This window comes from Barbus barbus (assembly GCF_936440315.1).
Source record: "Barbus barbus genome assembly, chromosome: 7".
NCBI classification, from domain to species: Eukaryota; Metazoa; Chordata; class Actinopteri; order Cypriniformes; family Cyprinidae; genus Barbus; species Barbus barbus.
In genome coordinates this window covers 32,698,058-32,754,796 of record NC_136735.1, presented here as the reverse complement: position 1 = coordinate 32,754,796, position 56,739 = coordinate 32,698,058, and the positions used below count along the sequence as shown (strand labels likewise).

At 36.4% G+C, this 56,739-nt stretch overlaps 4 protein-coding genes and 1 long non-coding RNA gene across 6 annotated transcripts; 2 read left to right on the top strand and 3 right to left on the bottom strand.

Annotated features, from left to right (window-relative positions):
• Positions 1-6,155: 6,155 nt before the first annotated feature.
• On the top strand, positions 6,156-12,820 carry LOC306872807 (equilibrative nucleoside transporter 4-like; the record flags this gene model as incomplete). The annotated part of the gene is made up of 10 exons (XM_079421658.1): positions 6,156-6,282; positions 6,905-7,036; positions 7,156-7,269; positions 7,404-7,532; positions 7,620-7,694; positions 8,636-8,904; positions 9,843-9,975; positions 10,743-10,930; positions 11,019-11,259; positions 12,669-12,820. 10 exons carry the CDS (start codon positions 6,156-6,158, stop codon positions 12,818-12,820), a joined length of 1,560 nt encoding a protein of 519 aa, XP_079277784.1.
• Positions 12,821-14,856: 2,036 nt separating this feature from the next.
• LOC306872738 (endonuclease domain-containing 1 protein-like) lies at positions 14,857-15,893 on the bottom strand (the record flags this gene model as incomplete). Its single annotated transcript, XM_079421498.1, has 3 exons — positions 14,857-14,878; positions 14,953-15,173; positions 15,612-15,893. 3 exons carry the CDS (start codon positions 15,891-15,893, stop codon positions 14,857-14,859), a joined length of 525 nt encoding a protein of 174 aa, XP_079277624.1.
• Positions 15,894-18,392: 2,499 nt separating this feature from the next.
• On the top strand, positions 18,393-23,341 carry LOC306872737 (equilibrative nucleoside transporter 4-like; the record flags this gene model as incomplete). The annotated part of the gene is made up of 5 exons (XM_079421497.1): positions 18,393-18,401; positions 20,022-20,154; positions 22,436-22,623; positions 22,712-22,952; positions 23,190-23,341. The coding sequence occupies 5 exons, from the start codon at positions 18,393-18,395 to the stop codon at positions 23,339-23,341; spliced, it is 723 nt and encodes a 240-aa protein (XP_079277623.1).
• Positions 23,342-24,793: 1,452 nt separating this feature from the next.
• On the bottom strand, positions 24,794-27,759 carry LOC306872374. The gene is made up of 3 exons (XR_013784407.1): positions 27,695-27,759; positions 26,403-26,715; positions 24,794-25,774 (listed from the first exon to the last, which is right to left on the bottom strand). It is a non-coding gene; the product is annotated as an uncharacterized lncRNA (long non-coding RNA).
• A 22,219-nt stretch (positions 27,760-49,978) lies between these two features.
• LOC306873340 (F-box/LRR-repeat protein 18-like) lies at positions 49,979-54,848 on the bottom strand. Of its 2 annotated transcripts, none has more exons than XR_013784484.1 (5): positions 54,685-54,842; positions 54,017-54,214; positions 51,588-53,155; positions 50,563-50,737; positions 49,979-50,448 (listed from the first exon to the last, which is right to left on the bottom strand). XR_013784484.1 is itself a non-coding variant. In XM_079422575.1 (5 exons), the coding sequence occupies exons 1-5, from the start codon at positions 54,703-54,705 to the stop codon at positions 50,298-50,300; spliced, it is 2,157 nt and encodes a 718-aa protein (XP_079278701.1). In that variant the 5' UTR covers positions 54,706-54,848; the 3' UTR covers positions 49,979-50,297. The 2 variants fall into 2 exon arrangements, 1 of the variants encoding a protein (XP_079278701.1); XM_079422575.1 differs by having other exon boundaries at positions 50,563-50,781; positions 54,685-54,848.
• Positions 54,849-56,739: the final 1,891 nt, after the last annotated feature.

Below are 56,739 nucleotides of genomic sequence, written 5' to 3'. Positions count from 1 at the left end.
CATAGGAAAAAACACAAGAAAACATAAATATGTACAGCTGAGCTGTACAGTAAATATTAATGGTTTCAAGAGTTTTCACAATTTCTCTGCAATGAACCATTGTTTATTTTAAGAAATCTCAATAATCATATTTTTGAGGGACATGGAAAAGTCTTCCATAAGTCTCCTTTTAATTTTTATTTTCCAAAGAAGCAAGAAAAATAAATACTTGTTTGGGACAATATAAACAATCCTATCCCTTTAACCCTCTGGTACTGTTCTGTTCAACAGAGTTGAGTTTGAGGCAAAACCATTTACGATCCTTGTATTATTTTATTCTATGCTTGATACTTTTTTCTACAATAACTTGCTTTTGGGAATGCGGACAAAACTTGTGCTGTTGAAATGATTTGTAGCAACTTAAAAACATAGCCAGCAACACATGAGAATGCATCAATATATTTATAAATAAATGTTTAAGGTTTCAAAATAAAACTTTAAACTGTTGGCTGTAGTATTTATATCATAAATATGTGGCCAAACATTACAGAGTAAATGCAATTAAACATTAGATAAACAGTGGTTTGCTCGTGATGTAAAGTTTAACAACAATCGTCAGGCCGTCTGCTGGCATTTCTTATCATACATAAAATACGTAAGTTTATTGTTTATACATTTTGATACTTTATTTCAACCAATTATTATTGCCACTTTATTACATGTATTTAATTGGTACTAAAAGATATTGTTCACTTATCTTAATTACCAAAAATATATAAATAAAATCTTCAGCAGATGATTAACAAAATAATCATTACTGATAGCCCTAGTTAAAACAATTGAAAATGAACCTGCATTGTTTTGAAATTTGTGATTAGAATAGTATTTTTGTCATATATTTTGCCATTGTTGATTTCTTGAAAATAATAGGCTATTAAAATGACTTAATCTCCTGAAAATAATATTGCATATAGTCGTCAGCTAATGTAGGCTATTCACACATTGTATAGTCAGCTGTGTTAATTAAAATTCTTACCACCATCAAAAGTAAAAAATGACATATCCCAGAATATTTTGTGTATAGATTATAATTATTAATTGTGTTTATATTTGAAGTTGTTGTAAATAGCTGTGAACATAACATAAAATTGAGATTTTGATGGTGTATAATTTGTCATTAATCTCCAAGAGAATGCAAATGAAGTCTTTTTTTCATTATTATGTTTGTAAAAAGAGATGACATCAATGACATACAAGTTTGTATGCAATACACAATTAGTATCAAGGATATAGTCAATGTCATCAGAACACAGGCAAGTAAAATAAAAAAGTTAATGATTGATAAAGAAAGTAAGAAAACTTGGGGAAAAAAACACATGAGGGTAAGATACTAATTTATTTGTGGTGGCAAAGTACTCCTTCTCCGGCGTTGGTGTCACGCGTCTGTGTTGCGACGCACTCCTTCTCCGGCGTTGGTGTCACGCGTCTGTGTTGCGACGCACTCCTTCTCCGGCGTTGGTGTCACGCGTCTGTGTTGCGACGCACTCCTTCTCCGGCGTTGGTGTCACGCGTCTGTGTTGCGACGCACTCCTTCTCCGGCGTTGGTGTCACGCGTCTGTGTTGCGACGTACTCCTTCTCCGGCGTTGGTGTCACGCGTCTGTGTTGCGACGTACTCCTTCTCACACGTAAAAACTACACGACTGCCGACTTTGGTTGGTAATCCATGGCACGGTGCACCCCCCATAATGAACCTCAAGGGTCCTTGATGCAGCTCAGAAGGACAGACAGCTGATCTGCGCGCATTTGAGGATGCGGCAGCGCACTTTATAGCATTAACACAGGAGTTCCGAGTGAAAATACCCCTCAGAAGTGTAGAACGCAACATTTTGGCCATCAATATTGAATTAAAAACTAATTCGTTTATTCATATCACGCTTTCAAAACATAAAATGCGGTAGAAACAGTTGCTAGAACTCCACACGTGATGTATCTACAGGAAGTCGCCATGATGCCTTACCGGAAGACATTACTAATAGATAATCTAATGATCGAGCTATTTATTTACTCTATTTATTTAGCTTTTATAATAAGACTTTTTTTGATAGAATCGTACAATTTAATTTAAAAATTCTAAATTGTACCAAACGAAAAAAAAGGTGTGTCGGGTACATTGGTAAAAAAAGAAAAAAGATGAGCGGGATTGATTAGTAGGACTTATCGTGTGTTCGTCACCGCTATCATAGAACTAGTGACTAATATTGAAATTATGTTTTGGAATTAACTTCATTTGACAATGACAAGCGAGTTTAATACATGCATACAAGCTTTGCAAGAAAAATCCCACTCTTCCAAAATGAATTTGTTTCTATAAGCGTTATTGTGAGGCAGGTTTGCACATTTTAATAAAAATAACACAATTAAGCTTGCCTATATTTACAAATCTGAAGGTAAAACAAATAGGCTAAATTCACTATATTGCTGCAAAATGCTTTGATAATGTCACAAAACAGGCCATATAGTGGCCAAGACTATTACAGTAAACACATTTGTATTCCCACAATGTTTCTGTATCAATATTAGACCTTGAGTGAGATATTAGTGAAAAGATGGCTTAACTGACATAAAAAAATAAAATTCATGACGATCAAGGCACATTTAGATCTTTGCTCTGTATTTTCATTCTTTATAATCTCAAAAATCCGCTAAATTTAATTCCTCAAGTTTAAAATTCATTCACAAAATATCGTCTTCTCCTCCCAACATATAAAGTATTTAAAAACATTAGCTGTCTGATGTTCTTTTAAACTTTTAAAACATATACTCCTCACACAAATAATATACAAGAATAAGAAAAATAATTGCAAGAATATAATCTCATTTTTGACACTTAATACATTTGCAGTTGAATGAAATATACTGTAGTTTAAATTGATATTAAATGCAATTATTTGAATCTAAGAATGCTTTTCTGACCCACTCAAGTATGTCTTTATAATTTCTGATATATAAATTAATATAAATTATAAATTAAAGGCATATCATTTATAAATTAAAATATGTTAAACACAATTTATTTTGAAATTAAACATATTTGTAATGACGAGCATCTAATTTAATAATTTATTTAAAATATATTAACCTAAAATGAAATAACCCTACAGTTAAAATTATAACTAATTAAAATGTGTTTTATGTTATTCAACATCAAACTAAATGTAGTCCTTTAAAGCACAATAAATGTTTTTTCAAAGAACATAATGATTGAAATGTACTTCCAAGTAAAAAAAAAGTTACATTATTATAAATCATGAAAGTGTGCTCTGTTTAAGTACACTTTTTATATAAGTAATATAATCTGCATGTACAATTTCTTAAAAATATACATTTTGGATTTTAAGTACACAGACATGTATAAATGGAGACACTGTGAAGTGATTATTCATGACATTTAAATTCACTTCTGGTTAACTTCTCTGGCTTTCCCCACTGCTGCTTATGTAAGTACATTTCAAAACAAGACTAATGTAAGAGTGAGATACTGAGCTGTGCCTGTGTGTATGTGTGTATCGTGTCAGTAGTTTTTTCTCTCTTTATCTTCTATGACAGACTGCAATGCAGGATTGCTATCTGTGTGTGTAGCCCCCTAAGACTGCTGAGCGCACCCACCCACATACTGCAGAGAAGATGAGGATGAAGGGTTTTGTTTCCTCAGCATCTCCTGAGAGATCTCACACATGGAGATGACACTTTATGTTTGTGGTTCTTTCATGTTGAGCATGTAGGAATAAAAGACACAATCCCACTTGTTTTCAGAAACAATTATGTTTCTAAAAGTATCTTCCAATGCATCCAAAATTGATTTTATGTCTGTGTTTGTCTTCTTACATTTTTAATCTCCTTTTTAAATTCTGCTTCTTTTCAACATTATTGTTGATTTTATGTTTTTTTAAACTAGGATGATAACTATATGACCTAAATGAGGGTAATAGATAATTTAAGGGTTCAGCTTTGCATTTCTTCCAAAATCTCCCGAGCTCTTTCTGCCCCGGAGCAAGAAATCAGAATGTGAAAACAGAACTTCAAACGACAAAAGAAGAGAAATGTTACTTTTTGAAGGAAATAAAACCATTTAACACCATTCCTTGAAATGCAAATGCACCGTATCAAGCTGGTGGTGGGTGACCTGCATATGGTTAGCTGAATTGATTTTCCAGTCATGATTTAGTGGAGACTGTGGCTTGCCACAGTGGCTGGATCTCAGTAACTTCAGCTGTCAAAAATGTGTGTTCTCTAGCAGTGTGGTTTTAACCTTGCACTCTTAAAAATAAAGATTTCACAAGATCGAAGTGATGCTTTGGTTCCCCAAAGAACAATTCAGTGAACAGTTCTTAAATTAACAATTTTTTCATACTGTGAAGAACATTTTAATAACCTAAATCAGGGGGTTTCAAAAGTGAGGTTCGGGTACCTTGAGGGGGTCCGTGGAAAGATTACAGAAAACAATGATTTAAAAAAATTAAATAAAATTAAAATAAATTTAAAAAATAATACCAAGATCAAACTGTAGTGTGTGCACGTGTGTGTGTATATATATATATATATATATATATATAGTTTAAATAAATTCATAAAAAGTGTATAACAATTAATAAAAAAAAATATATCCAATTAAATAAATACATCCAGCAGTACAGTACTATAGTGAAAAAATAAAACCAAATATTTTCCAATATGATATATTCTAATATTTATACAATTACAATATACCTCAGTTTAAATGAGATCTTTAAACATTATACATTTTATGGAGGTCCCAAAGATTATCATATGTGGGGTCTGCAGCATAGAAAAACCTCTTAAAGAAACCTTTTGCACAATGGAACGTTTTCATGGATATTGAAGGTTCTTGAAAGAACCATAGATAACAATAAAGATCCGTTATTTTTAAGAATGTAACTTTTCAATTAAATGCATTTTAAATTCATCTCGAATCAATGATAAAAAGCAGGTTTGTATTGTGAATTGTGACAATTTACCCCATGCAGTATGGACTGAATTGTGAATAAAAAAAATATTCTGATTTTTTTCTTCTTCTTCTTCCTGGGCAGTGTGCAAGGTGGCCAAGATTGCAAGGTATGTGTCAATATAGAAATTAATATAGAAATTCTATAGAAATATAGAACCCCATGATTAGAAAGTGTGACAACTAGCCCCGCGCTCGGTAATCAATTGTTAAGCGCGTGATGATTCCGTGGCTTGCGCAGGAGGGCGGGGAGCCTCGAGAGGGAATGAAGGAGCAGAAAACGAGCATCCTCAAATAACATCGATTGAAAACGAGACCCTGGATCGTAATTAAAGATTATTCGCGAGGGAGGAAGTGAATGAGATTGGCACATCAGGTAAGAGACCTGTTATCCATTCACGACAGCTCTGATTGATGCTCAGTTATTATCATACTGTACGTGTCTTGCGAATATAGAGACATGCCAAATTACCACAAGACAAATGATCCGTCTTTCCAACAGCAATGTGATATAGTATCTCAATTTTATTTCCCCGCCGTAAAAATTACACTACAGGCTTGATGTTGAGGCTCCATATTTCTGAAAATAGCTTTGTTGGATCTGTCAGGTGACCTCGACGTGTCAATGTTAGTCTCGCGCTTATCACCTAAGACTAAACTGACTCTGTTTCATAACATGCAGTAAAATTTAAACCGCGCGCGTACAAAGTCAACTGGTAGGAGAGAAACAACACATTCATGGCCAGATGCTTCAAAGGAAAACAGGTGTAGGAACAAATAGAGAACCACTGCAATGCTTGCTTGCATAAAACAAAAGAACTGAATTTTCCTGCACAGCATAAGCATTGTGGAGATACTGGGGCAAGTTGTCACACTTTTTACCCCAGTTAATATTTCTCAGGTTAGGTGTATTTATAATGTCAATATTCAAGTGAATTTAGATATCAGTACATTATAATGTGCAACATGAAATATAAATGAATTATTTAGATCTGATAGAGAAAAACGTTTGTAAGTCCTCTCTATATTATTAGCATCTATACACACACATACACATACATTTATTAAGCATACATGACAACCCAATGAATTCATCTGTCTCTTGACTGCATGAATTTTCCCATGTGTGAATTCTGACATTTTTTCCCAGAAATGTACTCCGAGGAGTGGAGCAGGAATCGGCAGGGTAGAGAGAAGCCTGTGATCACGAATTTCAGCTTTAGTCAGCTGCCAGACGAGGAGAAGACGGGTAGGATAGGAAAACCTCACAGTGCTCAGGGTGAGTTACAGATATGTACAACACAGTTAATATCAAGCAATAACCGAATATGCTAATCAGGGCCATAACAAAATTTCACATACGTAATAATGCATTAAATTGCACTTACCAAATGCGGTGAGTGCGTATATGTTGATGTATATGATGCATGCATGAGGTTATCATTGAGATGGATGTGGATATGATGCTTGAATTTCCCAAAATTCAATTAAATTCCCAGGGATTCCCAAAATTTTTGTCAGCCGAAGCCCTTTGACAACAAATATGTACTTAAAGTTCCCTCTGAGATTTTAAGTGAATATTTCAATTATTCAACAGCACATACATTCATGGTTCTCCGATGCAGGTTTGTAATTTTTATAATAAACAATAAAAATATTGTATCTTTTTTGGTAACGTTTCTTTCAATTGTTTGAATTTTAAAATAATTGTAATTTTATTTTTCGCATTATTTGATTTTTTGTCAAGTCACAAACTCCATGCAGTTTCCTTACAAACCCCCTGGGGTTTGCAAATCCTATTTTGGGAAACCCTGCATTAGCGTAAGACACCATCATGCACAACACAAAAGAGTTTATTTTTATTTATAGATAACAGGCCTTCGCTCATGTCTTATTTACAGACTCAGAGGAATCCATTCCTGATGATCGCTACCATGGCATCTACTTTGCCATGCTGTTGGCTGGTGTTGGCTTTCTGCTGCCATACAATAGTTTCATCACCGATGTGGACTACCTTCACCGCAAATTCACAGGTGTGATGCAACCAACCTGTCGCACATCACAGGAAAGACTAAATTAAATTCACAGAGGTGTAGGTGGATTAGTGACAACTATACATTGCCCAGTCAAAATACTTCTCTTCCATTGTCAGGCACCTCTATTGTGTTCGACATGAGTTTGACGTATATTCTGGTGGCTCTCAGTGCTGTCATTGTGAACAACGCACTTGTGGAGAGACTGAGCTTAAACACTCGCATCTGTGTGGGTGAGAACATGCAAAAACTGGCTCAAAATAATAATAAAATTCACAAGCTCTTTCGCACCCTTTTCTATGTATACACACACATATTCTTATTATTCAATTGCAAAATCACTAAATATCCTGTGTTGCATTAATAGGATATCTATTTGCTTTGGGACCTTTGGTGTTTGTGAGTGTATTTGATGTCTGGTTGGAGCTGTTTGACACTCAGCAGTCCTATGCTCTTACTCTGGCTGCAATTGCCATTGTTGCATTTGGATGCACAGGTGAATATATACAAGCAATCATGCTCTTTTCATTGGCCTACATTGTGCTTTTGGGATTTGTAAACATTGTCCTTTTGACCTTTACAGTGCAGCAGTCCAGTTTCTATGGTTACACTGGGATGCTACCCAAGAGGTACACACAGGGCGTGATGACTGGAGAGAGTGAGCTGAACTTCCATCACCACATGTCTGAAATTGTAACCATTATATTAGAATAAATCTAACATTCACTTCACATTATTGTATTCCATTCTCATTACCGTAATGCATTTTTTAAAATTCATAGAAGCTTCTCGGTAATTTAGAAATAGTAATTAATAAAGTAATTAAAGGAATAGTTCGCCCAAAAATTAAAGTTTGCTAAAAATGTACTTATCCACAGGACATCTGATGTAGATGAGTTTATTTCTTCATCGGAACAGATTTAGATCCTCTGCAGTGAATGGGTGCCGTCAGAATGAGAGTCCAAACAGCTGATAAAAAAACATCACAATAATCCACAAGTAATCCACACCACTCCAGTCCATCAATTAATGTATTGTGAATCCAAAAGCTGTGTTTTTGTAAGAAACAAATCTATCAAGGCACTTTAACTTTAAACCATCACTTCTGACCAAAATACTGTACCATAATCCATGCGGAAGAGTCCATGCCCTTTTGTCTTTCCACATCAAAATCCAATAACATATTTGCTTAGAACTGATTTGGACTGTTTTGACTTCTAAACAGTGCTTGATCGGTGCATATTTCTCTCCTGATTCAGATGACACTGATTTTTTTTCACTGGAGAAAGCAATATTATGAATAGAGGGCAAATTTAATTTTGGGGTGAAAATTAAAGGCAGTACAACAAATACAGATTCTTTAAAAAATACTATTTTATTATTAAATTTGATTAATAAATGATCGATATAGATATAATTGAAGTAACTATTTCGCATTACAGTAATGAGAATTGTATTTTTCGCATTATGGTTATGTGTGGTAAAAAGGTAATTCGTGATTTAGTTTTTTTTCCCAAAATATGAATTCACCCAGTTTTTATTCATCAAATGTAATGTTTGTTTGATGTTATATTTTTCTGTCAATTATGGTTGTTTTAGGCACTGCAGGAGTTATTGTCTCTCTGAGTCGCATTTTTACAAAGCTGCTGGTGGAAGACGAGAAGAACAACACCATCATCTTCTTCCTGTTCTCTGTCTCAATAGAGACGCTCTGTTTTCTGTTACACGTGGTGGTGCGACGGACACACTTTGTCCGTTATCACACTGACAGAGCTCGCCACAGCTGGCTCAAAGGACAGATTAATAATGTTATGACCAAAAAGCACAGTGGCTATCAGATACATTACGACAGCAGCGCAGAGGAAGAGGTAATTTCACACATAGAAATAATGGTTTCCACTTGACTTATGGGACTTTTTGGGTTTGGGTTCTTTATCCATATGTTACTAACAGGTTTTGAAAGGTTTCTGTGGGTTTGTGGCTAACAATCTTCCTTCTTACATTGCAGGAAAAGTTATCTGTGAACCATGGCAACAAAATGGGTGTAATTTGTTTTTCAAACCTTAATAAGCTTCCTACATAACCTTTCCTAAATAGCCTTTTTCAATGTATGCACACTTCTGACACAGGGCAACCCTAGAATGCACTGTGACAAACCTAGCCAAAACACTTTATCCAAGGTCATAGTCACACCCTTGTGAAAAAGAAGCATGTTTAATTGTACTGATTGTGCACTTGTAGTGTTCTTGAAATCTTAAAAGTATATTTCTAAAAAAACTGTACTTGGAGAGAAAATATTATTAAGTAAATAAAACCGGTACACTTTTTTTTTTAGCACCCATAAGTTCACTTTTAAAAAGTGTACTTTTTCACTAATGTCAAATTAAAGGTTTTACTCTAAAGTATATTTTAAAACATTGTTTTAATGACTTTTTGTTATGCGTGACTAAATCTGCTTGACTACTAAAGCAAATCTGAAGTAAATGAAAATTTGAAAAATGGAAAATTGCAATACCTTTAAGTATTTTATATACATAATAACTATTCTTTTTAAAAATTGCTAAAGTGTACTTCTTTTTATCAAGGGTTGCCAAGGGTAATGTTTATTCATGTTTATAAATGTATTTGTTATTAATTTCTAAAACATTTTGGTAGAAAATGGTTCCATGTCGATATAAAATGTTTAATTTCCCCCAAATTTGTTGTAAGCAGTAGACAGCTCAACCTGATTTTAAGACAGCCATTGTTTAGGATGATTTTCTTAAAGATAAAATTGACATTGACTCATGGCTTTTCCACAAATTAGGATGGAGTGGCGTCAAGCACAGTTGACGAAGCTGATGCAATTAATCTGGGTAACGGTTCCTATGGAGACGGAATATATGTCAGATTTGATGTGCCCAAACCAGACACCAAAAGGAGCTGGATGAGCGTGAAGGGTAAGCTATAGGTTTAATAAGAAAACTGTAGCTCTTCAGTGAACATACTACAAAATGAAGTTATAGTTCACACAGATATGAAAATATAGTGAGAGTTTACTCACCCTCAGTCCATCCAAGGTGTAGATGAGTTTGTTTCTTCATCAGAAAATTTGGAGTAATTTAGCATTACATGACTTGGATCAATGGATCCTCTGCAGTGAATGGGTGCCGTCAGAATGAGAGTCCAAACAGCTGATAAAAACATGACAATAGTCCACAAGTAATCCACACCACTCCAGTCCATCAGTTAACAAATTGTGAAAAACTGCATGTTTGTAAGAAACAAATCAATCATTAAGGCATTTTTAACTTCAAACCGTTGAGTCCTCGATAATATTGCTTTCTCCAGTGAAAAGAATCAGGAGAGAAAAATGCACGGATGAAGCACCGTTTACAAGCAAAATCAGTCCTAAACAGTTCTAATCAAATATGTCAGTGGATTTTGATGTGAGAGGACAACACGGGATGGACTTCTTCACTGTGGATTATTGTGATGTTTTTATCAGCTGTTTGGACTCATTATGATGGCACCCATTCACTGCAGAGGATCCATTGTTGAACAAGTGATGCAATACATTTCTCCAAATCTGTTCTGATGAAGAAACAAAATCATTTAGATTTTTGGTGGCCTGAAGGTAAGCAAATTTTCATTTTTGGTGAACTGTTGCTTTAAGTTTAATTTATATTGTAGTTTTTTGACATAACATATGATGACTTTCCTTCAGAGCTGCTGGGTCGGAGGTGCGCTGTTGCCCGGGTGATCTGGCCCTATATGCTCTCAATTTTGGTGACATATTTCATCACACTGTGTCTGTTCCCTGGTTTGGAGTCAGAGTTACGCAACGATACACTGGGAGAATGGCTGCCTATTCTCACCATGGCCCTGTTCAACATGGCAGACTTTGTGGGCAAGGTGAAATCAAATTGTTTGATGTCATGTACAAGCCTACATTATGATTTAAAAATGACAAATGTTCAAAGCTCTTTATTTCTCTCTTTAGATCTTGGCAGCGTGTCCGTATGAGTGGGGTAGTGTGCAGCTGCTGGTATGTTCATGTTTTCGAGTTCTCTTCCTGCCCCTGTTTGTGATGTGCGTGTCACCCGTGCAGCACCCCCTGCTGGCGCACCCGGTCTGGCCCTGCGGCCTGTCCTTGATGCTGGGAATCAGTAACGGATACCTTGGCTCTGTACCAATGATACAGGCGGCCGGCAAGGTGCCACTTCAGCAGCGTGAAGTGGCAGGTGAGTATGGCTGATACATGAGTAATTATCTAGAAAAAACATTTGTTACTCGGGAGATTTAGGGCTGTAAGCGTTATCACTTACGCTTTGAGAAAATATGGGAATGCAATTGTTGAATTACTGTAGCAAAGATTTGTTTAGTTTCAAAACATCAAATTTACCACTCTTAAATTAGTTAGATGATCACTGGAATGTTCTAAATAGAAATACACCATTTCATTTGATGCTTTCTTCAGCTTATCAAAAACACCTGTCTTCAGACCAGAAATAAATACCTAATATTTGGTAGCTCTTAGAAATTCAAACTTAAAGTAAGATTCCTATAGATCCTCTTTTCATATTTCACCTGTTATGAGTTCATCAATTGCTCGGGTGAGCTTTGTATTATTATTTTTTCTTATTTTCAGTTATTGTGCTTATATTTTCTGTCATAATCACCACAAAATCTGCACTGTTTCAATTGTAAATCAGCTGTTTGGGGTTTTAAATATTTATTATTTTAAATCCCTCATCACCAAAAAAACTAAATGACTACATTTAATAAATGTGTTATATGCAATATAAGCATGTAATTGACACATTTTTCAGTCACTAGGTTGCACAGAACGTATGCTAATACAATAATATATGAAATGATTTTAAACAGACTAGAGCTATACTGTATAGGTTTTTAGAAATGTTGACTACTAAATTCTACAGAATTCATACATATAGAAAACCTAAGCCTAAAGGGAAATTGCATACAGTTGATATCCGTGCATGTTTACGTCATGTGTGGAGGTCCGGCTATTAGCCTGTGTGTTGTGCGATGTGGTAGCCAGCCTCTAGACATATTATTAAAATATTCGCCTTTTTCATTATAAATTTATACATTTATTTGCATGGGGAGAGTTTTGATGTGACATTCACTCTGATAAGATGATTACCTGTAACTATGGGTAGATCTTGTACGTCTCAAACCATCAGATCCATCCACACTGAAGCCCATCCTTCGCAAGCAACTGACAATTTTGCGTTTCAACAGCTAGAGGGCAGTTACACATAGTGTAATCATAGATAGATAGATAGATAGATAGATAGATAGATAGATAGATAGATAGATAGATAGTTAGATATAGGCCTAGTATTATCAGTCTGGCGAGTAAACTAAAAAATGTACAAGCCAATGGTGATTCAATTGCCAAGGTGTCCATAGAGGGTTGAATAATTTGTTAAAACACTTGATGTGCATTAGGCTATTTGAGTTTATATCAAAATCTCTGACTTTTGGCAAATTGTTTCTAATTGGGAAGCAGTAGACTTTTCTCCATTTGCTTACCATTTAATCTCATTTTCGTCTGAGAGAAGCAACTGATATATTACGATTTTCTTTTTTTTTTAATTCTATTTTTTCAATATTTATTTTACAGGGAACACTATGACTGTATCATATATGGCGGGACTGATGCTCGGCTCTGCTGTGTCTTACTCAACATACAGCCTGACCTCACAGGCACATTCGACTCACACGCTGAAACTCAACAACACACTCACATTACACAGCTATATGCCTGGTCACTGAGTGTGTCTCTCTCACATGTACATCGTTTTGTTAATGTAGTTGTTAATGTAAGAGTAAAGAACATTTCCAGAGACTGTCCCTGCTGAAAACACCCGCTTAGACCAGAGTTTGCATACTGGTCCAGTCTGGTTTATGCAAGGAAAGTCTGCTGTTTAGGCAAGTGAAGAATCCCAGTTGGGGACACCAGCATATTAGAATTTCATTGTGGGGGCCAGCATCCAAAACACAACATATGCTGGTGAGTAGCTACATAGCTGATTTGTTTATCAGGGATGTTGGCTCATATAAAATGTGTTGAGATATTCATTAGAGTATTATCCAAGACTGTCTGAATAACAATTGCCTTGTTAAATAAATCAATGTATGACTGTTCCTGTCATGTTTAAATGTACGGTCACCATGTGTAATTTACTGTAAGGTATGCTTTATAGTTCTACTTTATGACTGGTTGATATAGTCGTGTTGGTGTCTTGTTTCACATTATGACCCTCCACTTTCACATTAAAGGTTAGGTAACAAATCTTATTCTGGCCAAAAGATGTTGTTTGACTAACATGCTAAAATGACAATACTGTTTGCTTTTTGATGTGATGGTCAGGTCAATCTGAAGTGGAAGGATTTACAGTTCACACAGATTGGAATGGGCCAAAGAGTGTTTTTTTAGCGGTGCATTTTAAGAAAGCAAGTGCAATGGTCAAACACATCAGTCTAGGTAGTTTAAATAGGAAAAGAAATGAGCAGTGTAATAGAAAAACGTTCTGTGCGAATGGCCCCTAAGAGTTTAAGATCTGATGCCACGGATCTTACAAACTTTGCCAAATACAGCAACTACTGTAGCATCCTGGGAAGCTGCAGCGCTTGCGTTGGGGACGAGTTGTGGAGCCCTTTCCCCCTCGTCATCCCATCATTTACTGTAATTTTTACACTGTTTTTGTCAGTAAAGGAATGAAAAGGGTAAAAGAATTGAAACAAAAAAACTTGGATTTTGTCATTTTGAGAATGACTCATGCTTGTAGGTTTTGTTGAAGGTCGCAGGTGGTTTAGAGTCAGGACCAGTAAAATACAGTTAAAATTCAAAAACCATTATAATGAAATCCTTACTGATTTTCTTCTAATAAACTAAATCAAGATTCTCGCTTTTTTGTTGTATGTTTCCTCCATTGATGTTGGTTAAAACATAGAGCCCCTGTAATTGTCACAGACAGCTGGTACAATTTATATGATTCTCTGTATTTAAAAAAGGAAGGAATTTCAGCCATTGCACTTCATTGCATTGTGTTTCAGGGTTAACGGGTCTCTAATAAGGATAATGAACTGGCAGAAAAGTACCAGGGTCATTCCACGAAATCAGTGCCTTTTGTGTCCATCAGAAATAATTAAAATAAATTATACAGCCTGTAAATAACCTATCAAGGTTTTCAGTATTAATGATTTTTATTAGAGGTTAATAGTTTTACATTTGAGACATTACAATGATAAAAGTTACAAACAAATCATTTTCATTATAATTTTACAGACAATTGTCATTCTAAAAGAAATGCAATTCAATATAGATTCCCTAAAAATGTATACAAACTTTTTTTAATGAAACAATTTAAAATTAAAACAACTTTAAAAAGTCTGCCTTTAAATCAGCTATGATATCCAGCACAAAGGTTTGCAGTATTTTAAGTGTTAAAAATTATTGTTTTATAATTCTGACAGGAAATATAGTGATTAAATGTGTAAGGAAATTATAATATTATGCATAAAACATCACTCAAAATAGGTTTGCAAAGTTGAATCCCTCAGTGAGGCTTTATTTTTTTGAGTAACCCCGGTACTTTTGTTATTGTTGTTGAAACAATTGAAATCGTTCAGTTGTTCCATAAAGGGTTTTCAACTCTGCCTCTAAATCAGCCACATTCATTTTCCTAATTTTGGAGTCATTTTCATTGGTTCCAATAATTCCTCCTGAGTCTGAGCATCTTTTATTCTGGTCTAAGCAGCAGAATGCAGTCCAGAAATGACTAGGCACGTTCACTCTGTTGTTTATGTTATGAGTACCTGGCACTACCCCTGTCACAATGTAAACAGGTTGTGATCTACATGCTGTTTCCAGATGTGTTCCCAGCGATTGTTCTTCATCCCACCAAAAAACTCTGTTAAAACATTTGGCTTGTGGAGCAGCATTGGTGAGAGTGAAGGTGGCATCAGAACAGCTCTGTGAGTTTGCCAGATAGACTGGTGCCAGATGACCTTTGTCGAAGCCAGACTTCTCATAATCTCTATTGAGAGCTTGACGGTCTCCACGTATATGTATATTTAGAGTCCTCGAAAATTCCATGTCTGGTCCTTTATTATTATCATCAATCTGCAATATTATATTAAACATAAGAGAAAAGATACACTTGAGATAGCTGGATATAAGAAATAAATAAAAAAATAATGCACATCCATTTATCTTTCAGTTTTTCACACAACACTTGGCAATCTTTTAATTAGTAAACATGTATCCCTCTGTGTTTAATACTCTGTTTATCAAATGAACTGCTTATGTGTGTGGTTTTCTAAACTAAGCAGTGTCTTTTTTATTTAGAATTAACTGCACTACAGACACTTCTTATCATTATAAAGCACTACTCTGCTATTGTTATAGCATTATCAGGGGCATTCTCATTTTATGTAGTTGATAATAAAATATTATCTTAGTTTACAATACATGTCACAATGTGTAAATGAAATTTTGTGTTAATAATGTACAGCATATAACATGTAACAATTATTTCAGATAAAGTAATATTTCACTTACTTGAGGTTCAATGTACCAGCTGTCTAGTCTTGTGCAGCTCATTAATCCTTTAAAAACATAGGCTGAGTACACAGGGATCCTGTTGATAGTGTCATAATACGTGGCATAATAATAAACATTATTTCGCGTTTGGCAGATCTGCTTGTATTGTGATCCAGGAAATATTGTTGGTGGTCTTCCATTTGCAAAAAATTGACCACATTTTCTCTTAAAATCCGGCACTACTCTGGCTGAACCACCGGAGAGAAGCAACAGCATCAGCACATGAAGAAGCAGCATCATGATGAAGATGATGATGGATTATCAAGTTATCTGCATGAACAACAACCACATGTGATTGTTTTTATAACTACTATAACATCTTACATTGTGTAATAGGTTATTACACGAAATAGCTATAATAATATATACATTATACAATAATTTAAATAATCCTTTGGGGAGTATTTTCTCCGCCTAAATATATCTGTGATTAATTTGCGATTAATTAAATTAATTAATCGCCACATCATGTAGGCTAATTAATTTGATTAAAATGGATCACTTGACAGCCTTAAATAAAATGTAAAAGGCCAAAGGGAGCTCTATAAATAGCCTAGTCCATACTGGCACCAAAAGCAAAAAAGTATATAAAATGTATGTATAAAAAGTATGTGATTAGGTCTATATTGTATTTGTACGCCTTATAAAGGAGGCCTTGTAAACAATATGTAAAAAAATCCTTCTGATGAATAAATAAACAAACAAACAAACTGTTATTTCCCAGAGAGAGAGAGAGAGAGAGAGAGAGAGAGAAAAAAAAAACAATTAAAAACGTATTTAAATTTTTGTTACAGCCCGAAAATATTTGACTATAATCCAGCATTATAGCTGACACTCTCATATTGTATACTTGTTTGGTTCTAATGAGTTACCCAACTGCTACTACAAAAATTTGATTGGATTGAAGGAATTAAATTGTTGTATTTGTTAGTTACATAACTAGGTAAATTTTACAAATTACACAAATATCAGTTGCTGGATTATATGTAGTTGTGTGTAAAGTGATAGCAAAAATGAAGATCATATTTCACAGGTCTAACAAATGATATAACTCAATAAAATAAAATATATAGATATAAAAATAACTTAAAATAGCATAAGTATAACAATAAGAAGTGGAATTAAAGATGCATAGAACTGTTACTCACCACTAATAGTTGTTCTTCTCAAGAAGCTTGTTTTCACCCGTCGTTCTATAACTTCCCTCCCTTTGCTCATGTTTATATACCCTCTCTATTTAGTGAAATGTCTCAACTTCATTTTTGTAATTCAGCTATAGGAACTGAAAAGGATTTCTTCATGCTTCTCTTTCACAAATGTTTCCTTGCCACTGATTCTTGAGAAGTGACAAAACATTATGAAATATTGAAAAAATAAATCCTTGTACTCAGACAAATGAAGCTACATTTTTTTTGTATCTTGCATGTACTAAGCTACTGAGCTATGCTTTAATTCAACCTCCCAACTTTTCTCTTTTTATCAAAATGTGCTTTTTAGCTTGCCATCACTTATTTTGCAATCAACATTCTCATGTTAGCAGACAGATTTTATTTTCACATGTGACCAACAATTCCTCATCAAATATAAAATATCATAATCAAATATTATCAAAATATTGATCGGACAGGGGACATAGACCTGACAGAGTTGACACATCTGACGGTGGTGATGAAATTCGTAGTCATTTTAACTATCAAACACAGGATTTTATATTTAATGTAATTCAAAATGACTTGAAAACCACAAAAATAGGAAGACTTCATGCTGAATATGAAAATCAGAAAATCTGACAGTGGTGACAAATTTGGCATTTCTTTCACAAAACAAATGGAGTTCATTTAGTAGCAATTTTGTTTTCTCTGTTGATGCTAGATGCTAAAAGAACCTGCTTCAGTAGAATAAAATGATGTAAACATTTCAAATAATTTCCTCAGAAATAGGAAGTTGGTGTTGACATATCATGGTTGTGACACAGGAAATATTAACATTAGGATTTAAAATATTCTAAAACTATAAAACTTTCCAGAGACTGCCTGCAGAGGTGGAATGTGGCAAGGGGGTCTGTTAAGAGTGACAGCTGCCCCTGATATTCCCTGATTTTTTAAACATTTTAATAAATGTCTGACGGTGTTCACAACAAAATGGGGACACAACTTTGAAACCTTATGAAATACGCATGTGTCCTTGAAAAACAACCTTGCTTTGATATGAGATATTATTAAGTGTTGCTTTTGATAAAACGCTCTTTTTCATAATTAAAAAAAAACAAATAAAAAATGTTTTATCCATTTTATTGCTTATGAACAATTGAACTCTTCTCTGTGGACACACTCTAAAAATGCTGGGTTAAAAAATAACCCAACCTTAACCCAGCCGCTGGGTAACTATGGGACAGTTCCTATTCTTTGTCAACATTGCAGCATCATAACACTATGAATTTGATTATTGCCACATGAGAATCAGTCCAAACATTGTGTCATTAAACCTCAAAGAGACAAAACAAAGAGACCTACAACAGACAATACATGTTGTGACAAAAAATTAAAACGTTACAAGTGGCCAGAAAAAACTGTTGCCCTCAAATACCTCACACGTGAAGACTCATGTCCATCAATATAATATACTACATGCTGGAGAAACTCCCAGGAAGGAAGATGTTAGTGTAGCGAACATCAAGCACAAAAAAGGACTTGAAAAAGCTAAACAGCCTCAAGCAACAAGTCCGTTCCAATGGCAAAAATGGTGAAGGTGTGGGATGTCGTTGTCTCGTCACCAAGGCACAAACTGAGCAGGAATGCATCACCATGTTGGTCCCCACCTGTTAATCACACAACACTTAGTCTTGAAACATAACTTACATTTTTACAAGTTGTAACATTTAAGTTGACTTAAATAAATAACATTTAAGTGTATTTTATGGAAATCAGCCAAACCATCAGGGTTTTCCTGTGAACTGGGTCTGGTAGAGGTTGCTCAAACAAAATATTTATTGTGCTACTGATTTAGGTTTCTTTCTGCTTACTGGCACTTCTTGGTTGTCTACCTAAATTTCATCCAACCAACATGACATAATTTAAAGCCCCCAATATATATATATACAGTATTGTGCAAAAGTTTTAGGCCACTAGTGTTTTAGCCAGCTAAAAAAAAATGGTTTTAAGTCAGTTATTTCTGTCTTTTGCTGTAATTTGTCTGTAGGAAATATCAGTTTTCATTTGCAAACATTCATCTTGCCATTAATTGTAATAATCCAGTGAGATTTTTGTTTGCAGAAAGAGTCTGAAAACAGCCAGTGCTCCACTCAGAGATCTGATCTGATCTGATCATCACCCAGTCTGTCTGGAAGAAACAGAACAAACTGAGACATACTAAATCCAGAAGAACTGTGGCAACGTCTCCAAAATGTTTCAAGACATCTCCCTGCAAAGCTAACTGAAAAACTCTGCTCAATTGCACCGAGGGCAAAAGCTGCTTTAAATGCAAAGGATGCTCACACTAAATGTTGATTTAATTTACGTCATAGAAGTTAATTGATAAAGGAAATTTATTTATGACATTATTTTTGACAGCATCCTCATTTAACAGCATTTTTTTCACAAGTGTCTAAAACTTTTAACAGTACTATAGCTTTGCAGGTAGCTTTCATGAAGCATCTTGGAGATGTTGCCACAGTTCTTCTGGAATTAGTCTGTCTCCGTTTCTTCATGTCATTCCAGACAGACTGGATGATGATCAGATCAGATCTCTGTGTGGAGCACTGGCTCCTGTCAGACAAATGACACAGGCAGACCAAGTGACAATGGCATGGCTGAAGTGTAACTTAGTCAGTCTACATTAATGACTTCCTGAGACAAACAATGTAATTTATTAGGAATATGTAGATGTTAGTGACGTTCTAGCAGAGGTGCTGCTGCTGTGTATGTAACAGGTACAGAAAGTATTATGTTCATGTGTATACTCTAAAGTATATTTTAAAACATTGTTTTAATGACTTTTTGTTATGCATGACTAAATCTGCTTGACTACTAAAGCAAATCTGAAGTAAATGAAAATTTGAAAAATGGAAAATTGCAATACCTTTAAGTATTTTATATACATAATAACTATTCTTTTTAAAAATTGCTAAAGTGTACTTCTTTTTATCAAGAGTTGCCAAGGGTAATGTTTATTAATGTTTATAAATGTATTTGTTATTAATTTCTAAAACATTTTGGTAGAAAATGGTTCCATGTCGATATAAAATGTTTAATTTCCCCCAAATTTGTTGTAAGCAGTAGACAGCTCAACCTGATTTTGAGACAGCCATTGTTTAGGATGATTTGCTTAAAGATAAAATTGACATTGACTCATGGCTTTTCCACAAATTAGGATGGAGTGGCGTCAAGCACAGTTGACGAAGCTGATGCAATTAATCTGGGTAACGGTTCCTATGGAGACGGAATATACGTCAGATTTGATGTGCCCAAACCAGACACCAAAAGGAGCTGGATGAGCGTGAAGGGTAAGCTATAGGTTTAATAAGAAAACTGTAGCTCTTCAGTGAACATACTACAAAATGAAGTTATAGTTCACACAGATATGAAAATATACTGAGAGTTTACTCACCCTCAGTCCATCCAAGGTGTAGATGAGTTTGTTTCTTCATCAGAAAATTTGGAGTAATTTAGCATTACATGACTTGGATCAATGGATCCTCTGCAGTGAATGGGTGCCGTCAGAATGAGAGTCCAAACAGCTGATAAAAACATGACAATAGTCCACAAGTAATCCACACCACTCCAGTCCATCAGTTAACAAATTGTGAAAAACTGCATGTTTGTAAGAAACAAATCGATCAACTCTTCCTGTTCTTCCTGAATCACATTTTCTAAGTTGAATTTGTGCCAAAATTAGTTTTCCAGTCAAGTAAGATCTCACAACTACTGGTATTTCCTTAAAGGAGTGAATACAAACAGAAAGTGTTTAACATTTCTCTCTATTGTGTTGTAGTATTGCTACTATTTGCAACAAGTAATATACATTTTCACTCAGAGTAAATACGTTAGCTGCTATCGCTATTTGACAGAGCTATGTCAAATTTACCTTCACTCCCATAGACATTGTATTAGAAACACCCTCGCATTAGCCTTAACAAGTTTTTTGTATTCTGATTCAAAGGTAATATAATACAGAGTACAGTGTTATAAATGTACATGCATGTATATGTCAGGGTTGTGGGGAGAAGGGATGAGGCAGGGACTCAGTACTGCAGAGAATGGGCTTTATTAATAATAAAAATAAACCAAACCAAAACTACCCTGTAGGGGAAAAACAGGACAGCTGGCAGGCTTGGCAAGGCAAGGCAGGATCAGCACATGACAGGGGAAGTTACGACGACAAACTGGCACAGGACTGCAAACACAAGGAGATGATAAAGGGAGCAAATGAGGAGGATAATAAGGTAACAGGTGGGGCAAAATAACCAATAATCAGGAAACAAGGTGGGTGGGGTCAAGACAATTGACGAGAGCACATGGCACATAGAACTAAACAAGACCAGCCATGTGCTCAAACAAAACAAAAACACAAGCACAATGCCAGCAAAACAAATCACTAGTCATGTGCAAAACAGGACACAAACACGCAGCTAATGAGAAGACCCATAAGTCGCGCGTTCACAAAAAACAAACATGAAAGCACACAAACAAAACACACACACACACACACACAGAGGACAGAGGAGCGCACGCCCGAGCAAACTCGAAATCGCACGCAGCCCAGCAAGAGCAAACCTGGAGCATGAGTGTCCGAACCCCGACACGAAAACAGAACCGAGTCTGAACAAGACAGGAGTGCCGGGATCCGAACACCACGCCCCAACATGAAACAGAGCATGAAATTAGGATGGAGTGGCGTAAAGCACAGTTGACGAAGCTGATGCAATTAATCTGGGTAACGGTTCCTATGGAGACGGAATATACGTCAGATTTGATGTGCCCAAACCAGACACCAAAAGGAGCTGGATGAGCGTGAAGGGTAAGCTATAGGTTTAATAAGAAAACTGTAGCTCTTCAGTGAACATACTACAAAATGAAGTTATAGTTCACACAGATATGAAAATATACTGAGAGTTTACTCACCCTCAGTCCATCCAAGGTGTAGATGAGTTTGTTTCTTCATCAGAAAATTTGGAGTAATTTAGCATTACATGACTTGGATCAATGGATCCTCTGCAGTGAATGGGTGCCGTCAGAATGAGAGTCCAAACAGCTGATAAAAACATGACAATAGTCCACAAGTAATCCACACCACTCCAGTCCATCAGTTAACAAATTGTGAAAAACTGCATGTTTGTAAGAAACAAATCAATCATTAAGGCATTTTTAACTTCAAACCGTTGAGTCCTCGATAATATTGCTTTCTCCAGTGAAAAGAATCAGGAGAGAAAAATGCACGGATGAAGCACCGTTTACAAGCAAAATCAGTCCTAAACAGTTCTAATCAAATATGTCAGTGGATTTTGATGTGAGAGGACAACACGGGATGGACTTCTTCACTGTGGATTATTGTGATGTTTTTATCGGCTGTTTGGACTCATTATGATGGCACCCATTCACTGCAGAGGATCCATTGGTGAACAAGTGATGCAATACATTTCTCCAAATCTGTTTTGATGAAGAAACAAAATGATTTAGATTTTTGGTGGCCTGAAGGTAAGCACATTTTCATTTTTGGTGAACTGTTGCTTTAAGTTAAATTTACATTGTAGTTTTGTGACATAACATATGATGACTTTCCTTCAGAGCTGCTGGGTCGGAGGTGTGCTGTTGCCCGGGTGATCTGGCCCTATATGCTCTCAATTTTGGTGACATATTTCATCACACTGTGTCTGTTCCCTGGTTTGGAGTCAGAGTTACGCAACGATACACTGGGAGAATGGTTGCCTATTCTCACCATGGCCCTGTTCAACATGGCAGACTTTGTGGGCAAGGTGAAATCAAATTGTTTGATGTCATGTACAAGCCTACATTATGATTTAAAAATGACAAATGTTCAAAGCTCTTTATTTCTCTCTTTAGATCTTGGCAGCGTGTCCGTATGAGTGGGGTAGTGTGCAGCTGCTGGTATGTTCATGTTTTCGCGTTCTCTTCCTGCCCCTGTTTGTGATGTGCGTGTCACCCGTGCAGCACCCCCTGCTGGCGCACCCGGTCTGGCCCTGCGGCCTGTCCTTGATGCTGGGAATCAGTAACGGATACCTTGGCTCTGTACCAATGATACAGGCGGCCGGCAAGGTGCCACTTCAGCAGCGTGAAGTGGCAGGTGAGTATGGCTGACACATGAGTAATTATCTAGAAAAAACATTGAATAATTTGTTAAAACACTTGATGTGCATTAGGATATTTGAGTTTATATCAAAATCTCTGACTTTTGGCAAATTGTTTCTAATTGAGAAGCAGTAGACTTTTCTCCATTTGCTTACCATTTAATCTCATTTTCGTCTATGAGAAGCAACTGATATATTACAATTTTCTTTTTTTTTTTATTTTTTTTTTACAGGGAACACTATGACTGTATCATATATGGCGGGACTGATGCTCGGCTCTGCTGTGTCTTACTCAACATACAGCCTGACCTCACAGGCACATTCGACTCACACGCTGAAACTCAACAACACACTCACATTACACAGCTATATGCCCGGTCACTGAGTGTGTCTCTCTCACATGTACATCGTTTTGTTAATGTAGTTGTTAATGTAAGAATAAAGAACATTTCCAGAGACTGTCCCTGCTGAAAACACCCGCTTAGACCAGAGTTTGCATACTGGTCCAGTCTGGTTTATGCAAGGAAAGTCTGCTGTTTAGGCAAGTAAAGAATCCCAGTTGGGGACACCAGCATATTAGAATTTCATTGTGGGGGCCAGCATCCAAAACACAACATATGCTGGTGAGTAGCTACATAGCTGATTTGTTTATCAGGGATGTTGGCTCATATAAAATGTGTTGAGATATTCATTAGAGTATTATCCAAGACTGTCTGAATAACAATTGCCTTGTTAAATAAATCAATGTATGACTGTTCCTGTCATGTTTAAATGTACGGCCACCATGTGTGTAATTTACTGTAAGGTATGCTTTATAGTTCTACTTTATGACTGGTTGATATAGTCGTGTTGGTGTCTTGTTTCACATTATGACCCTCCACTTTCACATTAAAGGTTAGGTAACAAATCTTATTCTGGCCAAAAGATGTTGTTTGACTGACATGCTAAAATTACAATACTGTTTGCTTTTTGATGTGATGGTCAGGTCAATCTGAAGTGGAAGGATTTACAGTTCACACAGATTGGAATGAGGAAAAGAGTGTTTTGTAAAAGTTGAACTTCTTTTATTTTTAGCGGTGCATTTTAAGAAAGCAAGTGCATTGGTCAAACACATCAATCTACGGAGTTTAAATAGGAAAGAAATGAGCAGTGTAATAGAAAAACGTTCTGTGCGAATGCCCCTCAGAGTTTAAGATCTGATGCCACGGATGGATCTTACAAACTTTGCCAAATACAGCAACTACTAGCATCCTGAGAAGCTGCAGCGCTTGCGTTGGGGACGAGTTGTGGAGCCCTTTCCCCCTCGTCATCCCATCATTTACTGTCATTTTTACACTGTTTTTGTCAGTAAAGGAATGAAAAGGGTAAAAGAATTGAAAAAAAAAAATTGGATTTTGTCATTTTGAGAATGCCTGTGCTTGTAGGTTTTGTTAAAGGTTGCAGGTTGTTTAGAGTCAGGACCAGTAAAATACAGTTAAAATTCAAAAACCATTATAATGAAATCCTTACTGATTTTCTTATAAACTAAATCAAGATTCTCGCTTTTTTGTTGTATGTTTCCTCCACTGATGTTGGTTAAAACATAGAGATCCTGTAATTGTCACAGACAGCTGGTACAATTTATATGATTCTCTGTATTTAAAAAAGGAAGGAATTTCCCTTATTGATTGATTGGCAGCCATTGCACTTCATTGCATTGTGTTTCAGGGTTAACGGGTCTCTAATAAGGATAATGAACTGGCAGAAAAGTACCAGGGTCATTCCACGAAATCAGTGCCTTTTGTGTCCATCAGAAATAATCAAAATAATAAATTATACAGCCTGTAAATAACCTATCAAGGTTTTCAGTATTAATGATTTTTATTAAGAGGTTAATAGTTTTACATTTGAGACATTACAATGATAAAAGTTACAAACAAATCATTTTCATTATAATTTCATAGACAATTGTCATTCTAATTAAGAAATGCAATTCAATATAGATTCCCTAAAAATGTATACAAACTTTTTTAATGAAGCAACTTATATGTTGAAACAATTTAAAATTGAAGCCACTTTAAAAAGTCTGCCTGTAAATCAGCTATGATATCCAGCACAAAGGTTTGCAGTTTTCTAAGTGTTAAAAATGATTGTTTTATAATTCTGACAGGAAATATAGTGATTAAATGTGTAAGGAAATTATAATATTATGCATAAAACATCACTCAAAATAGGTTTCCTCAAAAATGTTTGCAAAGTTGAATCCCTCAGTGAGGCTTTATTTTTTTGAGTAACCCCGGTACTTTTGTTATTGTTGTTGAAACAATTGAAATCGTTCAGTTGTTCCATAAAGGGGTTTCAACTCTGCCTCTAAATCAGCCACATTAATTTTCCTAATTTTGGAGTCATTTTCATTGGTTCCAATAATTCCTCCTGAGTCTGAGCATCTGTTATTCTGGTCTAAGCAGCAGAATGCAGTCCAGAAATGACTAGGCACGTTCACTCTGTTCTTTATGTTATGAGTACCTGGCACTACCCCTGTCACAATGTAAACAGGTTGTGATCTACATGCTGTTTCCAGATGTGTTCCCAGTGATTCTTCTTCCTCCCACCAAAGAATTCTGTTAAAACATTTGTTTTGTGGAGCAGCATTGGTGAGAGTGAAGGTGGCATCAGAACAGCTCTGTGAGTTTGCCAGGTAGACTGGTGCCAGATGACCTCTGTCGAAGTCAGACTTCTCATAATCTCCATTAAGAGCTTGACGGACTCCACGTATTTTTTGAGCCACAGACCCCTCACTTGCCATGTCTGATCCTTTATTATGATTATCATCATCAATCTGCAATATTATATTAAACATAAGAGAAAAGATACACTTGAGATAGCTGGGTATAAGAAAAAAAAGTACATCCATTTTTCTTGCAGTTTTTTCTGTTTGTTTCACACAACACTTGTGAGAACACATGGCAAACCTTTAATTAGTAAACATGTATCCCTTTGTGTTTAATACTCTGTTTATCAAATGACCTGCTTATGTGTGTGGTTTTCTGAATTAAGCAGTGTCTTTTATTTTACCTTTATTTTACCAGGAAATAATCCCATTGAGATTCAGAATCTCTTTTTCAAGGGAGTCCTGGCCAAGACAGCAGAATAATAGTTCCATATTAACATATACATTAAAAACAAAAACCATTTAACAGAAAAACAATTATTTAGTTTTTAATTATTTATTAATTTAGAATTAACTGCACTACAGACACCTCTTATCATTATAAAGCACTACTCTGCTATTGTTATAGCATTATCAGGGGCATTCTCATTTTATGTAGCTGATAATAAAATATCATCTTAGTTTACAATACATGTCACAATGTACTATTTCAAGTTTTTTACCTGAAATTTTGTATTAATAATGTAGAGTGTATAATATGTAACAATTATTTCAGATAAAGTAATATTTCACTTACTTGAGGTTCAATGTACCAGCTGTCTTTTCTTTTGCAGCTCATTAATCCTTTAAAAACATAGGCTGAGTACACAGGGATCCTGTTGTAGGTGTCATAATACGTGGCATAATAAGCAACATTATTTCGCGTTTGGCAGATCTGCCTGTATTGTGATCCAGGAATTCTTGTTGGTGGTTTTCCATTTGCAAAAAATTGACCACATTCACTCTGAAAATCCTGCACAACTCTGGCTGAACCACCGGAGAGAAGCGACAGCATCAGCACATGAAGAAGCAGCATCATGATGAAGAGGAGGAGATGATTATCAAGTTCTCTGCAAGAACAAGAACATGTTGTACTTTTTTTTTATAACTGCTATAATATCTTATATCATGTAATATTTAAATAACATAAAGCTACTTACTTCAAATTTATAGCAGTACAAGTCAACAATCAAGATACTAACCTATATTTGTCATGGTTTGGTTTCTGTTTAGTTTCCTGTTTGTCCTTATTTGGCATTTCCTGTCCTAGTTTAGTTAATTATCATTCATTTCACCTGTCTTGTGTTAATTATCTTGTTTGCTCCTTTGTTCCCTGTTCTTTATAAGCCTTGAGTTCCTTAATCTGGTTTGTCGTGTCTTAAAGTTATGTGATCATTATATAGATGTAGTTTTCTTGTGTTCCGAATCCCTTGACTCATTAAAAGTCTGTTTTCCGTTCACCCACTGTCTCCCGTATCTCTTAGAGAAGCGTTCATAACAAAATTCCACAAAGAGACAATGTGAGAATGTATAATAATATGATATTTAACACTTCTTGTGTACTAAGTAAATATATACTATGAAATCATAAATAATAAAATGTAAAAGTCTAAAGTCAGCTCTACAAATATTACAATACATACTGGCACCAAAGGTGAGGAAACACTGGGTGAGTATTTCTAACCTCCTGCTTTGTTATATATGAACACTTTTAAGATAATGTAAAATCAGCAGAGGGATGCAAATTTGATCCCCTATATCTCCCTCTACCATGCATATTTATATATATTAGATTTATATTATAAAATAAATATTACTCAAATATTTATTTTATAATATAAATCACATATTAACACACCTAAAATGTATAGCAGTACAAGTCCAAGATCACGCTATTAACCTTTTCAAGAAACAATGATATGAGAATGTAAGAAACTATAATGATATCTTCCATGTAGTGAGTAAATATCTACTATTAATTACTCAACAAGGAATAAAGAATAAAATGTAAAAGACCAAAAGCAGCTCTATAAATATTACAGTACATACCAACACCAAAGGCAAGGAAACACTGCTGTTGTAGTGAGATGGGCGATTATTTATAACTTTTCAGTGTCATTCAACATTTGAACACTTTTAAAATACTGAGGCGCACAAACTTGATCCACAAGGTATCTCCCAATAGCTAAAATACATATTTAAACTCATTTCCTTAAGTCCACTTAACAAGTGTGTTTGATTAGGAAAATAAACATTTAAAGTAAACCATATATGACGTTTGTGTCACAGAATGGCCCGTCTTCCCCGTCACTCATCACTGTCACCTGTTTATCTCCAATCATCACCCGCACCAGCAACTCATCAATCTCCAATCACCACACTCATAAAAGCACTTCCCTCAGCTCACTACTTGGTCCGATCTTGAAGTGACGTTACAGCACTACACTGTTTGTTAGGATTACCTTCTGTGTCCGACCCGTTCCATTACAGTTTGTTACAGGATACAGAATATTATAAACAGTTGTGGCCCTCTTCACCCAAATCCACTTCACATTTTTTTTTTCCAGGTGAATGATAATGGTCTCTTTTTTTTGCCAGAATGACTGACTGGCACGCAGGTCAGTCCACACATGGTGACCGTTTCTAGTCATATTGATCCTGTTTACTTGAATGAGGGAAATAATTATCTTAAGGTGTTTTCCAAGCTTAAGTTTTGATGGCACTAAGATAGGACACTAAGTAAACTCTTCCTGTATCACATTTTCTAAGTTGAATTTGTGCCAAAATTAGTTTTACAGTCCAGTAAGATCTCACAACTACTGGTAATTTTCTTAAAGGAGTGAATACAAACAAATGCAGAAAGTGTTTAACATTTCTCTCTATTGTGTTGTAGTTTTCTGTCACCTTGCTGGGAAAATCAACATTCAGCTTTTTAGTATGCGATGCAATGTTTCCTGCAATGGCTACATTTATGTTGCAGTAATAGTACAGTGACTGAATGCAATAAGTTTCTGAACACTTAATGTGTGTCAATACACACAGAAAGAAAAAAAAAAACACCAAAAAACTTTAATAAATAATGAATTGTTAGGTACAGTGTATATATTTTGTTCATGTTGAATTTTGCTGTTAATAAGGTGGGTATGGTTAGGAGCAGGTTTGGTTGTATGGTTAGGTTTAAGGTCAACAGTGTAATTATAGTTGTCGCTACAGAAATTAGTAAGTAGTAAGTAAATTTTATTTATAGAGCACATTTAAATTCAGCTTACACTGACCAAAGTGCTGTACAAAACAATCATAAAATACAAATATGGGGAAACCCATATGACATAACCAAGTCAAGAGTATGCCCAAGTACATGTGTAGCTTTATCAACTTGCTGAATAAAACCAAAAGAGTCCAATACATGAGTAAACTCAGTGACCATAGGCTTTCCAGGACAGCAGACGTGAATATTAAAATCACCCAAAATTAACAGATGATCATATAATGTAATGATATGAGATATGAAATCAGAAAACTCAAAGCGCTTGAACACCAAATTAATTACAGATGTAATCATATAAAGGATTTTCAAATATAAATACATGTACACAACAAGTGCACTGTATCAAATGATTAATTTAATATCTCAGTGAACCCATCAGGCTAAAGGTTAGTCCAGAAAATGTGCATAAACAACATTCTTCAGCAAAAAGATGTGAAAGAGACCAATTCAGCACCCGCGCATGGTGTTCTGTGCGCACAGGGCGCATGCAGAGAGACGCGTCTCAAAGCGCTTGAACACCAGATTTGCCTCTTCTTGCTCTTGTACCGACAAATACATACAAAATTATGTCAAAATAACCGTCTTGGAGAGTATCCTCGAAAAAACTGTCGGTTATGTCTTAAGTCAAAATAAACAGTTGAGACATAAATTGAATGTGCAGCATTAGATCGGATGCATTGTCTCTTAAAGTGACCGCGCCTAATTTACTAGAGCTGTCGGTGCCTTAATGTTAATCCAAGAGAATGGAAAGAAAAGACAAAAATCACTCACTGATCTTGACTGAATTACTATAGTTCATTTATGTAAGTAAGGATAGCAAAATAAAGTAAACTGTGACATTTTACCCAAAAATTCTTCATACAGTGGACTACCAGTAAAACTGATAAAACAAAATGGGACCAAAAATTATCCAGACACTTTGACCTGACCATGTTTGCTTAAATGTTTAATTTTTAAGTGCTAATGCAAAATTTTTACACCACAGACTGAACAAAATGAAGCATTGGCAATTGGTCTTCAGAGTATTGATAGTTGTGTAAATATTGTCATATTAAAAGTTGTCTGAATTTTTGGTTGATTGTAATCCATTATATAGCCTACCTTTCTATCAAAGTTAGCTGACATTATCAAGCTGAACTTGTTCTGACGCAGTTTAATGAGTTCTTACATTTATGCATTTAGCAGACAATTTTATCCAAAGCGATTTACAGTGCATTCAGGCTATACATTTTTTTTTTTTATCAATATGTGTGTTCCCTGGGAATTGAACCCATGACCTTTTGCGCTGCTAACGCAATGCTCTACCACTGAAGTTCTTTGAGTTACCTTTGAGTTCTTGTTATATTTTATTACATTTACTAAACTATAGCAAATAAACTTTGATAATGTGAGAAGTGCTGAAGGTGTCTGAATAAATTTTGGTTTGACTGTGTTTAATTTTTCATACAAACCTGTATTCCACCAGAGAGGACTGCAGCTGCAACGCATCGTCATTTGGATTACTTTTGGTAGTACTTTTGACATTTTTGCAATAAATAAATGATTGTAATTGCATTTATCTGTCTGTCATGTTTTTCTTATACTGTACAGAAATAGCTATGTTTAGGTTTAGATGTAGGTGTGGGATTAGCGACTATAAAAACATTTTTAATGCTATATTTTTACTAAAATGGTTATTATCATGCATATTTTGGTCAATTGCGTTTTATATCCTTTTATATTCGCTATAAAATGGGTAAGTTTAGGTTTGGGGGTAGGTTAAGGGGTCTAAAAATCTAAATCGCTTATTGGTAAAATAATTTTTTTAAAAGCATTGATTCGAATAGCTAAAAATACGTATCGATTTGTACGTTTTAAACGTTGAAATACGTCTAAATTGTATGTTTTCGCATCAATAAAAATTCACAAAAATGTACGTTTTGTGCTTGTATTTCTAAGGAAATTATTTGAAATGTTTGCATCATTTTAATCTCCTGAAGCAGGTTCTTTTAGCATCTAGCATCAACAGAGAAAACAAAATTGCTACTAAATGAACTCCATTTGTTTTGTGAAAGAAATGCCAAATTTGTCACCACTGTCAGATTTTCTGATTTTTATATTCAACATGAAGTCTTCATATTTTTGTGGTTTTCAAGTCATTTTGAATTACATTAAATATAAAATCCTGTGTTTGATAGTTAAAATGACTACAAATTCAGGGTTTCATCACCACCGTCATGTGTCAACTCTGTCAGGTCTATGTCCCCTGTCCGATCAATATTTTGATAATATTTGATTGTGATATTTTATATTTGATGAGGAATTGTTGGTCACACGTGAAAATAAAATCTGTCTGCTAACATGAGAATGTTGATTGCAAAATAAGTGATGGCAAGCTAAAAACCACATTTTGATAAAAAGAGAAAAGTTGGGAGGTTGAATCAAAGCATAGCTCAGTAGCTCAGTACATGCAAGATACAAAAAAATGTAGCTTCATTTGTCTGAGTAAAAGGATTTATTTTTTCAATATTTAATCCTGTTTTGTCACTTCTCAAGAATCAGTGGCAAGGAAACGTTTGTGAAAGAGAAGCATGAAGAAATCCTTTTCAGTTCCTATGTATTTTAGCTGAATTACAAAAATGAAGTTGAGACATTTCACTAAATAGAGAGGGTATATAAACATGAGCAAAGGGAGGGAAGTTATAGAAGGACGGGTGAAAACAAGCTTCTTGAGAAGAACAACTATTAGTGGTGAGTAACAGTTCTATGCATCTTTAATTCCACTTCTTATTGTTATACTTATGCTATTTTAGTTATATATATATATATATATATATATATATATATAGCTAGACCTAATCACATACTTGTTTTTTTTTTTTTTTTTGCTTTTGGTGCCAGTATGGACTAGACTATTTCTAGAGCTGCCTTTGGCCTTTTACATTTTATTTAAGGCTGTCAAGTGATCCATTTTAATCAAATTAATTAGCCTACATGATGTGGCGATTAATTAATTTAATTAATCGCAAATTAATCACATATATATTTAAGCGGAGAAAATACTCCCCAAAGGATCATTTCAATTATTGTATAATGTATATATTATTATAGCTATTTCATGTAATAACCTATTACACAATGTAAGATGTTATAGTAGTTATAAAAACAATCACATGTGGTTGTTGTTCATGCAGAGAACTTGATAATCCATCATCATCTTCATCATGATGCTGCTTCTTCATGTGCTGATGCTGTTGCTTCTCTCCGGTGGTTCAGCCAGAGTTGTGCAGGATTTTGAGAGTGAATGTGGTCAATTTTTTGCAAATAGAGAATCGCCGACTACATTTCCTGGACGACAATACAGGCAGATCTGCCAAAATCGAAGTAATGTTTATTATTATGCCACGTATTATGACACTATCAACAGGATCCCTGTGTACTCAGCCTATAAGTTTGAAGGGAGAAAGGTCTGCAGAAGACTAAACAAGTGGTACATTGAACCTCAAGTAAGTGAAATATTACTCAAATGTGTTGTTGTACCATATTACATATTACAGATTTTGTGTGTGTGTGTGTGTGTGTGTGTGTCGATCTGGTTACATGCTCTGAGTAGTCCTGTACCTTAAAAAAAGGGTATTTCTCTTACCCTAGAAATTAAGATTTCTTTGAATTCATTAATAATCAATACTGAGTGTTCACTAGACGACCTGATCAATTGATTGTACTGTAAACTCTGCTTTATAAAGCTAATTCTATTAATTTATCCGCATAGTATAATTAATTATAAAGAGTTATGATTAATTATTAATATTCCCCCTTGAGCTAAGATTACTACAAGCTCATATTTTCAATTTATTCACTATTGCAGCTTGATGACAATAATGCATCACCAAGCATGAAACACGAGAAAGATGTGAAAATACAAGGACTTGGAGACCGTCAAGCTCTCAATAGAGACTATAAGAAGTCTGGCTTCGACAAAGGTCATCTGGCACCAGTCTACCAGGCAAACTCACAGAGCTGTTCTGATGCCACCTTCACTCTCACCAATGCTGCTCCACAAAACCCCTCTTTTAACCGAGGTCAGTGGAAGAAACTAGAAAAAAACATTGCAGAAGATCTGTCTAATCAATGTCTACCAAAAGGATATATTTATTTACATTGTGACAGGGGTGATACCAGGTGCAAAGACAATAAAAAAAAGAGTGAAAGTGCCTAGTCATTTCTGGACTGCATACTGCTGCTTAGACAACAATAATATTTGTCAGATCTCAAGTGGGTTTATTGGAAAGAATAGGAACATTACTCCAAAAACAAAAACTGTGAAGGATTTAGAGAAAGACTTGGCAAATAGTTATAAAGTCAAATCCTTTAAGTTGTTTTAAGCTCTACAGAACCCCAAGCAAAGAAAAATAATTAAAAAAAGCATTTTGAAAATAACTCTTGTCTGAGAGAAAGTTTATTAAGTGTTGTTTTGTTTGTTTCTTTGTTTTTGACTAAATGTTCATAATTACCAGCTGAATCTTAAAAACTCCAGTTTTATATGTATTTCTCCAATTCTTCTGATTCTTAGATGCTTGTCTGTAATGAATAACCAAAGCAATTATAATGTGCATAAATGAAGTAGTATATAGTAAAAAACATACTCTATTCATTTTGTTTATGTGTGTGTATGCCTATGTATCCAAGTATATCTCTGTCCGTGTTTGAACGTGTTTATGTGTATGTATATGCACATATCACTTTTTTTTTCTATAACCTTGATGTTATTCTATACTGCTCTGTAATTCATTTCAATTATTCTAAATAAAAATTATAATCACAAAAAAAAGTGTTCATATGTTGAATGACAAAGCAGGAGGTTACAAATATTCACCCATCTCACTCCTTTTTGGTATGTACTGTAATATTTATAGAGCTTACTTTGGTATTTTACATTTTATTCTTTATCATTTGTTAAGTATTCTGCTGCTTGGACGACAATAAGAAATGTCAAATATCAGGAGGATTTATCAGAACAAACGAGAACATTGCTCCCGAAGAAAAAACTGAACATGACATAAGAGATAGATTTGACAAACCTTTGTAATTAATCTTTTCAGTTGTTCACTAGCACTACAAATCCAACAAAGAAAGCAAAAACGTTATCTCACATTTTAATTGTTAATATTATTTCTGACAATGATTGTAATTATCAGCTGAATTATTAATTCATTCAAATATATTTGACTGTATCAAATATATTTGATTAATAATGAAGTTTATAAATTAAGTGCATCAAATATTCCACTAATATGAAATAAAGTTTTTTTTATTTATTTATTTTGAAAATCCTTTATATGATTACATCTGTAATTAATTTCTGTAGCGACAACTATAATTACACTTTTGACCTTAAACCTAACCATACCACCAAACCTGCTCCTAACCATACCCACCTTATTAACAGCAAAATTCAACATGAACAAAATATATACACTGTACCTAACAATTCATTATTTATTTCTTATAAAGTTTTTACACATTAGGTGTTCAGAATGTAGCCGTTGCAGGAAACATTGCATCACATACTAAAAAGCTGAATGTTGATTTTCCCAGCAATGTGACAGAAAACCACAATAGAGAGAAATGTTAAACAATTTCTGTTTGTATGCACTCCTTTAAGAAAATTACCAGTAGTTAGATCTTACTTGACTGTAAAACTAATTTTGGCACAAATTCAACTTAGAAAATGTGATTCAGGAAGAACAGGAAGAGTTTACTTAGTGTCTTATCTTAGTGCTATCAAAACCTAAGCTTGGAAAACACCTTAAGATAAGTATTTTCCTCATTCAAGTAAACAGGATCAATATGACTAGAAACGGTCACCATGTGTGGACAGACTTGGGTGCCAGTCAGTCATTCTGGCAAAAAAAGAGACCATTATCATTCACCTGGAAAAAAATGTGAAGTGGATTTGGGTGAAGAGGGCCACAACTGTTTATGATATTCTGTATCCTGTAACAAACGTCATATATGGTTTACTTTAAATGTCTATTTTCCTAATCAAACACACGTGTTAAGTGGACTTAAGGAAATTAGTTTAAATATGTATTTTAGCTATTGGGAGATACCTTGTGGATCAAGTTTGTGTTCATATGTTGAATGACACCGGGAGGTTAGAAATTCTCGCCCATCTCACTACAACAGCAGTGTTTCCTTGCCTTTGGTGTTGGTATGTACTGTAATATTCAACCCAGGCTCATTGGAAATACGTGACTGCATACATTTCTGCAGAACCTGAAATACGTTTCTCCAGGTACAATTCACTGCACTTTTTGGGTGAAAGGTACACTAGAGGCGCTGAATGGTTTCAATTTTTTGAGTTTTGAAGAGTAGTATTGTTAATATTATTTTATAAAGCTCAACATTGACTTTTATTATTTTTAAGCCGGCAAATTGGAAGGATTTACGGTAGGTATATGTTAAGTTTTAAATATAAAAGAGAATGTCTTTAGTGACATCATTAAAGATAAGTTTTGGGTTATCACCCTTTAACATTTCCAATTTCATGACAACACAGCGCAATTAAAAAAGCAAACATAAGCTCACAACACAACGACATTAAAAAAAAGCAAACATAAGCTCACAACACAACGACATTTGTTTTCAGAAGAGTGATTTGTTTTGCACTTCTCGGCCACCGTATTTTTTGCACCATAAACCACACACTGTCTGTACCTTGTCTTACTGAATGACACATTGGCTTTCCATAATAGTACAATTAAGTGTCATAATGTTTACTGGTTGTTAAAATTGATGTCTTTGTTTACTGTCAACACTGTATTCTTGTTCTTGTTGTAACGAATAAATGGAGAAAGAAATTTAAAATGGGCACTGATGTTTTTTTGGGGGTGGTCTATTCTAATTCTGTATTGCAAACTATGATTTACTTAATGGCAAGTTGTTAAAAAGACAGTCTGACAGTCTTTAGTTATACTTCCAAACCCAACACCCAGTCACACACACACACACACACACACACACACACACACACACACACACACTCATACTCACACAAACCATGTTGGCTGTCATGTATGTTTTGTTGACCCTGGTTACTCTGTATCTGATTTGTTACCTGTAAATAGCATGTTTGTTTGCATAATAAAAAAAAGAAAAAAGAGAAAAAAAAAATGCAGTCTGACAAAATTCTCAGATAAAAATATGACTCAGCACAGTTTGTTGTCCATGATGAGAATAGATCTGTGTATGTTTTACTGCCCTTCCATCCCCAGGGGCCAGGTAGAGTCCACTGGAAAAGCATAAATAATTGCATATTTCAAATGGCTGTATATCAAAGTCTGATTATTTAAAAGATTGGATGACCAATAATTTCCTCCTATTAAATTCAGATAAGACAGAGATATTACTTATTGGACCAAAAAACAATACACAGAATCTCTTGGATTACAATTTACAACTTGACGGATGCACTGTCACATCCTCTAAAGTCAAAAATCTGGGTGTTATATTAGACAGCAACTTGTCCTTTAAAAATCATATTTCCCATGTTACAAAAACAGCATTCTTCCATCTTAGAAACATTGCCAAGCTTCGAAACATGCTACCTGTTTCTGATGCATAAAAGCTAGTTCATGCATTCATGACCTCTAGACTGGACTATTGTAATGCACTGCTAGCTGGTTGTCCTGCATCTTCAATAAACAAGCTACAGATAGTCCAAAATGCAGCGGCTAGAGTTCTTACAAGGTCAAGAAAATATGATCATATTACCCCAATTTTACAGTCTCTGCACTGGCTACCTATTCAGTTCCGTATCATTTACAAAATATTATTACTTGCCTATAAGGCCCTAAATGGTTTAGCTCCTGCGTACCTAACTTGTCTTCTACCACGCTACAATCCAACCCGCTCCTTAAGGTCGCAAAACTCTGGACTTTTGGTAGTGCCTAGGATAGCAAAGTCCACTAAAGGAGGTAGAGCTTTTCACATTTGGCTCCTAAACTCTGGAATAGCCTTCCTGATAACGTTCGGGGTTCAGACACACTCAAATCAAATTCAATTAAACTCATCTGTTTAAATCTAGATTAAAGACACATCTCTTTAGCCAAGCATTCACATAATGCATTTTATAATCTTGTACTGTAGTATATCTGATCAAATGTACATTATTATTATTCTTTAGCTTGGGATGGAACAGCAGCTACGCTAATTATGTTTTATTTCTGCCACGGGATTAACATCCCGTGGTAATTAGGAATGACAGAAGCTTCAGTCTGGATCCAACCCCTAAATGATCTGAGATGACCGAACACCTGAGAAAAGATAATGCCAACCCCTCAGAGGATGCCAACGCTCAGACAACATACAGAATTACCAAATGACCACTGGAACTAGTTGAGACCTTACAATCTGACTTTGCTGCAGTTAAATTGAACTGCTGGTTTGTTGGCCAGAGGATTTTGATTTTGATATTGTGCAGTTGCTTTGACACAATTTACATTGTTAAAAGCGCTATATAAATAAAGGTGACTTGACTTGACTTGACTTGATTATTGTATAAAAAAGAAAATTGTCAGGACAACTACTTATGCTGTTTACAAAAATAATGTTGGACACAGTTTTTAAACATAAATGTAAAGGTGGTATATAGGCATGGAAAATGGAAAGGCATTTTAAGAAGTGCGTATAGTAAAATACCAAATGTTAGCCTGCCTCTCAAATATGTCATAGAGGTTTGCACAGTGAGCATGTTTAGATAAGCCTTTTTTAAATAAAGATAGTATTTCCTCCCATTTTATTATCAAACGTTTTAAACTACATTACCCACAAGCCTCTGTCATTCTATCAATAGAAATATGGTGCTATTATTTGTAGTTCAATTAAGTTATGCTTAGTTAGGGTTAGGATCTCGGTAAAGAGGTCATTTCTCACAACATAGCAACACAGCATTATTATCTGAACGTATTACTAACGGAATGATAACAGCAAAACGCACTTTGCAACATTACACGGTTTTTAATGCGTGTTAAAAGATCGTCCAATGACAGTGAGTCCTGTGTCTGCCTACAGAAAGTCTAAGCCAATGACAATGTAATTGAGAAGAGGCGTCACTCTTACTTGTCCACATGTATGACAGACTCTTCCGAGTTCTTGTGGTAAATGGAAAGATAATCTGTTAAACATGTCCCCATTAAATGTAAAACTAAAATGACATTGTATTGTGGGTTAAAACCTGGTGCGGCAATAGATTTCCCCGAACAAGGACCAAATGGTTTCCATTGTATTTAATGTGTACACTAATATGAATTCATGTACATTTAAGCTAAAAAAAAATGTGTGCAGTTGTATACTCCTCAAGATAATTATTCAAGCGTACAGTATTGTCTGAACAAAAGTTTTTTTTTTTTAAGTCGTGACGTGTTGTCAAGTATGGTGACCCATACTCGAAATTGGTGCTCTGCGTTTAACCCATCCAAGTGCACACACACAGCAGTGAGTAGTGAACAAATGCACACACACACACACACACACACACACACCGTGAACACACCCCCGGAGCAGTGGGCAGCCATGCTGCAGCGCCCGGGGAGCAGTTGGGGGTTCGGTGCCTTGCTCAAGGGCACCTCAGTATTGAGGGTGAAGAGAGCGCTGGACATTCACTCCCCCCACCTACAATTCCTGCCGGCCGGGGACTCGAACCCGCAACCTTTCGATTACGAGTCCGACTCTCTAACCATTAGGTTATGACTTCCCCACGGGGACGTTCTCTGCATTTAACCCATCCAGGTACACCTGGAGCAGCGGGCAGCCATCAATGCGGCGCCCGGGGAGCAGTTGAGGGGTTCGGTGCCTTGCTCAAGGGTCTCACCTCAGTCGTGGTTGCCGGACCTGAGACTCGAACCCACGACCTTCGGGTTACAAGTCCAACTCTCTATCCATTAGGCCACGGTTTAGGCTGCATTCAAACACTTCTGTTTCCTGGAAATGAAACATAAAATGTTTCATTTTATGTCAAACGTAAGCTCCGGTGAGAAGTGATGAACGCGGAAGAGCAAAGGAGAGAGAAAAACAAAACACTGGTCAAGAATAGAAGTACAAAATTAAGATTTGTAAAGAAAAATGTGGAGGACTTCGATACAAGCCAAAAGGAGACTGGTTTTCCTTTTTCTCTAAACAAAACTTGCTTCTCGCGGGACTAGCATATTCTCACTGGAGCTTTCGCTACACCTAAATCCTACGTCATCTCCTGGAACGCCACTCTCTAGTGAACACGCGTACAAAAGTTAGCGGAAGCTAAAGATTACAGTTTAAAAAGTTTTAAATATGGATATTTTTCTTACAGAAACGCATCAATCCCACTCAAAATTAGATTAGATTAGATTAGATTAGATTAGATTCAACTTTATTGTCATTTATGCAGAGTACAAGTACAGAGCTAATGAAATGCAGTTAGCATCTAACCAGAAGTGCAAGAATATAGTGTTTTATATACATATAAGTGCAGAGTAAGTGAAGATATGATTTACAGAATGTACAGTGGAATTGCTATATACAGTATTGAGCAGAGTATATACAGAATATAAATAGGAATGCAATGTAGGGATTGTATGTACATTATGAACAGAGCAATGTGGGATTATATATACACATTATGAACAGCAGAGATGTGAGAATAGTGGTAATAAATAAATACAGCTGGATGAGTGTGTGCAAGTATTGATAGAAAATTCCATGTGGAGCACTTTTTATGATGGATGGATGCACTTTATTTTCCTTCCAAATCTGGACCACTATTCACTGCCATTACAGGTGCATCTCAATAAATTAGAATGTCGTGGAAAAGTTAATTTATTTAATTAATTTAACTCAAATTGTGAAACTCGTGTATTAAATAAATTCAATGCACACAGACTGAAGTAGTTTAAGTCTTTGGTTCTTTTAATTGTGATGATTTAGGCTCACATTTAACAAAAACCCACCAATTCAATCTCAACAAATTAGAATACTTCATAAGACCAATAAATTTTTTTTTTTAGTGAATTGTTGGCCTTCTGGAAAGTATGTTCATTTACTGTATATGTACTCAATACTTGGTAGGGGCCCCTTTTGCTTTAATTACTGACTCAATTCGGCATGGCATGGAGGTTGATCAGTGACACTGCTGAGGTGGTATGGAAGCCCAGGTCTCTTTGACAGTGGCATTCAGCTCATCTGCATGTTTTGGTCTCTTGTTTCTCATTTTCCTCTTGACAATTCTCTATGGGGTTCAAGTCTGGTGAGTTTGCTGGCCAGTCAAGCACAGTAACACCATGGCCATTTAACCAACTTTTGGGGCTTTTGGCAGTGTGGACAGGTGCCAAATCCTGCTGGAAAATGAAATCAGCATCTTTAAAAAGCTGGTCAGCAGAAGGAAGCATGATGTGCTCCAAAATTTCTTGTTAAACAGGTGCAGTGCCGTTGGTTTTCAAAAAACACAATGGACCAACATCAGCAGATGACATTGCACCCCAAATGAAGTGAAGTGACATTCAGCCAAGTATGGTGACCCATACTCGGAATTCGTGCTCTGCATTTAACCCATCCAACGTGCACACACACACACAGCAGTGAACACACACACACCGTGAACACACACCCGGAGCAGTGGGCAGCCATTTTATGCTGCAGCGCCCGGGGAGCAGTTGGGGGTTCGGTGTCTTGCTCAAGGGCACCTCAGTCGTGGTATTGAGGGTGGAGAGAGCGCTGGACATTCACTCCCCCCACCTACAATTCCTGCCGGCCGGAGACTCGAACCCGCAACCTTTGGATCATGAGTCCAACTCTCTAACCATTAGGCCACGACTTCCCCACTCACAAAAAATCATCACTGACTGTGGAAACTTAACACTGGACTTCATGCAACTTGGGCTATGAGCTTCTCCACCCTTCCTCCAGACTCTAGGACCTTGGTTTCCAAATGAAATACAAAACTTGCTCTCATCTGAAAAGAGGACTTTGGACCACTGGGCAACAGTCCAGTTCTTCTTCTCCTTAGCCCAGGTAAGACGCCCCTGACGTTGTCTGTGGTTCAGAAGTGGCTTAACAAGAGGAATACGACAACTGTAGCCAAATTCCTTGACATGTCTGTGTGTGGTGGCTCTTGATGCCTTGACCCCAGCCTCAGTCCATTCCTTGTGAAGTTCACCCAAATTCTTGAATCGATTTTGCTTGACAATCACCATAAGGCTGCGGTTCTCCCGGTTGGTTGTGCATATTTTTCTTCCACACTTTTTCCTTCCACTCAACTTTCTGTTAACATGCTTGGATACAGCACTCTGTGAACAGCCAGCTTCTTTGGCAATGAATGTTTGTGGTTTACCCTCCTTGTGAAGGGTGTCAGTGATTGTCTTCTGAACAACTGCCAGATCAGCAGTCTTCCCCATGATTGTGTAGCCTAGTGAACCAAACTGAGAGACCATTTTGAAGGCTCAGGAAACCTTTGCAGGTGTTTTGAGTTGATCAGCTGATTGGCATGTCACCATATTCTAATTTGTTGAGTGAATTGGTGGGTTTTTGTTAAATGTGAGCCTAAATCATCACAATTAAAAGAACCAAAGACTTAAACTACTTCAGTTGTGTGCATTGAATTTATTTAATACACGAGTTTCACAATTTGAGTTGAATTACTGAAATAAATGAACTTTTCCACGACATTCTAATTTATTGAGATGCACCTGTATAAAGCTTGGAAGAGCCAGGACATTATTTAAGATAACTCAGATTGTATTCATCTGAGAGTAGAAAGTCATATACACCTAAGATGGCTTGACGGTGAGTAAATCATGGGGTAGTTTTAATTTTTGAGTGAACTATCCCTTAAATTAATTGTTTAAAAGTTTGTTTATCATTTTACCTTGTTTTCTTTTGATGGCATTTGATGATTTTGGCTTGTGGAATGTGAATAGGGACGTCGCAGACTGTGGTGCAACAGCAGTGCTGGAGGAGTCCACCTGTGGTGCAGCAGAGGTGCTGGAAAAACTTATACTGGTCTGGGACAAGTGCAAGCTATGTAATTGATGACAGAATAGGCAAACTATCCCTTTAAATTACATTATTCGCATTCGCATTTATGCATACAATAGTATAAAGGTATATACAAGTAGTATTTAAGTATACAAAATTAGAATTATTTGTTAAGGAAGAAGTCAAAACACTTACTCCTCTATTTCTCTTTTTTAGTATCTTCTGGTATGGGAAGTTGTTGTTCTCCAGTGTTTCTATGCCTTCAGCACATTTTTCTGTTTAAAAGGAAAAAAAGTGATAATTTCCCTTCTTGATAAATCTAAAAGAACAACTTCAACCATTCACTCAGAGTGCAGTCAAGAGAACAGAGCCAGAACTGTAGTAAATGCAAGCTATGAAAACAAAATAACAAATTACAAATGCAACTGCAAATCTAAATGCAAATCTATTTTTCTCCCTTTTCAAATCTTGTATCGCATCGGAAAGGCATTTATTTTCAATAAAAATTAAGGAAATAATCCAAAAGTTGAAAATAAAGTATCGGGTAGGGTTAGGGTAGGTGTAGGGAGGGCTTTATTGTACCAATAAGGTGACATCCATTTAATAATTTGAATTAAAATGATAATTTACACTCAATACCTTATTATTGCATACTGTTTTATTATTTACAATACTGAGGTGCACGTAATAATACGTTATTATTTACAATACTGAGGTGCAGATAATTGCCACTATTTGCAACAAGTAGTATACATAGCACAAAATCCTGCTTGTAGGCTGAGTACACGGGGATCTTGTTGTGAGTGTCATAGAATGTGGCATAATAAACAGCATCATCTAGAGTTTGGCAGATCTGCCTGTATTGTGATCCAGGAAATCTTGTTGGCGATGTTCCATTTGCAAAAAATTGACCACATTCACTCTGAAAATACTTTGACTGAACCACCGGAGAGAAGCGACAGCATCAGCACATGAAGAAGCAGCAGCATGATGAAGAAGATGAGCTGATGAATTACCAAGTTCTCTGCATGAACAATAACCACATGATCACTTTTTTAAAACAGCTTATAACTTTTGAAAAACAAATAAACAATTCCCATTACACATTTATAGCAGTACAAATCAAAGCTATCATCAATTAAGAGACAATATTGCAAGAATGTAAGAAACATGATACAAAACACCTTCTGTGTAGTAGGTAAACATGTAGTATTAGATACTCAACAAATAATTAATAAAATGTAAACAGACAAAGTCAGCTCTACAAATACTACAGTATATACCAACACCAAAGGCAAGGATACACTGGTGTTGCAGTGAGGTGGGCGAGTATTTATAACCTCCTGCTTTGTCAATCAACATACAATATGAACCCTTTTAATGAAATGTGAGCAGAAGCAAACAAACCTGATCCACTGCATATCTCCCTACGGCTACATTACATTTAAACAAAGGTCCAATTAACAAGCATGTGTTTGTTTATAAAAAACGAAAAATAACTCTTTAAAGTATTGATATCTGATGTTTGTTACTGGATATAGAATGTAGTGGCTCTATATATCTGAATCCACCTGACATGCTCTTTGAACGGCATTATAGTCGAAGGGCCGCTGGTTTATCATGCAAGTACAAAATTCTATCCTGATGATCTGACGATTGCTGCTCGTATCTCAGCTTGTCTAACAGACATTTCTAGCTGGATGACGGACCATCACCTTTAACTCAACCTTGCCAAGACAGAACTGCTTGTGGTTCCATCAAACCCATCGTTTCATCACAATTTCACCTTCCAGTTAGGCACAGCAACCATAACTCCTTCAAAAACAGCCAGAAACCTTGGAGTTATGATTGATGATCGCTGACTTTCTCGGATCACATTGCTAAAACTGCCCGATCCTGCAGATTTGCTTTATCCAACATCAAGAAGATCAGGCCCTTTCTTTCAGTAGCCTCTCACTGCAGAACAAAGATCCAGGGGGCAGGGTTGGATGCACATCTAGGGGGTGGAGACGGTAGGTTTAGGGGTGGAGATGAGTAGGTTTAGGGATCAGGAGGTGGAGACGGGTAGGTTCAGGTATAGGTCAGGTGGGAGGAGTTGGATCTAGATCCAACCGCCCCCTAGATCTTGTGTTCTGCAGTGAGGACCACCTCCTTTTTTTTCTCTCTTGGCAGGTCTTCCAGCCAGTTCTATCAGACCTTTACAATTAATCCTGAACGCGGCAGCAAGATTAATTTTTATGAGCCGAAAAGAATGCACGTCACACCTCTGTTCATCAATTTGCACTGGCTACCAATAGCTGCTCGCATAAAATTCAAGGCATTGATGTTTGCCTACAAAACCACCACTGGCTCTGCACCCCTTTACCTAAATTCATTACTTCAGACTTATGTGCCCTCTAGAAACTTGTGTTCTGCAAGTGAACATCGCTTTATTGTGCCACAAAATCACTTTCAGAGACTTTTGAATGAAATGTTCCCTCTTGGTGGAATGACCTGCCCAACTCAGTCTGAGCAGCTGAGTCCTAAAAGTCCAAGAATTGGCTAAAATCTCTTCCATCTTTATTTGACCCTCTAACTCTAACACTCTCTGTTCTAATTCATTAAAAAAAAAACTACTAACACTGGCTTTCTATTAAATATTTTTTCTTTTTATTATATAATAAAAAAAAACTTACTATGTGTACTGCGTTAAGCTAACTGAGACTTGAAGCACTTGCATATCATTGGTCTTTGTTTGATTTTGATTGCTTCCATTGTCCTCATTTGTAAGTCACTTTGGATAAAAGCATTTGCTAAATGACTAAATGTAAATGTAAGTACATGTCTTGTCTGCTTGAATGAGGAAAGACAAAAATTCTTCACAGGTGTTTTCCAAGCTTAGGATTTAATGACACATCAGGCTAAAAGTTTTCCAGTTAGTCCAGATAATGTGCATAAACAACATTCCGGAGCAAAAAAGTTGATGCTCCTGACAACTCTTCTACAGCTGCCATATACTGAGTGTTGAGTTTTTTTATTCATTTTTCTATTAGTTATTTGTCTCCTCCTTATACTGTATCTGGTTATATACTATATATCATGAAGTAAAGGTTAAACAAGCACATTGTTAGTATCATATTTTCTTTCTGGTATAGTCTTGGTTGAAATTGTGCCTAATTTTGTTTTTCACTCCAATGAGATCTACTGGCAATTTTCCTAAAGGAATCAATGCAAATAAATGAACAGAATTTTTAATATTTCTCTCTGCTGTGTCTCATTTTATCTTGCTGCATTTATGATATTTAAAAAGTTTAAATTTGGAGGTTTACCAAGTTCACAGCTGTCAATCTGTGGTGTGTGTTGTTTTCTGTCACCTGAACGGAAAAATCAACATCAGATTTTGAGTTGTGATACAATGTTTCCAGAGTTTTTGTTATGTGTTTACAATGTTTTCAGTGTAAATACATTAATTTTACATTAAACTCACATTGACTGAGTGGGACAAATTTATAAACACCAAATGTGTGTAAAAGTTTTCACTTGTGTCACGTGTCTGGCATATATTGTTTTTTCAGTAAACATTTTTGTAATAATATAACTTTATGATTTTAAAATGATTTCAAACTTTGGGTAAATCGAGATTCAATCTGTGCAGGGTTGTGGTTTAGCAGTTAGCCATAACGGAAATGTGTGAAACAAGATATAATCTAATGAATGTCTGTTCAATAAAGTGGCAAAGGGGCCAAACATCTTTTGAATAAGACCGAACAAATCTAACTTTATTTCATTTTAGTGTAATATATGATGCACTCCATTTATCCCAATTATGATTGTTTCAATTATTATAACAGTCAAACATCTGATCTAAGAATTGAAAGAGTTAGAGAATTAAATCTTGATTAAAATTAGAGACTTCTTAAGGATTTTCTGTAGGATGAAGTTTTAAGTAAATACAGCAAACACTTTTAGACCAAATCCATTGTTGTTCTTAATCCCAGCAAAATACATTACAAACTCATCACTATACCATTCTTCTTTACAGCTCCTTTAGCTTTGTACTATATACACATACAGTATCTCACAGCATCTCACCTCCTGTTATCAAAGGAGGTTGCACAAAGTATTACTAGCAATCTCCCTTTGAGTATACATTAATCTATTTCTCTGTTTAATATGCTGTTTATTAAATTAACTGCTTATGTGTGTGGTTTCTAAATTAAGTAGTCTTTTTATTTATTTTTAAAGTTTCTTGTCAAGTCGTAAATTTCAGTGTGACTTACAGCACTGCTGAATGACAAAGCAGGAGGTTAGAAATACTCGCCTATCTCTCTGCAACACCAGTGTATCCTTGCCTTTTGTAGAGTTGACTTTGGCCTTTTACATTTTATTCTTTATTACTTGAGTATCTAATGTATAACCACATTTCACTGCTGGTTATACTCTGTCTAATTGTGTATGTGACAAATACAAATCTTGAATCTAATGTTTGTTTCAGTGTAAATGCATTCATTTGCATTAAACTCACATCGATTAAGTTTTTTTTCACAATCAGTCAAAAAATCAATCATATTTATTTCACATTAGTTTAATATATGATGCACTCCATTTATACATATTGTAACTGTTTCAATTATTAATTACAGTCGAACATCTAAGAATTGAAAGATTTTTTGGAAAGCTGGAGTTCTTAGGGATTTTCACAGACATGCTAGTACACCTTTTTGAAGCATGAGCAGGATTTTCTTCATGATTCCGCTAACAATTATAATAGTTAGTCAGAAATAACAATAAAACCAAAGAAAACATTTGATAAAGTTTCCTTTGCAGACAATAGCTCACTGGCGCTTTATTTCATTTTCTGAATCGCTTAGTTTTTTTCGTTGGGGGATCTGTAGATTTATCAAACAATTCAAATGCTGTAACATTATAAAGCATTGCCAACTCAGTCTTTAAATTATTCACAGTTTTTTCTTTGGGAGGAATGTTCATATTCTCTCCAATAAACCCTCTTGAGAGCTTACATTTGTTATTGTTGTCTAGGCAGCAGAATGCAGTCCAGAAATGACTAGGCACTGTCACGTTATTGTTTATGCGATTATTACCAGGCACCACCCCTGTCACAATGTAAACAGAATACTTAATTTGGAGACATTGATCGGACAGTTCTTTTGCAATGTCTCTTTCTAGTTTCCTCCACTGACCTCGGTTAAAAGAGCGGTCCTGTGGAGCAGCATTGGTGAGAGTGAAGGTGGCATCAGCACAGCTCTGTATGTTTGTCTGGAAGACTGGTGCCAGATGCCCTTTGTCAAAACCAGAATTCTCATAGTCTTCATTAAGAGCTTGACGGTCTCCAAGTCCTTCTATATTCACATCTTTCTCCAGTTGCATGTTTGGTGATGAAGTATTATTGTCAAGCTGCAATAGTGAATCAGTTTAAAACATGTGCTTGAGAACAGTTCATGTTAAAGGAAAAGCAAAATCATAGGTGTTAATATGCGACACCCACTCTGTAGGATGAAGCGTAAAGTAAGCACGATAAACACTTTAGGCCAAATCTATTGCTCTTCTTCCCAAAAGCACACATTACATACTCAACACCTTGTTCATACAGCTCCTTCTGCTACTCAGCTTTGCAATATTCTTCACATATAATATACTAGCAATCTCTCTTTTATGTTAGAAGCATTTATCTGATTCTCTGTTCACTGTTATTGTGCGTTGCTGTGTTATATATACGCATTATCCTCATGTTTCTTCAAAGCTGTTGGACACATTATTTGGTGCTCATACAGAATTTGAAGAATGTGTGATCCTATTTTGCTAGAGACATGTGGACCTCAGAATCTGATGGATCTAGTTGGAAAGATCTCAGATCCTAAATTGTGTTTTCGTCAAGCTTATTACACAATATAAAACAAGACTAAGAGCTGTTATCATGGCAAAAGGAGGTCGCACAAAGTATTACATGAGGGTGCCAGTAAGTGTGGCACACACATATAAATGAGAAAAAATATTAATTACAAAAATTTCTTTAAAGTTTAACTGTGAATATTTTCAGTGAAAGATTAAAAGGATAAACAGCAAAGACATTAGTGTTATTAATAAATTCGGAATGACTACACCCACACAAAAATAAAAAACATCCCTATAACCATCTAATATAAACAGTAAAACCTTAACAGTAATATGGTACAACAATTACCACAAGTTGTTTAGAGTCATATTTCACTTACTTGAGGTTCAATGTACCACTTGTTTAGTCTTCTGCAGACCTTTCTCCCTTCAAACTTATAGGCTGAGTACACGGGGATCTTCTTGTCAGTGTCATAGAATGTGGCATAATAATAAACATTATCTAGAGTTTGGCAGATCTGCTCATATCGTGATTTAGATGGGGGATTTACAAATCTTGTTGGTGATTTTCCATTTGCAAAAAATTGACCACATTCCCTCTCAAAATCCTGCACAACTCTGGCTGAACCACCGGAGAGAAGCGACAGCATCAGCACATGAAGAAGCAGCATCATGATGAAGAGGAGATGATGGATCAAGTTCTCTGCAAGATCAAGAGACACAATACATATTTTACATATAGCATATATTTTATAACATTTACATAACATATAAATAGCATAACTGTACTTACCTCAAAATTTCGAGCAAGAAGCTATAAACCCATTCAATGAAGAGAAAATAATGTGACAGTGTAAATAACATAACACCTTCAGTTTAGTAATTAGACACTGGAACTAATATAATACTGGAATCTTATCTTAAACCACTAAACAATAAAGAATAAAATTCATGGTCATTGAGGTTTGCACAACAGCAACAGGAAAATCTGCTCCTTCCTATCATTTGAAGGCTGAAAAACTGCAGTGCTCTTTTGGCCAATATTCAGCCAGCATGACTAGGCTTTCGCAGACAAGCCACAACGTGCCACTGCGTCTGGTCTTCAACCAATGAGAAGGTCTGTTACACTACTCATGGTCTCACTTCACTGTAATGAGACAATCTCCAATTGATCTGCGGAGACCATCACAACAGCTGAAGACACAAGCATTAGTCAACATCCAATATTTATCAGAGTTATGGTCTTGCAAGAAGAAGAAAACTTTTCCCACCATTTTCATTTAGTAGAAGTATTTGAAAGTTTGATTAAGTTAAAAGAGAATATGTTTTTCGACTAAAATATTTGATTTGGACTTTTTTGTTTTGAGATTGTTTAAATTTGTCAGAAAATGGTAAATCTTTCATGAATTGCGTGTTAGCAACCAAGAAAAACTAATGTTACTGAGAAATGACATGGTGAATGGCTTTAAAGTAGTTAGTTCACCCAAAAACTAACATTTTGTCAAATTTTTGCGTCGTGGTACTCTCATGAATGTGCATTGAAGACTGACACGGAAGAGAAGATTTTTATTTTAGTTTTCTTTGTCATGGCTTCATAAAATTACGGTTGAACCACTGATGTCACTTACACTATTTTGACGATGTCCTTACAAACTTTTTGGGCCTTGAACGTGGTAGTTGTGTTGCTGTCTATGCAGGGTCAGAAAGCTCTCGGAGCTAATCAAAAATATCTTAATTTGTGTTCTGAAGATGAATGAAGGTCTCACGGGTTTGGAACGACATGAGGGTGAGTAATTAATGGCATAGATAAAATTTCACGATATTTAACAATATTAATCTGTGAATGCTTTATTTGTAAGACTTAAAGGCTTTATATCAAAAGTTTGTTTGAAACTCAACAAACAATCAGACTCCTGTCAGTAAATTACAACTCACTTTCGTTTGTTGTTCCTTGATGTGCTCATGAGAGAAGCAACACATTGAAAGCAGTTTTGTGAACCGTATTAATCCATTCACTGTAAAGATGACTCAAAAGAACATTATGCTCACCAATCAGACATCTCAAATTCTCTATTGAACTCTCACTCTTCTTACCTGTGAGAAACAACAGATGTCTGATAATCTAAAGGTCCAACAATGTGGTTGTAAAAGCTGAACAGCTCATTAGGTTCAGATGGCCTGTGTTTAAACTGTGGCTATAGCATCTCAAACTAAGAGACAGAGAATATCTCAGTGAACACAAAGAATGAAGATATGAACAAGGTTTTATTTTGGCACATATACAAAGATGGCACTTCAACCTGGTAAACAGTTTGTTTACACTGCATCTTTAATGGGAAACAATGAGTTGTGATTGTCCATTTAGCTCAATGACCTTTTAAGTCCAAACAAATGGTTTTCCTGGAATCCTTTCACCAGATTGCTAATATATATTTTTTTATTAAATAAACAAAAGGAGGGTTCCTACAATGCATAATTCTAACCACTCTCACACAAAATAGCACAGGTCGAGCATTACCCAGGTTAATCCAACACATGATTTCCATTTTCTGATTTCACCTCATGTCACTGTTTCATGGGCTCTTCAGCGACGCGGCTTTTAAAAAGTGTGATCTCGTCCAGATGGCAAAGTGGCATACCTCTGATCACATGGGCCAGATCCTCATGCAGTAAAGGGTAAATCACCACACTGAGGGCTGGACGAGATATTGAAAAACTGCAGGAGGAAGAGAAAGGACCGGTAAATATTTGACGTACACCAGGTTACTTCCTGAAATTATTCACTCATTAAGAAAGTCTTTATTTTTAAGAATTCATTAAAGCAACTAACCTGTCCAGCAGGGTTTTCTGCAGTGTTTTACAGGCCACCAGGGTACCACCCATGAACATGTGACACATGATGACGTCAGTGCAGCTCTGCATGAAGGCCGCCACAGCGGCGGGCTGGAAGGTCCCATGTCGAGAAACCAAACACAGACGCCGCAGCTGGTGACACTGACTGAGTGCTTCAAAAAATGCAGCGTTCGCATTAAAATAGGGCTGCTCCAGCCTGCAGTTTCACACACGCACACATGCAAACAGTAAATAAAAGCAGGAGTTATAGGGCTAAAATAATCTGTTAAAAATTATTAATAATAAATGTATTATTATTATTATTACTTACACAACAGGCAAAAGTTTTTGAACAGTAAGGTTTGTTTTTTTTTTTTTTGACGAATTATCTTTTGCTCACCAAGCCTGCTATTATTTGATCCAAAATACAACCAAAGCAGTAATATTCTGGAATATTTTTACTATTTAAAATTACTGCTTCCTGTTTGAATACATTTTAAAATGTAATTTATTCATGAGATCAAAACAAATTTTTCATCATTATTACGCCAGTCTTCAGTGTCACAATCCTTCAGAAATCATTCTAATATGCGGATTTGCTGTTCAAGAAACATTTTTATCATTATTATTATTATTATAAATATTTAAAACAGTTGAATACATTTTTTCAGGATTCTTTGATGAATAGAAAGATCCAAAGATTAGCATTTATCTGAAATAAATAACTTTTGGGATTGGGGGGGGGTATAGGATTACAGAAATTAATACTTTTATTTAGAATACATTTATGTATATTTATGTTTAATGTTTAGCATACATTAATGTAAGAATTTAAATGTAACACACAGGATATACAGCAATTGTCTTTATGATGCTGCCCCCTACTGGTGAGTTACAATTTTACCATGAATTTATTTGTGCCATGGTTAGTGAAAAAAAGATTGTATATATATTGCAACAAGTCTACGATTAGATTGTTTACTACATTTTGTGCATGGAGTGTGTAGTGGCATATGTGTTTACCTTAAGTCCCTGAGTTGTGTACAGTAGGAAAGAGCCTCCAGCAGAGCCTGCGTGTAGTTCATGGTCTTTAAAGATCCAAGATTTGCCAGCGATAACGAACAAAGGTCCTTGCACCCCTGAACCAGCTCGATCAGTCCTGTCCCCTTCAGAACTCCCGGCAAGTGAGCGAGGGTAAGCTTGCGCAAAAATTTCATCCCGCCCAAAGCAGCTAACTCACCATCTCCGACATTGTAGGACCAGGGGCATGCAGCGGGATCCTTGCGGATGGCCGGCTCATTGCGTGGCATGGCAGAGGAAAACCCTGCGCCAATCAGCTCCAGCTCCACTAGATGCGGGCAACCTTGAAGCAGAGGCTGAATACACAAGCCTCTATCCTGCCGCTCTTCTCCCTGACCCACGTTGACCTCGGTTGCGGGTCGATATGTGGGCACACCGATGCGGCTGCTCTTTTTAAGCCCGAGAAGTAGTGATCTTGAGGAGTGGTCTGTGTTGGAGTCTTGAATGTTCACAGGTGCTGGAGGGGACTGTGCCAAGGCACACACCGGAAGTGCCAAAGAGCACAAGGCATTGAGACACCCTAAAGCGCCACACAAGTGTCCATCCTGCCCAGCAGGAAGAGCATGGTGGTAGTGTGTGGCAGATAAATTAAGGTGAATAAGATGCGGGCAACATTCAGTAAGCGCTTTGACACTCTCTGCATCCATCTCCTCCTCACCCTTCCCACAGCTCTCGGCGAGAGGCCCTCGGCCACATCCACGCAAGTTGAGACTCTTTAAGAGTTTCAGGTCACGACCCGCACTAAGGAGCACATGTAGAGGGTTGAACCCTGGAGATGAACAGCGTGAGACATTTAGGTAAGAGGGGCAGCCATGCGCCAAGACCCGCCCAAGTATAGCACCATCCAACCACGTACGTGGAAGCTGGAGAGCGCTAACGGTGTTTCCCACCATGCTCTCCATTAGTGCCGTCATTGCAACCGGCCTTGGCGGTGCGGGGCCCGGCACAAAGAGTAACAGTCCTGTAAGACCCTCCGGGACTCTCATACTGAAAACAGTCAAGTAGAGCGCCAACAGAGTGCGATTGACTTCACCAGGCGCCAGGCGTGCAGAGAACCAATGCAGGTTCTGATAGTGCGGCACGCTGCTCTGGCCTACCATCAGCTGCGTGCAACCGCCTGCTTCCCTCGAGCCCTCACTGGCCTCTAGATAAAGGTGCAGGCGACGTAGGGCACTGCAGCATGGCACAACACCGTACGAGGGAGTCAACAATGTTTGCTTGAGCTCCTGCAGTCGTGCCAAAGCAGACTTACCCTCGGCGCTCAGCTGATGGAGGTCAAACCCCGGTCCCACATCCAATGCCAATGAGCGTAGAGAACGAAGAGAGGTCAGCAGATGCGAGAGGCGAACTGAAGTCAATCGACAGCCTGAAAGGTCCAGGCTGACCAGAGCCTTACAGCGGGTGACCTGATCCACTATAGAGCCGGACAGCCAGTAGCAGCCACTCAGGTTTAAAGTCTGGATGTCACCGGAAAGGTTCTTCAAGAGCTGCTTCACAGCATCGTCGTTTGCCTGTGAATAGGAAGCAATGCAAAGGTAAGATTTTCAGGTCTTGGTTCCCAAGTCTGCTTGTCAAACTTTTAAAACCTGTCAGACACGTAAAATGATCTAACTAGCTAAAATAGATGAGTTTTTTTTTTTAATTGCAGTAATTAATTGATGATATCTGTGGCACATGAATGGGATAAAAATGCCAGGTATGCCATCATTTTTCAGCAAAAGTGTTTATGAACTTATGGAGGCTTAATTATAATTTGTTATATAATTATAATATATGACAGCAGTATAATTCCTAGTAGTTATTGCATTTTTTATGTACATTTGCTGTACATGGAATTTTTTTTTATTATGAGTGGAAAAATGTCAAAAAATAATTAACGTTTATTAATTGTATAGTAAATGTTATTAATTGTATAATACCTAATAACTTTATAATTACTATAATATATTAATTGTTGAAATATATATTAAATAACAAACATACAAATTGTACATTTAAAAATCAGCAAAACAATATTATAAATGTAAACATAAATGTGTACATTTAAATAAAAAAATAAAAAATTACATTTACGGTTCAGTCAATGTATGATTTTGATTTAACAATGAAAATGCTGGCAATACAAGCTAAAAAATACTGATCCAAACATGCAAGAACTGTTGAACCCTGATCAGGCATCAAAACATTATAATGCACAAGAGACAAGAAGGATAACTGTTCAGAAGTTCTGGAACCTCAAATGGAATATAAGGTTTTTGGGAAAAATGTATCCCTTTCACCCTAATCAAACCGTTGTTTGTCAGAAACACTTTTAAGTTCATGAGAGACAGTAAAAGTGTGTGTGTGTGTGTGTGTGTGTGTTTCAAGCTTACTGTGTATTCTTTCTGCAGGTGTACATGGGCTCTCAAGCTCTTGTCCAGACAGAGAGTTTGAAGTTTCCGGCACACTTGACTCACACTGAGCATCAGGTCATGGCTTGGAATGAATCGCAGGATATTCAGTAAAATCTCATCTGAGAAGACTGAGATAGTGACAGAGGTCTGGGAAATGCTGTCTGAGCAGCACAGAGCCTGGAGAGCAGCAAGAACAAACAGTTATTCATACATAGCACTAATTTGACTGGATTGAGCTCGGCTTCGTTAACCAGGGAGTTCATTGTTTACCAAATATAACGGTGAAGTCCTACATCCTCAGCTTCTAAGTAATGTTATTACAATACAGATGTGGTAATCACTTCTGTCAAAACAAATGACAAAGCTTTCTGAACGCAAGTCAGTTTATTCTTTGATCTAAACGCCTGTTAGTATTGTGTACAGTATTTAAAACGATTTTACAGAAGTAAAAACGTCAGTAATATAGTATTAGGACAGGAATTATAATTATCATGTTCTGCTAATCTGTTCCTTACGAAAACTGGATATCTTCGTGTCCAGATATTTCAAAATAAATATATCCTAATCGTTTCAAAACGTTGTTTGCTAAATAAAATAATCTTTGCAGGCTAACTAGCATGAATGATCAGCTCTCAGATGTAACTTACCGTTTCAATTTGATTATCCATGACGCTTTAGGGAAATCTGTTCGGATATGTACTTCAGTGATATACAAAAACAAATTGTTGCCATCTCAACAAATATATAATAATTTATCCGTTGAAAATGTGACTGCTACTGTAGGCCGATATATAGCGGAAGATGTAGCACCACCGGAACATTTGAAAGACGTACCTACTTCCGGTACGATCTAGTAAAAAGGTCCCCGGGTGTGGCCTTTTTATTTTGGTTTATTTACTTTTCAGAGAACATTAAATGTCATTTAACAAATAAGTCAAACGCTAGTGTGTCTAAACTTGAAACACCGAATAGACAAATACATTATATCATTTTCGTATTCGATCTTATAACGATAATTACGAAACTTAAATTCATGGAGCCGATTAGAAAGAATATAGGAATATAATAGACTCAGTATCGTACAAAGACATTCACAAATTGAATTGGGTAGAAATCAATTACTTGAATACTGTAATAGTTAACATTAACGTGTTGATGTACGTTTGTCCACCATCTGGAACAAAATGAAAAATTTGCTCACTTCAGGATTAATGGATACTACATGCTTTTGTGAGAGTATATCAGTCTATAGTACATAAGGTGCCATTTGTCCTTCACCCTCAAAAAATAAAAATAAATCTTTATAATCTGTAATTTAATTCGTGAGTTCTTACAACAACAACACTACAGACCTCCAAGAGTACTCGGAGACTGTCACTGCCTACATCACCAAGTGCATTGATGATGTAACAGTCACAAAGTCCATCACTGTCAGGGCCAACCAGAAAGCCGTGGCTGACAGGGGAGGTCTACAGACTTCTGATGGCTTGAAATGCTGCCTTTAGAGCTGGAGATGAGTAGGGCCTGAAGACAGCTAGGGCCAACCTTTCATGCGGCATCAGAGAGGCCAAGAGACAGTACTCCAGGAGGATAGCCCATCGTTTCAGCGACAGCAGAGACACTCGGAGCCTGTGGCAGGGGATACAGACCATTACGGACTACAAGCCCCCACCACAGACCTGTGACAGCACCATCCCCCTGCTGAACGAGCTGAATGTCTTCTTTGCTCGCTTTGAGGCACAAAACAGCACCACTGCACAGAAGACTCCACCTCCTCCCGGCGACCAAGTGATGACGCTGTGCCCGGACAGCGTGAGGAGGTCCCTCAGCAGGATCAATGCACGCAAAGCTCCGGGTCATGACAACATTCCTGGGCGTGTACTGAGAGACTGTGCAGTGGAACTCACTGAGATCTTCACAGACATCTTCAACATCTCACTAAATAAGGCTGTTGTCCCCACATGCTTCAAAGCTACCACCATCATTCCAGTCTCGAGGAAGTCATCTCCATCCTGCTTCAATGACTACCGTCCAATAGCACTCACTCCTATTCTCATGAAGTGCTTTGAACGGCTCATATGTCAGGATGCTGTTCATAGACTTCAGTTCAGCATTCAACACAATCATCCCTCAAGAGCTCACTCACAAACTGGTCCAGCTGGGGCTCAACACCTCTCTGTGCAACTGGCTGTTGGACTTCCTGACCGGGAGACCTCAGGCAGTACGGGTCGGCATTAACACATCCAACACCATCACAGTGAACACTGGAGCCCCCCAAGGATGTGTGCCTCTTCACTCTGCTGACCCACGACTGCACACCTTCACACAACTCCAAACTTTTCATGAAGTTTGCGGATGACACGACTGTGGTGGGTCTCATTAGTAACAGAGATGAGACAAACTACAGAAGCGAGGTGAGACGCCTGGCCGGGTGGTGCAGTGACAACAATCTCTCTCTGAATGTAGAGAAGACGAAGGAGATTGTTGTTGACTTCAGGAGAGTACACACTCAGCATGCCCCTCTGACCATCAACGGTGCGATTGTGGAGAGAGTGAGCAGCACCAAGTTCCTGAGTGTGCACATCACAGAGGACCTCTCCTGGAATAACAACACTGTAGCACTGGCCAAGAAAGCACAGCAGCGTCTCTACTTCCTCCGCAAACTTAGAAGAGCCAGAGCCCCGGCCCCCATCATGTGCACC

Bases quoted from the DNA above. Each gene is read 5' to 3' on its own strand.
- LOC306873340 (XM_079422575.1), bottom strand. From the start codon at position 54,705: ATGGATAATCAAATTGAAACG. The intron at 54,215-54,684 runs GTAAGTTACATC...GCTGCTCTCCAG, and splicing joins TGGATAATCAAATTGAAACG to GCTCTGTGCTGCTCAGACAG. The intron at 50,449-50,562 runs GTTAGTTGCTTT...TTCCTCCTGCAG, and splicing joins CAGAAAACCCTGCTGGACAG to TTTTTCAATATCTCGTCCAG.